Source organism: Antedon bifida, chromosome 5 (genome assembly GCF_963402885.1).
Source record: "Antedon bifida chromosome 5, ecAntBifi1.1, whole genome shotgun sequence".
NCBI lineage: Eukaryota > Metazoa > Echinodermata > Crinoidea > Comatulida > Antedonidae > Antedon > Antedon bifida.
This window is the reverse complement of record NC_136230.1, coordinates 11824890-11895000: the sequence shown is the minus strand read 5'-3', so window position 1 is coordinate 11895000 and position 70111 is coordinate 11824890. Positions and strand designations below refer to the sequence as shown.

The window sequence follows — 70111 nt, the reverse complement described above, 5'->3', positions numbered from 1 at the left end:
TCAATCTCACATAATAGCCGCCCGATTGAACGCCATAAGCTACCAGCCTACCTTCCAACCTTACATCTCCCCCCTCCCCCAGATTCAAATCTGGGAAATGTTCACAGCCTTATTAATTAACGCCAGAAAAGCCCCATGACCCAATGAACTTCCTGGAAAATTGATTAAAGAATTTGCATGCGAATTTAGTATCCCTGTTACTAGTATTACTAATGCATCCCTTGCCCAAGGTTCCATTCCTCAAATGTGGAAAGACGCCACTATTACCCCTATCCCTAAATTTAAACCTGCTATTGTTTCAAATCTTCGCCCTATATCCCTCACGTCGATTCTAGCAAAAGTATGTGAGGAGTTTGTTTGTAAATGGTTCGGTAACGATATCTCCGACGCCAAAGAGTTCGTTACCATTCCGAACTCTCTGAATGGGTAACGCTCTCTTGTGGCGTCCCTCATGGTACTAAGTTTGGACCAATTATTTTTAACGTTATAATTAACGATGCTGCCGTAAACGCCCAATCATCTAAATTTAAGTATGTTGACGATATTAGCCTTGTTGAGGTCCGTCGTGCTAGCGATCCCACTTTTGTTGATTCTGACGTTTGTGATCTAGATAACTGGGCTATAGACCGGCAGCCCAGAGACATTTGGTTAGATGAGCTAGGTACCAATATCTGACTATTTAAGTGTGTTGGGGGTCACTTGAAGTCAATGAAAATGGGAGTCTGCCGGGTACCCCCTGCTGCGTCTAGACCGGGGGGACCCCGAAACGTGCTAAAAAATCGGCCCAGGTTAGATGAGAGAGATACCACCTAATTTTACCACTATGGGATGCCCATTGGCATCCTTATACCAGTATCACAAACGACAGACTTTTTCTCTGCTGCAAAAGGCCCGCCAGACCCCCCGAGAGAGGGCCTAAAATGGGGTTAGCATAGATGAGTGAGGTACCACTCAAAATTAATGCCAAATGAACAAGTTGTGTTCATACAATACTAAATGGATAACAACAGACTAATTGTCTGCTGCACCGCAAGTGCCAGACACCCTAAAGTTAGACTAGAGACCCCCCTTCCCCCAACTAGCCCAGCTTAGATATTGTAGATACCACCAGCAACCAATGTTATATGATTTAGCACATAGTAAGCAATACCAAATGACCTATTACAGACCATCTGTACACTGCCTTGGCCCTGGCAGACCCCTCTAAAGTTCGACTAGTCACACCATTTACCCCAAGTATGGCCTAGCTTAGATATTGTAGATATCACCAGCACCAGCAGCAAAAACAACACCTAAAACAACATGTTTAATTGAATAAAGTTTAACTTTAATCGAACTAACACAAAACAATTGAAAATATATCACATCAATGACGATAAAATGACCATTACCATTCTAAAGGGAAAATAGTTTAAGAGTTTCACTTAAAACTTATATAAGCCAAATATATATAACAAGTATGGATTCGGGTAAATTTAGCATTCCTTGCCTTTGGATGTCAAAGATACATTCGTCTGTAACTCTTGGACCTATTTTAAGAGAAAGCTTAGTAATCACCTTAATTCAAATTCAGGATTGTATTAATTTAATCTAAAGTGATTTGGTTAATTAATAGTGGGTAATTTTAAATGCTGTATATTATAATCTTAATCCTGTATATATATATATATATTTATATAGATGCGTTTAGGCTGCAAGAGTGTTCAATTGGAATCAAGAGCGAATATATATTTTTATAAAGTAGATGGAACACGGACGTCTATCACAGTGTTTCACGTTAAACGATCTTCAGATAGACTGAACAATACCGTATCTCGATCGAAAAAATATTTTAAAAAAAATTATATATATATATAATTTTTTTTTTATGTAGTTTATTTATGTAGATATGTAGTACTGTATCTATTAAAAAAGGTACTTGAACAAAATTAATATAATCTTTTACAAAAATGCTTGTCAACTCAATGAGATCCAAATTGGCAATTGCCGCAAAGTCCTCACTGAGTTTGACGTTGAAATTCACTCTAGAATCCTGCATCTCTGAGTTTCAAAACAAACTCAGGATTATCGCCAATGATTGCCGTAAGCAATCAACGGTAATGGCCTGAAGGGGACATCACAAATTTGGTCTACCTGCAGACTTTGTCATTTCAACACAAATGACTCTACCTTCGGATGACTTCAGGGCTTTTAGGAAACCCTGCAGAAGGTTCGTTGGGACTTATAACAAGATTCAGTTGTTGAAATTAATTGTCGACTTTCCGATGGAGAGAAAAAACTTCTTTCCTGAGGACTTAAATTCTGGCCAAAACCAAGGCAGGTCGGCGCACAACAACTATCTTTGGATATGGAGTCTTTCTCCAGAAGATTACGATTACGTGAATATTTTGCTGATTCAGACAGCAGCACCACGCAAAACGAAGGCAACGTTAACAAATTTAAACCAAAAAGTTCCTGGAATCCACCTAAAAATCGTTGTCCAGCTTTAGAAACATTTATCCAGGCTATTGAGGAGGATGTACAAAACTACGTCCCGAGTCCAGATAAACGTGACAATGTCTCAAAACAAGAGAGGCAGGAGGCAGGCCGTTGCCACATTGCGTCAGCCTAATGATATCATCATTAAACCCGCTGATCGCTGATAAAGGTTCTGTCACTGTTGCTATGGACATCAAATTTTATGAAGAGGAATACTTAAGACAGGTAAACAATCCTCTTCATTATATATCGTAAACTTACAACGGATCCCATCCCGGAAATTGCGGATAAGGTGGCCAAATCTGTTTCTGTGATGGTAAAAAAACACTCCATCGATCCTAAGATTGAACCTCATTTGGTACAGTTCCAGGCAGATTTTATTTCCTACCTAAAATCAACAAAGCAGGCAGTCCTGGTAGAACCATTATTTCGGGCAATGGCACTGCTACAGAGAAAATTTCTGAATATGGGGATGATTTACTTAGACCATATGTGACTGATCTCTCTTCATACATTCAGGACTCCACGGACTTTATCCGCAAAATTAACCAAATTCAAAATTTACATAATAATTCTGTTCTGGCTACATTAGATGTTTCATCGTTGTATACTAATATCCCTCACGAAGAAGGAGCCGACGCATGTATTTTAAATTACAAACAAATTCCAGGCAAAACGCCTACTGAAGCTCATTTATGAGAACTGGTCATGTTGATTTTAACCTACAACAATTTAATTTTTGGAAATGACCATTACCTTCAAATTCATGACACAGCGATGGGCACAAAAATGGCGGCATCTTTTGCAAATTTATTTATGGGACAATTTGAGGCCAAATTTATGTCCCTCAAACCTAATAAACCACTTTTTTGGTTTTATTTTATTTATTCAAGATCCAACAGTGTAAAGAAAAAACACCAAAACAGGATCGCCATAAAATATATATTTAGATACATTGACATCTTCATGGTCTGGACCCATGGTGAAGATAATTTGGAATTTTTTCTTCTCAATATTAATTCAGCCCACCCAACTATCAAATTTACAGCTACCAAATCCACTAGTAGCGTTGATTTTTTGGACACTATATAGTGACCATAGAAAATGGTACACTCAAAACTGACCTATTCCGTAAACCCACGGATAAAAATATGTACCTGCTCCCTAGCAGTTGTCATCCCCAACACTGTACTAAAAACATACCGAACAGTAAAGCATTACGTATCAGACGTATCTGTTCTTCAGATTTAGATTTTTTTTAGAATCGTACCGAAGAACTAACCGGACATCTCCGGAATAGAAATTACAAGAAGGAATACATCGAAACTGCTATAAAGAAAGCAAAAGATATTCCTCGATGTCAAACACTGACGTACAAACCACGTCAGCCAAGTTCGACCAGAGTGCCATTGGTCACAACCTATCACCCTAGGTTGCCTCCATTACGAACTATTACTTATAGCATATGCCCATTCTACAGTCCACAGAACGTCTCAGGACTGTTTTTCCGGAACCACCCATTGTTGCATTTCGTAGACCTCCCAACATTCGTGATATATTAGTCAGATCCAAATTTAAGAGTGAAATTAACTCTCATGACAGACAAAATTTGGGCAGTCACCTTTGCGGCAAATCTTGCAAAACTTGTTCATTGGTTGATTCTACTGAACAATTTAAGAGTAACCAAACTGGCCGCATTTTTCGGCTAAGACAATCAATTAATTGTCTAACCAAAAACGTCATTTATCTCATATACTGTAATTTTTGTGGCAAACAGTACGTCGGAGAAACAAAAAACACTCTCCGTATGAGAATGACACAACACAGATCATTAAAGCTCGATCAACCTGTAGCCGAACATTTTAATTCAGCTGGTCACTCGATTGCAAATTTCAGAGTTATTGCAATATTCCATGATGTCAAATGGAGCGACAAAACTCGCAAAGACAAAGAAAACCACTGGGAATTACAACTTAAAACCACAAAACATTTTGTACATACTCCCAGGTCGGTAAAATTATTCCAATGACTACCAAAATTTAAGTTTCAATATTAACCACCATTTAAGCTGTTTTTTAGTTTCATTCCACCAAAATTGTTTATATCTCTAACAAGCTACCTTCTTTGTTTTCTACTCTTATTCAGACTCCACCCTGTCTCTTTTTGTTGTATTTCTTTTATTCCTGTCCACCCAGGCAGCACCAGTTCTTATACTATGACGTTATCCAAATTCCTTCACTTGCACTGATAAAGGGCTAGTGTTGCCCGAAAGCTCTGCTAACGTTTCTGGCTGTTTTACTTTATCCTTTTGATTTAGCTTTTCGCTTTTTTTGTATCTCCATTGAGATCCAGCCACTGATACCCACAGCATTGTCATTTTTTCAGTTATTTGCCTTTGGATTTATATATATAAATATGAATACAGGATTAAGATTATAATATACAGCATTTAAAATTACCAACTATTAATTAATCAAATCACTTTTGATTAAGTTTCTACAATCCTGAATTTGATAAGGTGATTACTAAGCTTTCTCTTAAAATAGGTCGCAAGAGTTACAGACGAATGTATCTTTGACATTCAAAGGCAAGGAATTCCAGATCCTCACAAATCTATCAGGAATGCTAAATTTCCCCGAATCCGTACTTGTTATATATATATTTGGATTATATAAGTTTTAAGTGAAACTCTTAAAACTATTTTCCCCTTTAGAATGGTAATGGTCATTTTATCGTCATTGATGTGATATATTTTCAATTGTTTTGTGTTAGTTCGATTAAAGTTAAACTTTATTCAATTAAACATGTTGTTTTAGGTGGTTTTTTTTGCTGCTGGTGGTATCTACAATATCTAAGCTAGGCCATATTTGGGGTAAATGGGGTCTCTAGTTGAACTTTAGATGGGGTCTGCCAGGGCCAAGGCAGTGTACAGATAGTCTGTAATAGGTCATTTGGTATTGCTTACAATGTGCTAAATCATATAACATTGGTTGCTGGTGGTATCTACAATATCTGAGCTGGGATAGTTGGGGAAAGGGGGGGGGGGGGTCTCTAGTCTAACTTTAGAGGGGTCTGCCAGGGCCAAGGCAGTGTACAGATAGTCTGTAATAGGTCATTTAGTATTGCTTACAATGTGCTAAATCATATAACATTGATTGCTGGTGGTATCTACAACATCTAAGCTGGGCTAGTTGGGGGAAGGGGGTCTCTAGTCTAACTTTAGGGTGTCTGGCACTTGCGTTGCAGCAGACAATTAGTCTGTTGTTATCCATTTAGTATTGTATGAACACAACTTGTTCATTTGGCATTAATTTTGAGTGGTACCTCACTCATCTATGCTAACCCCATTTTAGGCCCTCCTTTCGGGGGGTCTGGCGGGCCTTTTGCAGCAGAGAAAAAGTCTGTCGTTTGTGATACTGGTATTAGGATGCCAATGGGCATCCCATGGTGGTAAAATTAGGTGGTATCTCTCTCATCTAACCGGGGCCGATTTTTTAACACGTTTCGGGGGTCCCCCGGTCTAGACGCAGCAGGGGGTACCCGGCAGACTCCCATTTTTATTGACATCAAGTGACCCCCAACACACTTAAATAGTCAGATATTGGTACCTAGCTCATCTAACCAAATGTCTCTGGGCTGCCTGTCTACTAGTCACAACTTTCTCAAACTCAATCCATCAAAATGTAAAGCCTTGCAAGTTTGTTGATCCTCCAAACTTAGTTATAGGTGGTAAATTGCTGGATTTTGTGCATGAAATAAAAATTCTCGGTATCCCTATACAAGCAAATTTAAGATGGGATACTCTTGTTAGCAATATGATTTCTAATAGTAGCCGTAGATTATATATACTCAATCGTCTCAAGCATTTTGGAGTTTCTGCTTGCGATTTGGTGTCCTATTGTCGAGTATGCCTCAACAGCGTGGCATAGTTGTATTACTATAAAACAGTCTCTCATGATTGAGCGAATTCAAAAAAGAGCTCTTCGGATTATATTGGGACCTAAGTACGACACATATCTTAACGCACTTAAAAGTATTAATCTTCAGACGCTTGGTTACGAGAAGAATTAAATTATGTAAAGAGATTGCACATCGATGCGTCTGTTCCAATTCCATCAAAGAGTGGTTTCCTATTAATTCTCGTTCTCACAGTATGCTCCTTAGAAAATCGAAACGAAATTCTAATCCCCCGTGCTCGAACCGAAAGATATTTTTTTTTATCTTTCGTGGGAATCACCCACCTTTATTGTAATTTCTTCTCATTTTCATTAACATGACTTAATAGGTATTTATAAACGTATTCATTTACAAAGTAGTAAAATAATTCTGTCATTCTCAAAACGATATAGATACATATTTTGCATAAATGTACCGAACCGAAGGAACCGAAAGATATGCCAAAAGTGCTATACCCTTTCTCGCCAAACTCCTTAATGACAAATGATTCTTGTTTTATTGGTCGTCATGTGCAATTTCTGCTCGCGTGCTACTTTTTGTCTATTTTCAATTTTGTATATTTTTATCGATTCTTGAATTTTGTACCTTTATATTTTTATATTTGTAATTTTTTTATATTTTTTGTCCTTTTGATGTGTACATTATCATGGTAATATTGTTTTAATTCAGCCTTGTGCTGCGATTACGATATATTGAATAAATAAATTTAAAAAATACGTGATTTTTGGCCCTCCCGTCAACACTTTATCATAATTTACACTGAGACTCGTTAGCACTACCGGATGAAGTGTTTACATTTCAGGCAAAGAAACACTTGTTTTACATTTATAAAGTACTATAAAAGTTATACAAGCAAGACAAATGTTTACGTATACAATACATTAATCTTTATTTAATTTAAAAGTGTAGCATACTTAAATCCAAAACGTTATTGTTAATTGATCACATCGTATTGATTTCAGTACAATACTTTGTTTAGAGTGAAACATACTATAACATAATGTTTGTAATATTTCAGGATGGGGTGTCATCTTTATATGTGGCTGCACAAAACGGCCACACAGATGTTTGCACTATTTTGATCAAGGCTGGAGCTAATTTGGATCTTCAGTGTTACAAACATTAATACTAATATGTGCTATAATTCAGTGTGATTAAAACAAAATGCTAATTTTACAATTTAAAGGGCGTATCGGTAATAACATACCTAAATGAACCAACTCAGGTCTACTTTGTAGTTAGGATAACTGAATTGTCGAGAACTGCACATGATTTCAAACAACGCTGCCCCATCAAGGTTAATCTTGACATTGAGAAGTCAGATCAACCAAAGATAGTTTAAAAGTCGCAGTCATTTACTTGGACTTGGATACCTCCAAGCAAGATCTCATCAAATTTATGATCCCGAAACTCAAGAAAGGACAAAAATAGAGTCGATTCCGGATAAACTGTCTTGAGAAAAAAAACATCGCATATATAATAACTATCTGTACACTCCCTGTCACACTTTGTAATAATCGTCACATAACACTTTGTAATACCTGTCGCGCGCACTTGGTGACAAAACTGTCCAAAACCTTCGCACTTTCGTTTTCAACAACAAGATACAAAACCAATGAAGCAAAAATGTATACATATCATGAGTAGTTAAAAGGCAGACTATACTCACAATTTTTTCTATTTTAGGTTATATGCATGCAAATTATAATTTTCAAAAGCAATAATTTTTTTTCAATATTTCTTTTAACAATGACTTTAAATTTGTGGGTCCTCTGAAATGTTACAGTTGAATACACATCTTTTAGCTATCAAAATTTGTATTTTTAATGCATCGAAACTATGAAATTTTCCGATACCAAAACATATATTAATATTGTTTAAAATTAAATCGTAGTTGATGTTTCTTTTAACAAAACCTTTAAAGGACTTTCAGAATGCATCATATCCACCAACAAATTGAATATTATACTATCAAGACAAATATCACATACAATACATTGGGTTTTTTACGAAGAAAACATACACTATTAACTTTATTGGTTATTCGCCGTTAATAATGACACAAAATATACATAATTCAGCACTATGAATAGTTTTTTTCAGGTCAGAGAGTATGTGCGTATTTTAAGATGTTTGTTACACTGTGTGCGTTAACGCGGATATCCCGAACTAATCACGGTGATGATGAGGTCAAATTTTAGTTTAATTCAACAATTCTTCGGGAAACTATATATTAATCATTGTCCGTTGTATGTTTGCTTTCATACTTAATTAAATTCGTGTTTCATCCGTTTCTGGAACTGTTACGTTCTGGTATCTGCATGTACTTTATTGCCATTGAGACCCGGGGTTCTTTGGCCCATGTTGCAAGCCGTTTAAAACGTTTTCCGTATGCCGAAACAGCTCACTGATGATTTTCATTATTGATGTTTGATTTAAAATAAATAATGTATTGATTATACCAATTAGGCGATACCGAATTTATTTGAATAAACGCCCTCTCCCCCATAAAACATGTTTGGAATACCACCCTCTAATAAACGCCCCGCAACGTATATTTATACACACAATATTGTATTATAACACAAACATTGTATTTGTTGAATAATTCATTGACTGCTATATATATTTATTTACCAAGCATGTTCATACAATTGTTGACTGTTATCATTTCTTGATAATATCAAATACGATGTTGTACTTGTTCATATCTAGGGGAATTTATTTTATTATAAAATGTTACCAACAAATGCCTCCCTCAAATGAACACCCACCCATGACTTCACAACAACATTATGTTTGTATATTTCTCATTACATATATCTGACAATGAGCGTTCCTTTAGTGTATCTTGAAATTGTGTGACCATCATAAAAAGCTTTTTAAAAATGTTTCAATTCGGTTTCAATAGTAATAGGATGGGATGCGATAAAAATGATACGTGGAAAGGCGTCGCAATACAACCATAAGAACATTCTAGTCATTTTACAGGACGTAGTATTCCAAATGGAATATGACGATTGCTGAATTAATTACGCTTTAATTGCACTAATTGCCAAAACAAATAAAACAAGTACTATTGTTCCTATAAAACTAACCCTCATAAGATTCATTTTAAACAAATTAATACTAAAATTACATACAATTGTTAATACAATATACACGCAATTCAAATTCAATTTAACTTTCATTTAAGACAAACTGTTCATATTCTTAAAAGAAATGAAATACATTGAGTCAAAGATAGGTATCGGAAAAGGAAAGTTACTAGTTCGAATACATATTGTTAATACCTACTATGCAGGGTGACGTAAAGTGGTTAATTACATAAGTATTAGAGAAATCAACAACAAAGATTCAATAACCATCTGACAACGGACAAGAGAAATGCTTCTCTGTTACTTGCAAATCTAAAGTCGACTCGATCAAATCCTTTTTTCCAATATATAATTGGCATCATAATAGTAAAAACAAAGAAAACAATGATCTACAATAATATAACACAATTGACAATTAGGCCTAATACAAAAAAAAATCACCCGAAAATAAGTGCATTTTTTGTTAACTGAATGACTGTGAATTGAGTATTTGCTCGATGACAGCTAGTTTGATGGATGAGTATGCAGTGACAATTGCTAATTTATTCTTTGTAACTTTTTTTTTATATCTGACCGGCAGTCAGTCGCAAGAATATTTCTAATGATAAGAACGTAACAAAATTGTTGTTTTCACCTTTTCTTTCATTGTTGTGTACCACTATGTTAAAGTTAAATATTTATCTATTCCCAACAGCAATACATGTATACGAAAAGACTAGAATATTTTTCGTTTCTCGGTAACATGTTTTATCTAACCAAGTAAAAAGATAAAACAATATACAAATATATTAATAAGTAGATAATTTAAATATACTATAGTGAATAAGCTTAAATAATGCTTTTTTTTTAATAACGAGGATTTCATTGCCCGTTTATGTGAGCTTGAAATAAACATCCGATTCTGCCACTGTCAAAGGTGGTATCTGAAAAACTAACTACTGTAGGCCTACGGACAACACAACATGCCATTTTCGTTTTTCATTTTTGTTGCTTTGTTCCGCCAGTCACGCATGTGCCATCGGACCTCGCCAACGTGCAATGTGTTTTGAAAATAACAAATGGGTGTTTTCCGATTTTTTTTAAACATGTAATTCGCTCGGATCGTCGGCTTTTGTACCTGATTTGAAATACCATATTCTTTTATATAGAAAATATATTACTATAGGATACTAAAATAAGCTCTTTCACTGTGCATAAACAGGCACATCATGTATAATACCACCAAATTATGAGTGAGAATCAATAATATCACAAGGCATTTAATGAAAATGCAGACCGTCTTAAAATTACGTGACATATTTCGATTAATCTATTCACATGCTAATTATTGGCTCATTTAAACGCAACTGTGTAGTACGTATAGGCCTACAAGTACTCTAGGCTTTGATTACAGTTCTGATGATGAGAATATATTAATCGAAACATGTCAAGTAATTTTAAGACGGTCTGCATTTTAATTAAATGCCTTATTGATTCTCACTCATACGCAGACACGTGTCCCCCCTTCATTTCTGAGGGAAAAAATTATTAGACCTACTAATTTTGTAGAATATATTTTATCAAACTAATTTCTAGTTACCAATAGTAAAATGTCTAATTCACGAACTCATTTTCATTGCGGTTCACGCGTCGATATCTGTGCTGTATAAAAGTTACAGGAACCAAAATGTGAATCAAGTTACTTACTAGTGATAGGACGCACTTATCTGGCGGTGTCCCTTTGTAAGAAACATTTATACAGTAACTATTATTTAGACGTTGGCTCAGGTCACACGTCGACATCCGGGGGCCATGCTATACACATCCAGGGACCAAAATGCGTAGTTACGAGAGGCGGTATGCTCCCTTTGTAAGAAACGGCAATTCATTAGCAACTACCATTTACAAGTCTACCCAATGTCACTTTCATTAGGTTGTTTACTACTCCAACGTCTAGAACGTAGCATGTACCAATATCGCGCACGCTGGCACATCAATACAACAAAAAGTTACAAAGGGTCACGATCACCGATTAAAAAAAATTAGAATTTATATAAATCCAAATAATGTTATATTTTGTAAATTTTAATAGTGTCTTGTAACCATGGAAACTGGGAGAAACCATGAAATTTCACTTTAAAAGAGCAAAAACAACAGTTTTGATAAATTCACTGTTATTTTTTCTAGAATCGCCTTGAATCTAAACTATTTTAATGGTTTTATTTTAAAATTACGATTTTTTGGTATTATTTGCCTGTATTTGGTGACCTTTAACCCCAAAATATAGCAATAATTGAATTTTTTTTTTACTTCCTAATATAGTTAATAAAAGAAAAAAATGTCATGCAGTATCAAATACATTGCTTTTTTCCAGAAAAAATTGGTTTCCCGAGTGTTGACCTTGTGAATATTATTACCTCACATGAATATACAACCCCAATTGGTAAACAAAGTAATGTTGAATCAACACATTACCGTGCTTGCAAAATTATTTTGGTAACAAATATATGAGCAATAATATGGCGTACATGAACAGGCGTGTACTCTTAATACTTTACGTGATAGAAGGTAAGGGTTATGTGTTGGAAATGTAAGTACATCAACCTGAAGAAATAACTATCACTGATAACTTACTTGTTAGTAATGATGGATAAGCGTTTTCCTTGTTTGTATCTACAACAGGCAATTGATTGTATTGAAAACAATTTTCAGAAGAGATGGGAAAGATTATAGTAGACATATTTAAAAGAACTAAAGAACTAATCACAGAAACCATGGCATTTCAATTGGTATTTGTGTTGAGATAATTGAATACATACTGTGATTAGATTATAAACTTTCTCCGATAACACAACAGTACTAAATTATATTTCAGAAACTTATAATCTCTACAACTTTGTTTCCTATGAAACTCAATCGTATTGCCGTAAAATGGCAATTGTAAACACATCCAGTGTTGTTTATATACACATGATATCAGATATTTATAGAGAAATGATATTGTATCTGTAAAGTGTTCATGTCAAGTTCCTTGTATAAGCGGGACTTTTTATTAAACTGAGTACTAACAGTTGGTGGCCGTTTAAGTCAATTATTGTTAATAAGTCAGCCCACTAAAAGAACCGATTGTCATTGGTATGTGGTCAACTGTTGCCATTAGGGTTGGTAAGTACCCTGCCAAATTACGCAAGAATTTTTCCAAAATACGCAAATTGAGGGCGCTATGCTTTGTTAAAATACGCAAATCATGCCAAAATACGCAAATTGAGGGCGCTATGCTTTGCCAAAATACGCAAATCATGCCAAAAAAACATAGCAAACCCCACCGAACCAACATAAACGTGATTGAATAATGTAATGTACAACCCACTGGGTTTATCCATGTAAAAGAATATTAAATTTCTACTGTTAACTACTTATTTTTGGGGTAAAACATAATTTTTTGGTCAAAAATGATTGTTAAACCCTGCAACAGTGCAAACCTCCAAAAAAATATAGCAAACCCCACTGAACCAACATAATAAAAGTGATTTGGTCATGTAGTGTACGACCCACTGGGTATATCTATGTAAAAAAAAATTAAATTTCTACTGTTAACTACTTATTTTTGGGGTAAAACATCATTTTTTGGTAAAAAATGATGTTTTATCCTCAAAATAAGTAGTTAACAGTAGAAATTTAATATTTTATATACCCAGTAGGTCGTACACTCAATGATTCAATCACTTTTATGTTGTTTCGGTGGGGTTTGCTATGTTTTTTTGGAGGTTTGCGGGGGTTTGCGGGGTTTAGCAATACCCTGGCTTTCCCGCCAAATTGGACGCAATATTGGATTCTGGCATGATGATGTCATCGTATCGACTTGATTCATCAACTACTATGAGAAGTAGTTATTAAAGTAAGCCTCTACTATTTTTAATCATTAAAACACAACTGAAAGTAACAAAAACCGTTAATTGATTAATAGTCATGCTAATTAATATGCTAATTAGCAGCTTCATTGAGTGAAATAAGTTGACAGAAGTTGCCATGTAATAAAGATAAATCTTTGGTAGACACTGAACTTAAATATTTTTCAAGTCAACAGAAACTGGCCATGGTACAGCATTTGGCACTAAAGAATTACGTTGTCTCAGTTGGGTATTGCCGAAGATTCTATTGATGTACTCGATTATGCTAATTAAAATGTTAAATAGCGGTAATTAATGGCTTTCTTAAGCATACTAGGTACAGGACGAGTTGACACATAAGAATGACGGATCTTTTTCTAAAAATACACATTTTAGGATTGGTTTCATATGTGTACTCATTATGTTAATTAAGTCCAGGGGACATATATTGCGTATCCGGATATTCACCCCCTGGACATTTACCCCCCGGAAAACTACCCCCCGGACAACCACCACCTGGACAACTACCCCCTTAGGACAACTACCCCTTTAGGACAACTACCCCCCGGACAAATACCCCCGGACAACTACCCCCTTAGGACAACAACCCCCTTAGGACAACTACCCCCTGGACAACTACCCCCCGGACAATTACCCCCTAGGAACAACCTGACTCTGCAACAGTGTATAATAGGTAGTTGACCGGGGGTTAGTTATCCTAAGGGGGTAGTTGTCCTAAGGGGGTAGTTGTCCGGGGGGTTGTTATCCTAAGAGGGTAGTTGTCCTAAGGGGGTAGTTGTGCGGGGAGTAGTTGTCCGGGGGGTAGTTGTCCTAAGGGGGTAGTTGTCCGGGTGGTAAATATCCGGGGGGGGGGGGGAACTGTCTAAAGGGTAGGTGTCCTAGAACCCATATATTGACCTTTAACCCTTTCTTAAGGGATCATGGTACAGGAGTTGGCATTTAATATAATTACGTTTTCTCAGTTGGGTAAACGTACTTATTGCATTGTCTAATGTTTCATTAAGCGTCAAATCGAAGGGAGTCGCATGAATCTTAAAGCGCAGCGTCACGCGTTTTATTTTCTTTTTTTAAATTTTAAGTGAAGTTATATGTTCTCTGTTTTCTTGTGTAATATAATTAATAGGGAACTTTCGAGGGAGCACGTAAACGTTAACGGATGACATAGTAATTTGCATATTACCGTGGTTCGGTTGCGTTCACGTAGTTGTTCGTTTTGATTTCGTGCTTTGACGGGAAGTGTAACGCAACGCACGTGTCTCGCACACAACATACGCCGCTCGTATTAAAACAAATCATGGAATACATTGTGCCTAGAGACTAGGCCTAGCTAGGCAAGTTTAATCATGCATATTTGGTGATAAATATCATATTACGATAAACAATTCTTATTGTTTAGCTTAATTAAAAAAATTAATTAAATATTTACCATTTGTTTTCTTAATTATTTTGAAGAATATTTGATTTTCCAACACATGTATAAATACCTAGGCCTACATCCGATGTAGGTGTTTACGCCTGCGACAGCCGATGCTTACTTCAAATATTAACATAGAGGCATTAGCCAAAAATTTAATTTTTAAGATGGTAATTCCCGAGTGTTTCTTCTCATGATTTCATGTTTTTATTTGTGTAACTAAATTTATACAGCATTTTTTTTCTTTTTTTGCCTGCATCAGTCTTAATAGACTATGTATACGACGTTTGTCGCGAACGACAGTAGTGCCATTTTAGTCTTACATTCATCTGAGTGATCACTAAACCAGGACTGTTTAAAGCACCTTGATTGGTCCTAACATTGATCAAGGGCTTCTCTCGTGTAGTGCCCGCCTTCACCAGAGGAAAGGCAATCTGTCTGAGGCAGATACAGCATTAGAAGCTGGCTAAATATATAATAATTGCTTTCACATATAGAAGAAACATTTGCTCTAATCTCTTGTAATTTGTTTACATTTTAATTTGTTTTATTTATTTAATTATTGTATAACTACTACCGTATTCCTTGTACACGAATAGCAAAACCAGAATAGAGTCAAAAGTATAAGACTAAAACTATACTCATTAGGTCAATTATCTGCGACTCGTGTACGATCATTGTACACGTAGTTTATAAGTGTAAAGTACTCAAAATATCGCATCTTCTATCAGCAACCTGTTATATTTTGTATGAAGTATTAACTATTATCACTTTTTATTCAGGGCGGGAATACACCTCTTTTATTAGCTGCATCTAAAGGTCACGTGCGTACATGTATGTATCTCATCAAAGTTGGAGCAGACGTAAATCATTTGAACCACGTAAGTCATTTACACAATAACATTTAGTGTCATATGTGTCATTTCAAACCACTTCGATTTAATTTTGCTTAAATGGTTGTCACTATACTAAATTTAAAGCATGGTATCATTATACAAATATGCGTGAGGATAGTTCACAGAGGGTACGTGATCATATTAATGGTCTCATTCTGTTTCAAGACAATACTTACTGACAACAATGTATTTTTGTTAACATTTGACTATGTTGGCAATTTTGGATTATCACCCCAACCCACCCCAAAATGTGCGTTTTCATGTAACCTTTCTGTTCATACACATGTAAGGACCTAAGAAAACATTGTTTCAATAATGTCATTTCCGGGTGGCACCAATCTCAATCTGAAGCCGGTTTAGAATAAAATCCAGGTGTTGCATGCACGAAGTGAAAAGTTTATTGCAACGAATGTAAGAGAAGCTTGAAAATACGCATAGATGTTTTATTGAAGTTAACACAAAATAAGTTATTAACGACAAGTTGTAAATCAAGTCTAATAATATGCGTGGTTTATGCGTGCTTCAGCTATCATGTCATCAACAGCTGCTGCATCAGTGTCGCTTTTCTAACAGCAAACTTCATCCTATATGGAATACTGAATGAAAAACGGCTGAAGACATCGACTAATGCGATATTATTTCCAGTAAATATTTACTGTAAGAACGCCCGTAACGAGTTTGGAATATATTTTGATTCGTTGTGAAATCAAATGAATAGCAAGGTGTATCGCTGTTGATATAGCTATTTCATATTTACACAATCAATGAGGTCATTTGTAGAGGAGGAAAAGCCATTTAAATTCGCGTTAAAAAACAAACGCGCGTTTCATTCAACTCTGTCTGCCTCTTTGTTTTCTAACAAACACCGAATGAATTAAAAATTGTTTCTTCCGTCATTATTTAACGCTAATTCTACGTAATGGGTATATAGACTTTCGTTATAGTTTTTCTAGATCTAGAAGATGTACCACCATTTAAAAAAATAAAAGAAATGAACCAACTAACAATGTCATCGGTAAGAAGTCCTATTATCGGTACTTTTCACGAGAAAACTTCATTGGATTGAATATAAAAATTAAATGTACTGTGAGTAATTTGTGAGCTCAACATACCCATAAAACATAGTATTGATACGTTTTGACGGGGTCTTTGTATTCGGGAAATGTCGAAAACCTTATATAGCCTAATTAAATATCGAGAAGATTGTGTTGAGGTCTATGTTTTCAAAAAATCTCGAAAATAGAGACCATGGGTTTCGGGTCTCTCGTCGCTGTTTTCGAGGTTTTTGTTTTCGTAATCATTCGTTATCATCTGCATTAACTTTTTATTTTGTGATGGGCTCCATTAGACATTATTCTACTTTACTGTTTGCACACAACTTTTTTTTCAATCGCGATGAATCGCACGTGTTATCATTACCACTTTTATTAGTACACACAAAATACAAATGCAACTGTGTGGTTGTGTATTGTGCAAACTTTAATCATCTAGGTCCTGTATCACCCACTGACGTAACAATCAACCACTAACGTAACATTAACCACTATAACGTAACAATCAACCACTAATGTAACTAGTTCATTAACCACTAACCTAGCAACAGTTTAACCACTAACCTAGCAACAGTTTAACCACTAACGTAACCAAAATTAACCACTAACGTAACATTATAACCACTAACGTAACAACATTAGTAGAAATATTATGGACATAGAACATGCAATTTAGCCTGATTTTCGTGTTTTAATTATCTTAGTGTGTCCGGTCATCAACTGTAGGACATAACATTTTTACTTTCCACATGAAAGTTTGATTTATTTCCTCAAATGTATTGATATTGAACCTCTTTCGGGTCTATGATTATCTGTCTGACTGTCCGTCCATCCTTCTGTTTATTTTAATTTTTTTTTTCTTTTTTAACCTTTGGACTTTTTAATTTAATCTAAAATGTATTGTTGATGCATACATTGACAGAAAACCATAGTCAAGACATACGCTTGTATACCAACAAGTGAACACCGTGTCACGTCATTGAAAGTAAGAGTATTATTAGACAAACAGACAGATAAGCATGGAAATGGAACGGCTTCATCACAATAAGGTACCTATACATTTCATACGGAAAATAGTGGGTTATGTCTTACCGTTACAACATTGATAGCCGAATGGGCACTTGAATTTAGTTACATTTAACATCATTATTTAACAGTTTAAATATAGTGAGTTGACGTACAGACAAACGTGACTGGACTTGAGTCCTAGATTTTGATCATTCAAAACAACAATTGTCTGAGATTTCTTAACATTTTCTCCTGCTGTTACGTTAGTGGTTAAATTTTGTTACGTTGGTGGTTAATAAAGTTTTGTTACGTTAGTGATTAATGGATCGTTACATTAGTGGTTGATTGTTACACTAGGGTTAAACTAAATTTATATCATATAACCAATCCGGAAAAAATAAAACACAAAATGGTATAGAGATAGACAAGGGGAATGGTTTTCAATATCTGGGAAGCCTTATTAACACGACCAGCAGAGATTTTGAAATAAGAAAAGAAAAAGCATTGAGTGCAATTAATAAATTAAATCAAATATGGAGGTTAAATAATAGTAAAAACCTTAAAACTAAACTTGAGAAAGAAATTGATGGCAGTCACTCACTACTACTTCGTGCTGCGTTGGGAATAAAATGGCAACAGAAAATCAGTAACGAAGTACTATAATTGGCTCTTTGGCCATACCAAAAATAACGAAAACAATAATAAGAAGAAGACTGACAGTGGCTGGAACTCTCTTCGCAATAAAGAAGAAATCATTGCAGATGTTCTGATGTGGCAGCAAAAGCATGGACTCACAAAACAAGGAAAACCAGCGCTCACATACATTGGTGTACTAGAGATGGATACTGGTATGCAGAGAGACGAACTGGCTGTCACAATGGCAGATAGGAAGTTATGGAGGAATCTAGTCTAGTTCCGATATGTCCCGGACTAAGTATCGATAAGTTACACTATTGGATCTTACAAGGCCTACATAAAACAGAGTACACAACTATATGTACATAAACCAGACGTAGCTCACCCTAATCGCTATGTCAGTACAAGAGCAACACGCGTCTTCTCAATAGGTACTCTACATCAGGCGTAAGGAACTATGGATCGTAATCTGATAGTGAATTAAAAAAACAGAAGGCCTAAAGTTGGGTGAACAGAATGTAGTACCTTGTGTAGACAGGTAATGGGGTCCATCACATTAATCAACATTATGAATATAAATATCTAGGTAAAGATCTATCTACACTTTTCAATTCCAGCTGAAAACCCACTGCGTTCACAATCGGAGAAAATCGAGAACAACACATATCTGACGTCATTGTGTGTTATTCATGTGACGAAAATACAAGTTACTTATTTTAATAATTAACATAAATAAAAATTATACTTAATAATAATAATAATAATAAGATTTATACAGTGCGCATATCCACTAAAGTGCTCAATGCGCTTGTGAAAACCAAATGTGATGTGAAAACAAAAATATTTTATACAAAATATATTATGTTATTTACTAGGCTAAACACACACTTCTGCATCCATGTGTCACACAAGATCTCACGTACAACGAACACAGAACCATCATTGTGTATCTAATGAAGGAATGTTCCGGTAAATCTTACGTTTCAAAAGAAGATATGGTTGGTTTAATGTTAAATCAAATTAGGTTACTTAATAGTATTTAAATTAAAAATGATAATTTGTTTTTGTTAAATTGTGTATACAGTTTTTGTTATAATTTTGTAGGCCTAATGTAATAATTAATGCAAATAAATTACGAATATAAAAACAATAACAATAGGTCCCTATTAAAAATTGTCATAGTAATTTGTATAATCGATTGAAAATTATATTTATATACCAAATTAGAAGATGTAACAAAATGTGCAGACATTATTACAGGACGTGGTCTTCTGTTTTTTTAGAATACATTAGAATCAGTATCAGTATGACTCGATTCCTATTTTGATTAATAATGTAAAAAAAAATTGTTAAAAAAAACAAAATGTATTCTTTTCATAACATATTCATTTTTAATTTACACAGTATGGCAAATCTGTAATAGATTTGTACAATAAAAACGAGTGTAAGAAATATGACAACGAATTAAGGGCAGGTCAAAAAGCCGAGATAATTGACATATTGAAAGGTGAGTTTATAGCAAAGTAGGCTAACAGGTAGGCTGTAAACATGTGTATATCAACGAGGGGACTCGTTTTTTCATTGTCTTTTTCTTTTTTCATCATAATTAACCATAAAATGTACATTTTAGACAAAGAATGACCTGGTTTTGTTTTAAAAGTATATATGCATTATTTTTACAAAACAGGAGCAGGAAAAATGTTTTCATATTTTATGACATTTCTTCTTAATGATCAATAATGATAGTACACAAATATCTTTGGGATCATGTACATCAGAAAAATAAATAAAGTATTCCTACGGATTAGAAAGAAGAAACAAATGGCAATTTATATTTGTACAGTATATTGCCCTTGAGATAGGTCTATAGAACGTCTAGAAAAACAATTTTGAAGAAGTTTTTGAGAAGCACTGTTTAAACCATTTTCTTTACAGGTAGGCGATCAAAAAGAAAAGCTGAACCATCAAGTTCTCCCGAAAGTATGTTTTTTTCTTTTCTTTACTGCCATGATGATTCTATTTCAATAATTTTAATTAATAATAACAAAATATTTAATAATTAAATTAATTTTATTTCTGTTTGATAATTTTAAAGCATATTATGGCTACAATTAATATTCATTGTGAGTGCTGCAGGTATTTAATAGCATTGGGGCAATGAACCCAACCTATAATTTTAAAAGCGTTTACTGTATAGTAGACAAATATGTTCATAACTGATTAAACTGCTATATAACTATTTTTTCTTGTTTTTTTTTTTTTGTGGATTTTACTTTTATGTTGAACCAAAGAAGCGATAAGGAAAATTTACCTTCATGACGTTTCGTCGACAATCTGTCAACTGCTTCAGGCTAAGGCCTGGGTTGGAATGGTCTGGTTTTGTGTAATTGACGCTGAACAGCGCCACCAGCCTTCTGGTTGGTATTGACGGTAGAGCGTCTCCGCCGGGCCCCTCCTGCTTCTACTTTTTCCAGCAAACTAGACGTTGGACTAACAGGAAGTAAACCTGGTAATTTATACTGTATATTGTTAATATTTTCTTTATAGGTAAACAATCAAGAAGTAAACGATCAAGAAGTAAACGATCAAGAAGTAAACGATCAAGAAGTCAACGATCAAGAAGTCAACGATCAAGAAGTCAACGATCAAGAAGTAAACGATCAAGAAGTAAACGATCAAGAAGTCTTGAAGCTGAACCATCCAGAAATGCAGCAGAAAGTATGTTTTATTTCAATCAAATTGGGGGTCTTAATATTCTACTTATTTAGGAAATCAGGACATCACTTATTACAGAATTACAAACAAATTTCCAACAAACCCATAATTTAGAAAGTTTTGTTATTTTAAGCTATATGATTACATAAATTAATCACTTCTTTTTTGTGGTAAAATCATCAAAGAAATTATAATGTAAACTAAAATCAAATTTGACAAACTTCTAACATTATTAAATACAATAATAATTAAAAATACCATATTTTGAGATATTTATAGTAAAGTAGTCTAATGTGTTTATGAACCGAACTTAATAGAGAACTGAGATATGACCTAGGACCAACACATCTTGTTGTTGGTCATCTGTAGTAATTTGGTTTGCAGGAAAAAAAATATATTAATTGTAAAAAATGTTATATAGTAATAGTATTCACCAACATGGATATTGTAATTACTGTCCTAAAATACTTTCTTTTTAGGTAAACAATCAAGAAGTGAAGCTGGATCATCAAGCAATGCAGAAAGTATGTTTTATTTCAATAAAGTTGGGGTCTTAATATTCTACTTATTTAGGCAATCTGGACTTTTATAAATTACAAACAAATTTCCAACAAACGCCTAAGTTAGAAAATGTTGCTATTTTAAGCAGTATATGAATACATAAATTATGTCACTTGTTTATTGTGGTAAAATCATCAAAGAAATTATAATGTAAATTCAAATCAAATTGTTCAATACAATACATTACCATAACATATTTTGAGATGTTTACAGTAAAGTAGTCTAATCTGTTTATGAACTGAACTTAATAGAGAACTTAGATATGTAATTACCTAGGACCAACACATCTTGTTGTTGGCCATCCATATAATTTCAGTGATAGGTCTGTAGTAATTTGGTCTGCAGGAAAAAAATTATATTAATTGTAAAAATTGTTATATAGTAATAGTATTCACCAACATGGATATTGTAATTACTGTCCTAAAATACTTTCTTTTTAGGTAAACAATCAAGAAGTGAAGCTGGATCATCAAGCAATGCAGAAAGTATGTTTATTTCAATAGGATTGGGGTGCCACTATTCTAATTGATTTGGGCTATAAGGACATCACCTTTTTAACTGAATTGGATTTCCTATAATTTATGTTACTGTAATACAATATCCTACAAACACATAATTTAGAAAGTTCTATTACTGTATTTCCTAGTTGTCCTTAAAAATAATTTCCAACAAACTCAGAATATATAAAGTGTATATTCTGTTTAGGGCATACTGTACGGCTACATAAGTAAGTACTTAGGCTACTTTATGATATTGAGACATAGACGTTGGACTAACAGGAAGTAAACCTGGTAATTTATACTGTATATTGTTAATATTTTCTTTATAGGTAAACAATCAAGAAGTAAACGATCAAGAAGTAAACGATCAAGAAGTAAACGATCAAGAAGTAAACGATCAAGAAGTAAACGATCAAGAAGTAAAGATGGATCATCCAGAAATGCAGCAGAAAGTATGTTTTATTTCAATAAAGTTGGGGTCTTAATATTCTACTTATTTAGGCAATCTGGACTTTTATAAATTACAAACAAATTTCCAACAAACGCCTAAGTTAGAAAATGTTGCTATTTTAAGCAGTATATTAATACATAAATTATGTCACTTGTTTATTGTGATAAAATCATCAAAGAAATTATAATGTAAATTAAAATCAAATTTGTAAAACTTTTAACATTGTTTAATACAATACATTACCATAACATATTTTGAGATGTTTACAGTAAAGTAGTCTAATCTGTTTATGAACTGAACTTAATAGAGAACTTAGATATGTAATTATCTAGGACCAACACATCTTGTTGTTGGTCATCCATATAATTTCAGTGATAGGTCTGTAGTAATTTGGTCTGCAAGAAAACAAGGCCAACAGCCATAAGTCGCGTGCTCTCAGAAAAAAATGAACTTTCAAAAAGTAATGTACTTTAAAACTTTTCTGTACATCAAAACAGTTCAAAAAGTACAGAAAAAGCGATAAAACGCAAAGTGATACCGGACCGACCGACCGACCGACATAGTTAAAACTTGTCTGTACATCAAAACAGTTCAAAAAGTACAGAAAAGCGATAAAACGCATAGGTAAACCATCAAGAAGTGAAGCTGGATCATCAAGCAATGCAGAAAGTATGTTTATTTCAATAGGATTGGGGTGCCACTATTCTAATTGATTTAGGCTATAAGGACACCACCTTTATAACTGAATTAGATTTCCTATAATGTATGCTACTGTAATACAATTTCCTACAAACACATAATTTAGAAAGTTCTGTAACTGTATTTCCTAGTTGTCCTTAAAAATAATTTCCAACTAACTCAGAATATATAAAGTGTATACTGTATGGCTACATAAGTAAGTACTACTTTATGATATTGAGACATAGACGTTGGACTAACAGTAAACATGGTAATTTATACTGTATTGTTAATATTTTCTTTATAGGTAAACGATCAAGAAGTAAACGATCAAGAAGTAAACGATCAAGAAGTAAACGATCAAGAAGTCATGAAGCTGGACCATCCAGAAATGCAGTAGAAAGTATGTTTTATTTCAATAATGTTAGGGTCTTAATATTCTACTTATTTAGGCAATTTGGACATCACTTTTATAAATTACAAAAAAAATTCCAACAAACGCCTAAGTTAGAAAGTTTTGTTATTTTAAGCTATGAATACATAAATTATGTCACTGGTAAAATCCTCAAAGAAATTATAATGTAAATTGAAATCAAATTTGTAAAACTTTAAACATTATTTAATACAATAATAATTACTAATATCATATTTTGAGATGTTTACAGTAAAGTAGTCTAATGTGTTTATGAACTGAACTTAATAGAGAACTTAGATTTGTAATGACCTCGTCATCCATATAATTTCAGATAGGCAAAAGAAACAAGAAAAAAATTCAACATTTATATTTTTTGACGATTTAAGTGTGTTTACTAGAAATGTTCGCGATTTTCCAGACTTACCCATTGACGGGTGTCACGAAACCTAAGACCACGAAAGCTAAGACCCCCTAAGACCTAAGATCACGAAAGCTTAAGTAGGTACCTAACATGAAAATTCAAACTTATTGAAACAGATCGAGTCATACATCAAAAAATTAAGAAAAAAATAGAAATTTAATAACACAAAAATAATTAAAATTCGTCAACATGGTAATTTTTTATAATTTTTTTAATTTTTTTTTTTTTTTCATAAAAAATCAGTATAGGCATTTCAATGCATAAGAAAAAAAAAGTGTGGCAATGAAGTGCAATATTCTTAAAAATTGTTTGAAAATTATTATTTAAATTTATTATTTTTCCAAACATGAATCTACCTCTTCTCAACAGCAACCAAACCCATTTACGTTATAACAACTTTTTCCCTACCCTCTGACAATTATTACAAATTGTCTTTCAGTCGAATTGATATTCACAAACATACTATACACACCCAAATCTACACCAGCTTGGGTAAAAACACGCACTCTGATTAGCCGCATTGTAAACTGACAACCTAGCGTACTAATATTCATACGGGTTATTGTTATTAATAAAAAATATTTATTTGCAATCTTTTAAAATCGCTGTATTCTAACAACTTTAGTACCAAAACATAATTGACATTGTTTTATTTTATTTCCTACTTTTTAAAACATATTTAGAGTGATTTAGAGTGAATATTATGTATACAAAGGAGTCGACATAGACCGTCAAAGGCCTATTCTTTAACCAGGGAGATACATCCCTGCGTTATCACTACATCCTATGCTATGCTAGGTAAACATGTGGAAAAAATACAAAATTTCAACATCTAAAAATTCCATTGTAACATCTATCAATATACACAAAACTTATGTCAAAATAATCGTAATAGCATGTAGTATATGGACTGAAACATGAAAATAATGGACTAACTCACTTTTTATGAAAAAAACACGTGTTTTGATGAGGTATATTTTCGAATCGTTGTAACTCATGAAATAAACATCAGAAAAAAGAAAAAAAATTTCCCAGCAGTAGAACAACTCCCTGTTGACATTTTGGTACCAATAATGTCATCATTAGCCAACCAGAAGTAATTTTAAAGATTTTTTTTAAAAGGACCTTCAGCGCGATCTGAATATCAGGTCACACTTTTTTGGCGACATCAAAAAGGGGCGTGTCACCATAAGTTGCAGGTACCTAGCTTAAGACCCAAGACCTAAGATTACAAATACAAACAAGTAAATTTACCTTTCGCACCTGCCTTGTATTTTAACTACAACATTTATTCTGAATACCACACCTTAGAATTAGCACTTTTATGAAAAAGAATCACATAAAAAGTAACAAATAAATTCTTAAATTGATGATTTTACAAACGTTTTTCTCGCACACAAACTGTTTCCGAATTTCGCATGACTAGAGGCCTACTCCATGTTCAATATTTTCGTTTCTATGGAACGTCAAAAGAGCAAAAATTATATAGAGGGCTGAAACTCTGTGGAGTCCATCTTATTCAACGCATTTTTTTAGTGAAAATCACGTTACTTGTTCATTTAATCATAATTTTAACATAGTAGGCCTAGGTTTAATTTATTAATGCTTGTTACCCTAAATATCATTAGATATTGTACCCACAACAGAATAAATTTAAAAAGGCGATTTAGAGGGCTATTCCCGTTACCTGTACCATACAAAGTTTTTTGTTTCGTTTTTTTTTCTGTTTTTATACTTGTACTATTATTGTTGCTCTTTTGGCGCTCCATAGAAAAAAAATATTGAGCATGGGGAGGAGTTACAGTATACAAAGAAACATGTCTGTAAAATCATAAATTTAAAGGATTTATTTATTTGTTTGTATGTGTTTCTCCTTCTTAAAGTACTTATAAGTCCTAATTTTAAGGTGTGGTATTCAGGATAAAGTTAGTTAACAAATTTGGAGTCAAAATACAAGGCAGGTGCGAAATAAAAACATCCTCTCCGAACTAACACAATGGAGTAAATATATACCAACAAACAACCCGTCAAGTTTGTTTGTTGTAAAGAAAAAATATACATTTACTCAACGGGCGATGTTTTGTGGTATTTAATTATATTTATGGATGGTAATAAATAAAACCTACTATGTTTAAAATGATGTATGGATAAACAAGTATTGTTTATAAGCTGTAGAATATCTTAGAATTTGTAATCTTAGGTCTTGGGTCTTAGCTTTGGTGATCTTAGGTTTCGTGACACCCGTCTATTATTGACCCGAAGAGTAGCTAGAAACATGATGTATGATGATTATAGTAATCCACTGGCCTAAAACTTGTACTCAAAGACGATGGTTAGTAAATCATAAAAGTTCATGAATTTAGGCGTTCATAAACGGCGGCCACAAATATCAGACCGCCTCGATACATAGTTAGTAGTGTGCCTAGCCTAGACAGCTAGGCATAGGCACCCTAATATAGGCATATTAATAGACCGCAGAATCACCACACAACGTCTCACACCGACACAACCCATCGCTTGTCACCCCACACCACAGAGGAACGTTTTGAGTGCGATATGGTTGAGCATGGATTTCTATTCTTTAATCCATGGTCTCACAAAGCACGAACATTTCTAGTAAACACATTTTTTAAATAAATCGAAAAAAATATAAATGTTTTTTCTTGTTTCTTTTGCCTATCTGGATATTTAAGAGTTTCTTCAAAATACCAGACTAAACATTTTGGCAAATTTAAACCTAATACAGGTCAAATTAGCAATTGAAGTGACGATACCTATCTCTTGTATGTTAACAACAGTGAAAACTCATTAAGTCATTAACTCATTAAATGTATTTACTCTGTTGTTCCTTTGTACATTTTTTATTTAATTGAGTTTAACCGTGACCAGCTTTCTGGTGATGATTTCTAATGATCCCACTCGACTTTTCGTTCCACGATCTAATCGGAAAGCTGGTGATGCTTTTTCTAACTTAAAACATAGTATTTTAGAATCTGATATTGTAAAACTTTTAAAGAATATTATATATATTATATATTTCACTTTTATTTCAAATATCAAAAGTCGACCATAATTACAACTCGTGGCTAAGAGCCAAATTGCGTGTAAAAATACATGTCATAACAAAAATATATATTTACATATAAAAACAAAGAAGTGAAGAGCAGTCGCAAGCTCGCAGGGGAGATAATTAAGAATTTAATAATTTGATGAAGTAGGGTATAGGGCTATTAGTAAATCTGGATGTTTTAGACGCTAGCTGGGTAATTTTGTTTTTATTTCTTAAATTCCTATCATGACAGCTATGTCTGGTCCGTGGGATTTAATCAGCAGTTTGTTTAATTTTGGGGAGATACTAAGATATTAAAGACAACTTAAGTGGTAAACTACTAAAAGAGTGTGCTGCCCAATTGGGTTATGTTTAACAAAAAATGTTTCAACATTCCCTAAGAGAATATGCTATACCAGCTATTTGTAAACACACCCTGATTGTACCAATTCCTAAAACAAATATAAGTGTGAAAACACTTAAAATTAATGATTACAGGCCTATTGTTATGATATTTCTGGGGAAATTTGTTAGTTAGTCATATAAAGCTAAAACCCCATGCAATTTGCAGCAATTCTAAATAAACAACTCTATACTATTAATAGAGGCTCACCCCAGGGCTGCATTCTGTCTTCTCTCTTATGTATCCTGTACACAAATGATTGTGGAAATAACACTGACTCCTGTAATATCTTAAAATATGCTGATGACACTGAATTGAATTTGAATTGAATTTTGAATTTGAATGACTTCACATGAGGTCTGAAAAACTCCCATGTACCACTGTATGAAGTGTTCAAGCATCTCCTGCAATAATTGATTTCACCACTTCAATCAGAGAGTGAACGCCGTAAAACTAAGCCTAGGCTCGTTTTTTGACGAACAATTACTTTTCTGAGAAGCAATGAAGCGTGATGGGATGTCAAATTGTTGTCCAGAATATGAATTTGTTTTGTGTATTTTGTTTTTGTATAATTCTATTTTGTTTTATGTCATTTTTTCCAGAATTGTCTGAATCTGAATATTCACAGTTGCTGGTTGATGTTTCAAATTGTTGGAAAAGGTTTAGCAACATTACTATGCTGAAAGTATTGCTATATGACTTTAACAAAATCAGTACAAGTGAAATTCAAAACAAAGATAACGTATTTGACTTGTTTAACTTACTCCGGAGTAGTGGTAAACTGAGTCCATCAAACATAGACATTATCGCAGAGGCTTCAGTCGTATGTGGGGTAGGAAACATTGAGGAAATTATCAAAAAGAAAATACCAACTTACCAATATCCTACGTCTAATGAGGTTAAAACAATCTCGAAATATCGAAGAAACGTAATCGAATTCGGAATTAAAGTAGGTAAAACCAACTTAAAAACAATAATGAACTTGGTTGGGCTTTCTCACAAAGAAACGGATACGTGGGATCTCATATTTCAACTAGTGCTTCATAACAAACTAACTTCTAAGAACAAGGATGAATTTGTTGAACTACTAAGACAAAATGAGATGATAAGGGAAGTTGAAGCGTTAAACACTTATACTTAAAATTAAAGAAGCCACAAGTAAACCTGTAAATTATCATATTGTTTAAAAGGCTACTGTGTAAGTGTTTATCGTAGTTAATTAATTAAGTCAAGATTTAATATAATTTTTTATGTGGGACGGGTGGTATTGAAAGCATTATTAAGCCAGAATGGAATTGACCAAAATTCAATTCCAATCAAACTTTTCAGATCATCGTAGAAAACTGTTACAATTCGGTAACATGGTTAACATTGACAACACGAGAACCATTGGACAATTGTATGGCATTGATTGAGAAACTGATCCATATTCATTAAGATTAGAAATGAAAGGCTATCCCACAGAAGGAGAGAAGATGAATGAATTCATTAAGAAACTTAGAGAATATGACATGATTAATGAAGTTGATGCTTTGACAAGTTTAGTATAGATAATTGATATTTCCATTCCTTCAATGACCCAAGTTAGACTACACAAACCAACTGTTGTGTTAGTAGCTCGCTTACCTGGATAAACCAACAATAGCCTTTCTCACTCGGAAGAGAGGAAAACATTACAAAACGAACTTTAACATACATAAACTTTGGGTTGGTTATCCTTACGTGATAGACGTTTAATGATTTTAATTTCCTTTATATTTCGTTGTTTTTATAATGTAACTTTTTGTAATACTGTAAACAATAATATTCATATCAATCAACGCCATCCTGAATTACTCACATTTGTCCACCCTTTTGCACGTACCGATACTTTAAAATATTCGTCTATCAACAATTTTCCTGTTATATGGTCATCACTACCCCCGATAATCAAAGATCAAGCAGTTACTCTTCCTTTGAAAAATTTCCTGTCGAAATTGAAAAAATATCTGCTTAATAAACGCTAACTTTATTTTAATTGTATAGGTGTATTTTAAATTGTGTAACACAGTTATACAAATAATTAAATTTGTAATATAATCTGTATATTTTATATTCATTTTTAACTTGTATTAAGTTGTATGTTACAGGGGTTGCGGACACAAATGTGTTATGGCGCTCTGTCGCTGTCGCAACCCCTGGACCGCTTGTTGTCGAATAAAGAAATGAAAATGAAAATGAAAAATGAAACATATAATGGTTATGGATAATGGTATAGTCCGTTTAAAAGCGACACACCCACCTAACACTGTCATAATTTCTTTTCGTAACGCTGTTGTGTGTGTACGTCTAAAAGAGACGAATTGAAGAATTCCTGGAATTCCTGAGTTGAACTATACTAAGAAGCAAAGATAACGAAGCTAAGTGTCGTACTCTGTTATCGCGCTAGTGAAATACGTGAATAAGTACAGGCTTTGCTATCAGTGATTCGTTGAAAATCGATATTTTAGGGTGTTGCCTAAAATAGAAAATAAGAGATACGTTTCAAGACGTTATTCTAGGCTAGAAAAAGACTAACTAGAATAGAAACTGATACGTTGAGATACGTTATCCTAGTGTTACACTAGGATAGAAATAGGGGTCCCACCTCAATGACCCAAGTTCTCCAAATATTATCATGTGTGATGTTTCTAATATTACAAATAAAGCATACATTTATTTACTTTTTATTCTACATGTAAACAACAATGAATGAAGAATATTCCATGCTAGTTTTTTTGCGCATTTTAAAGATATATTGTACACCTGAAAAAATAATTTTTGTTAAAGTCGAAATATTATGTGTAAATAATTATGAAGAACTGAATTTAGGTGTAATGCAGAACGTTAAAAAAAAGTACAATACCATTTTTAACGAATCTACTCAATGAATAGTGATTTGAACAGTTTCAGGGTGCACCTCTTTATTTATTCCATCAATTTAAACTGATAATCAATGTAATAATAATAGTGTAAATAATATAATTTGTGTATGCTTTCTGTATATACTATACATTTTTATATTTTATTTTTATATAATAATGTGTTTTTCTACTTTGTTGCTGACGTGTCTTTTTAATGTACCTGTTTTTAACCATGTTAATTTGGCATACCGGCCATGATAACAATTGATTTGAATAAACCATAATAAATAAATAAAAATATGTCGTACAATGTTATTCTGTATATTGCTTAAGCTTGTTCTCACTAGAGAGGCAACGCAAGAACATGGATGCAACACCGGCCAGTTGACGAATGACAAGCGACAGTTCGAATTTTCCATTGCTTGTGATTGGTTTAATTACTTAAATTGCATTACGTCCTTGTAATAGTGTGAACCAAGCATTGATTTTATAAATAACCTATAATATGTGTGGACAGCAATAGGCCTCAGACCCTATAACCTATGTACACACTGAGTACACATTTCTGGTGGGCAGATGACAAATCATGAAAAAGGGGTGCAGAATATAACTGTTCATATTAAAGCATTCTGGATTCCATCTACAGTATATGTTTGTAAAAGAAAATGTAAAGAATGCAGACTTAGTGTGAACTTAATAGCTATAATGAGTTTCTTAATTGGAAGTAAATTATGATCAAATAAATGTAAGTTCGAGTCTTTAAATGTGTAATATTACTTTTGATATTTGGAGTCAAAAACCAGATACAGTACTTCTGATCGGAGGAAAGGACAGAGAATGGTTTTGGGAGAGTTGGAGGGATCTTTAACCACATTTAAAGCACAGATAGATGTGGTCACGGAAGACTCCATTACATTTATAGGCAAACCGGACCAGTACCCCAATTCTGGACCACCTTTTATTAAAGATGAATTGTCCCTTTGACTAATTCCAAAAAAATATAAAAAAAAGATTTTGAAAAAAAAGTCATTTAAATCATTTAACTGAAATACAGACGTTTTTTGTTCAAAAAATAACTTTGACTTCCAGTCAAAGTTTTTGATCAAAACATATTTCATAATGCAACGCGCTTGTTTGGCTACTCTGTATGCATAATCATACAATTTTTTTCGCGATCTGTGTGAAAACACCTTCTCAACCGTGATGAGTTGTAAACAATCCTAATTAGCATCATGCCAAATGCATACTCGTTGTTTGGAATCTTTGTTTACTTTAGTTCGCGACGCGACGATTTTCCAGACGAAATGTAATCAAATTAATTTACCTGTTAATTACGTAAACTTGTTGTTTTTGTCCCGAATTTTCGACTTAAAGTGAATAACTTTAATATTACTTTGATATGGCCAATTTAAATTTAGAATATTTTGACCTTTATTTTTTGTGTTTCAAGGGACAATACATCTTTAAATTATTTTACCAATTTTTGGCCATACGTTAAAAACATATATAGGCCTATATATAATTAAATATAAAACAATTTAAAAATAAAAACGGATCATTATCACGATTTTTGATCCCTTTTCTCTTTTTACTCTTGGATCATATATTTATATATACAGTATATAAATATTGTTAGTAGCTCATGGTTCCATTTAAATAGCATGGTGCATGGACTTGTAGAAGGAAAATGTGTCTATAGATGTAAAGAGGAAGTATTTCAATTGGCGATGTCTACCCAAAAATCGGTGGAAGACTTGATGACTGGTGGAAATTGGATATTCACAAGGACCCTTTAGCGATAAGCTTCATCCAGTATACAGTATAACTAAACAAGGCAATATAGATGGCTGCAGTCGCGTGCTCATTAGTGTTTACCGACCGACCGACCAACCGACCTACCAACTGACCGAAATTGCTGAACATGTTTAAAAATGTTGAAATGTATAAAACATTTATGTTTTTTTAATTTACACGTGCGTAGCCTGTCACTTTTGACGTGCTCGTATAACGTAATTTTGAGATGAGTACGTGCGTAACAACATTAAACGCTCAGTGTGCGCAAAAATCTGCGCACTCCTGGCAATTTTGTAAACGCTTAAAATTGCCTGAAACGTGCTCTTATTTCATCAAAAATGAATTTTGAAAATTTTAAGCGCGCGTACGCATGCGTTACATGCGCTACGCACGTAATTGTATTGCCATATGATGATTTATGCCCTGAAATTTATGAGTACCAAATTTTATTTAATTGTGATTCATGGTTGTGAAAATATGATTACAAACGTGATTTCGTTAAATCGTGCGTAGACCGCGAAATTTGTTATTGCGCACCGTGAAAACATAACCACATCGATTCCTGGACATAAGGAATATACTGTGAAAAATTGACTTAGCTAGATTAAACTGATATCAAGATTAGGTCATATACAAGTTAGTGTTTACCGACCGACCAACCGACCAACCGACCGACATAGTGAGCTGTAGAGTCTCTGCTAAACAAAAAAACAACAAATTCTCCGAACTGAAAATGGTAATTTCCTAACTAGCCCTGTATGTCCAAAAGGCACAGTGTAATATTATTAGTGTCACCCCTCCACCAGTCTTGTTATAAGGAGGTCATAAGTCATAATAATTTGTCCTTAACTAATCACACTTTAAATGCGCCAAAGTACAGAGAAACTTATAAATGAGACATATCACAGTATATTACGCGTGAACTAGGCCAAAATTACCAGGAAATGCACGAGGAGAGGCTTAGAGAGGGGTAGTAACAAAGTGCGAGGCAGCGAGTCACGCGAGGCATGCGCGGCAAGTCACAAATTTATGCGAGGCATCGTTTTACCATTATCAAAAAACATTTCTCAAAGTTGCGAGGCAGGAAATCGCCGAAATTGAAGTGCCTAGGCCTAGGCCCACTAGTAGGCTAGTTCCATTTTGCACCTGCCTTGTATTTTAACTCGAAATTTGTTAACTAGCTTTATCCTGAATACCACACCTTAGAATTAGTAGGCCTACTTTAATGAAGAATAAATCCGTTAAATTTGTGATTTTACAGACGTTTTTCTCGTATACGGTTCTCGCGAATTTCGCACACTCAATGTTCAATATTTTGGTTTCTATGAAACGCCAAAAGAGCAAAATTAATTAGAGGGCTAAAAACTCTGTGGAATCTATATATTTAACGCATTATTTGGTGAAGATTTTGTCAGACGTCAGTAAGGAAAAATGTTACTGTTGATACTGTGCACGGCTTCGTTAACCTTTTAAAGAATACATAGAACAATTCATCATAATATCCTTAGTAGGATGTCCTAGGTGTAGGGTTAGGTAGTGATGTTGATTTAGGATCGATTATTATTCTTTGAAAACAGAACAGTATCACTATCAGTGGTAACATTATTACAGTATTTTTATTGACAGATTAACAAATATATTGAAATAAAACGTGTTTTTCACCAATAAATGCATGAGAAATTGACGGATTCCACTGAGTTTTAGTCCTCTATTATCGTAGAAACAAAATATTGAACATGCGTGAAATTCGCGAAAAGTGTGCGAGGAACACGCCTGTAAAATCATTAATTACCTCCGCCAAGGAGGTTATGTTTTCACCCCTGTATGTTTGTGTGTGTGTGTGTGTCTGTCTGTGAACAGCCTGGAGGCCACAGTTTTTATCCGATTCTCACCAAATGTGGCCACAATGATCTATGCCCCAAAAGCTCGGAAGAGTTCGAATTTGAGGGGAAAAGGTCATAGGTCAAGGTCACAACTAACAAAAAACTATTTTACTGCCTAGAGACCACAGTTTTTATCCAATTCTCACCAAACTTAGCCACAATGATCAATGACTCATCATATAATTGTGGTTACATTTTGAAGGGTCAGGGTTAAAGATCAAGGTCCACAAAAAAAAGAAATAAAAAATAATAATAATAAAAAAACCTCAGCGGGACTTGAACCAGGGATCTCAACTGTGAGAGGCTGGATACATAACCATTACACCAAACTCTCATCCACTACTTTGTAGTGTGCAGTTAGCCTATTTACACTTAAAACTAATAAAAAAAATTAAAAAAAAAAAACATTTTCGAGGGGAATTTCATGTAGGGGAATTTTACAGTAGGCGGAGGTTTGTACTCTCGGAGTACCCTCTAGTTTAGGGATTTATTTGTTACTTTTTATGTGATTCTTTCATTAAAGTACTCATGAGGTATACTTCTAAGGTGTGGTATTCACACGATAAAGCTGTTATCAAATTTGGAGTAAAAATACAAACGAAGGAAACTAGCGCCAGGTTTATTAGTACGTTACATGGAAAATAAATAAAATAAAAATCGTAATATACCTAGCCTACTAAAACAGGAATAATGTATCATTATTAAAATATTACACCAATTATTATTATATAACAATTGATTAAATTATTTTCTGCATAGGCCTCTGGGTTAGGGCTAAGCATATTAGCTAAAGTTTAATTTTAGGCCTAGTATTACGATTGTCAGACGTAAGTCTTTTTCACACGAGCTTCAGAATTCTCTCGCAATTTTTTTTGTTTGCGGCATTTTATTTGATCGGCATATCAGTTACCTTTTATTCATCGCCAGTTATTGAACTTGTCCTGGCCATCGCTGTTCATTTTATTTGCGAGAGAGGTACACGTGTTGATTTCCTAGATAATGGAATGTCTTTGGCACGCCGCTCAGAGAGAAGTCTGAAACCACGTGCTATATATAGGAGGGGAATAGCCACAAGGCCAAATTCTCTCAGGCAGAATCACTCCGCCGCTACTTGCTAAATAGTAAAGAGGGATTTTCCATCTCTCACTAGGTCTACCGGATCGAGGCGCGGGGGCGTGACAAAATATTATTTTCACTCTGCTATGCTCGAGAGACATGTTAAATTAATTGTAAAGTGAACACGCTCGAAATGCCAACAAACATGGCAGTCATTTGATGATAAGTGTCGCTATAACAATTGTTTATCGAAAGTTGAAGTGTCGTTCAGATTTTTAAAATATGGCGCATACCGAATTACGGATGCAAAACTTTTGAACAGTTTGGGAACTTTTGTAAAAGTAAAATTTGACACGATATGACTTGAATGAAAAAAACAATCGTTACATAAAAATAAACATGTTGAGTGTCTACACGAATCTATTTAGATACGCTAGGCCTATTATACAAATATAAGTAATTGATTATTATGCCTACAATATAGCATAATAGCACGTTAAGATATGCCTCGCACATTTTTGAAATTGTAAAATATATGCCTCGTATGCCTCGCACTTTTGGAAATGACAAATATTTGGCGTGCCTCGCATGCCTCGCTGCCTACGACTTTGCCAACACTCCTTAGAGAGCACGCTCAGTTTTTGACCAAACAAAAGGAATACAGAAAACCTTTTACGGTTAGTACCATGTATATAATAATAATAATTTAAAAATAAGATATAACATAATTCTACTGATAACTATGAACTTAAATTAGACAGGTCAGTTGTGGAATAGGTAGAAGAATAAACAAACCAGAAACGTTTACCGTAAATCTTCTAATTGTAACCCAGGGTTATTATTCTTTGATTGTTTTGTAGGGTGGGTTACCATTAGAAAGGGGTTACTATTAGAGTAGTGGGTTACTATTAGAAGATTTACGGTAGTTGAATAGTTTCGGGAAAGAAGTATAAAGTTGAGAGAAGGAAGTGAAAGTTGTTTAACATAACACACATAATGTTGGCCCTAAAAAAATAGCAAATATATTTCTTGATTTGGCACTTGTGTGCGGGGTGAAGACAGATAGAGAGAGATATATAGGTAATAAACATTTGCATAAACTACTCAGTTGCCATAATCAAAACTAAAGAGATATTGTACTGATAAAAGAAATGGAATCATTTAGTGAAAAAAAGTGTAGCCAAGCAACAGTCAAAGCCTGATGTGTTACTAGAGCCCCTTTCTCACTGACGTGCCTGCAATATACCGGTATGATGCTGGCGTCGTGCCGGTATCGTTACCGGCATATCGGACTATCGTGCCGGAAATATAACCGGTATATACCGGCTTTCTGTGAGAAAGGAGTCGGGCATATTCGGCCAATAAAAAGTCTGACAAAATAATCATTATTATTATTATTATTATTGTCTATCGATATGGCGGCGAATTTTAAGTTACAGATTATTGTCTTCCTTTATAGCATATTTATGCAATACATGCTATGTACAGTATATTGTGCATATATTATTTGTTTTTGTCTTTAATGATATGGTAGGCCTACTGGCCTTTAACGTTTTCAGCTTGCTTACGACTTGTTTTTTTGTCCGTTTTTTACGCCAACCACAGCCATGAAGCTTGCAAACAATATTAACGTAAACAGCTGCTGCTGCCGACCTTATTGTTCCATCCATTTTTCTACAAATTTCTTCTTGTCCCCTTATGTTAAGCAGCTCTCTTATCTCATTATCCCTCCAGTTCGACATTATTACTGTCAATTGAATTGAATCGGCGCCAAAGTGATACACTTGACCGCGCAAGGTGTCAAAGCCCCGACGGGGAATTAAAATATAACGGCGTTACGTTCTCACAGAATGCCCGTCTCACATTGCGGGGAATATCCCTAGAATATTACTAGGTCTAAAGCAGGTCATGTCGATTCCGGAATGATGCCGGAATGATGCCAAGACGACCCGTTCTCACAGAAAACCATACCGGCATGGTAATGGTATATTCCTGCAACATTCCTGGCACACAGCTCTGTGAGAAAGGGGCTCTGGTGAGAGATAATTAATTATATTGACATGAGATGAACTACTCAAATACAAAGAGTCATTTGAGGTTAGTATTGTATAATCAAAGGTAAGGAAGGGTAAATTTGAGGGAAGTGAATCGATAATTGCCACACAAATAACAGCCATATCTCCTGATGACACCTGGGGATAGATAAAAGTATAAACATGAAATACACAACTCAAACACAAAAAAGAGGAGGTTAGTATGAAATCAAAGGTAAACACAAGATACACTTTTATTGTAACATGCAATAAGATCACTAGGGCCGCCGTTTCCACGCCGGGTTCCACGCAATATAGTAATGAATAAACTGTACAAAATGTCATAATGATCCTATTATTAACAAACTGGTTTTTCCAGCATCATACTTATTACAAATATAGATGAACACATCTTGTTATTGTTCCTAAAAAACTATTGCACTTGCTTTATATTGTACAGAATAAAAATATTATTTGTGTTGATTTCTTGTGTTTATCTATGGCATAATACAATTATAGCGTGACTTCATACACCATACATTCAAGCACTGAACTCCTTGAGTGTTGACAAAGTGCGAGGCAGCGAGGCACGCCAAATATTTCTGCGAGGCATCATTCTATCATTTCCAAAAGTGCGAGGCATATAGTTTACAATTTCAAAAAGGTGCGAGGCATATCTTAACGTGCTATTATTCTATATTATAGGCCTAATAATCAACTATTTATATTTTTATAATAGGCCTAGCGTATCTAAATAGATTCGTGTATACACTCATCATGTTGTTTATTTTTATGTAACGATTGTTTTTTTCATTCATGTCATATCATGTCAAATTTTACTTTTACAAAAGTACCCAAACTGTTCAAAAGTTGTGCATCCGTATGCGCCATATTTTTAAAATCTGAACGACAGTCTTCAACTTTCGATAAACAATAATTGTTATAGCGACACTCATCAAATGACTGCCATGCTTGTTGGCATTTTGAGCGTGTTAATTTAACATTAGTCAGGGAGACTATGTAATCCCGTGGGATTTTTATGAATAGAAGATCATATTCACTACACCACCTATTTAGATATGTTGAATACAATCCAAACAACAGGAAAAAACATGTTGACAACGTTGGAAGGGTGGCAGAGGCCCGCCATCTTGAATTTCAAAATGGCGGCCATTGAAATTTAAAGTGTTCATATCTTGGTAACCACAGACTGTAGAGACTTGTTTTTGGTCTCAAATTGTTCATAATATACAACTTCATATTAGCTCTAATGGAACATTTCCCGCCAAAATGACCGGAAAGGCCATATCTGACCGTTGACCCTAATTGACCGGAAGTGTTATATCTCCATAACCAGTGGACGTAGACACTTGATTTTGATCTTAGATTGTTCACAACATACTACTTTCTATTTACTCTAAAGAAATATTTTCCGAAATAATAACTGGAAATGCAATTATTGACCTTTGGCCCTAATTCAGTGGAATTTTTCATATTTTCATTACTGTTTGACATAAAACAATCCTGGTGTGAAATTGTTCAGAACATGCATATTTACAGTTGTGCTAATGAATCAAGTATACATATCCATTATACTGTATCTAATAAGGAAAAGGAAACCATGGCAGTTGATTAAACTTTTAGCCAATCACAATCAAGCATCAAGCAGTGTGAACTGCCAATTGGAGTCTTCATCTTAAAGCTACCGAAACATTTATACCATATTTCGTCGCACATGACAAGTTAAATTACGCTCAGGTAATCCCTGCGTACCTGGCAGACATGAGAGCATCAGATACAGAAATATGGATAGAATTCAACGATGGCAACTGGGTGGTAGATAAAAATTCATTGCCATTTTGTGCTATTGTTCCAGATCACGTCTCATCAAGTACTTGGTGGGCTAACTGGTATTTCGTTTAACCCTTTTGCACGCACACAGTTTTTTCTAGTGGCTCTTGCTCTCGGTGACCTCGCTAAAGAAGCTGAGACAATGACTTTTCTTCCCAGTAGACATTTATCAATATCAAAGCATCATGATAATAGTACTACAACAGATCTCCAAGCAAAAAACGTAACGGACCTGACATGAACAATCAACAAATTCACAAATCCGTTCACAGACAAATGTGATCAGTTGATCAATATTGTCACTAAACCCATTATGCCCACCCACACATCCAGCATAATGTCAATAACAGAACGAAAATTAGACAAGAATGCTTTTGTGACAGAGAGGATTACCACAATTGAAAAAAAACCTGTGGTGCTGCAATGAAAAAACTGAAATTACACATGTGGTCTTCAAGTGAGATGAAAACCCAGACTAAGATTGACAATAAGCTTATAGAACTCAAGGAAGACCTGGCGCTGTTTGCTCGTTAACTAGTTGTATCCAAGTTGAGGGACCTCAGACAAGCTGTTGGTACAGTTTTTTGTTGTCCCAAGAGCTTTATTTGCAGCAGATGGTTCACTGTTTCCTACAATGTCGAAGAGTGACTTGATGACGATTCTTGAAAAGCTACCAAAATCGATAGAAGTCGCTCTCAACAGAAGAAAAAGTTGTCAGGAACTATAAATGAGTATGTATTGTCGATGCTATGGCTTATTTGCAATCACTAAGTAAACTAGAGAATATTGAACCATGCTTGGATCTATCAGAACATTTCATTGAACGACACTGGCAGAAGTATGGTAAAATAACTATGATGAGGTGCATTTGGTATGTGACCGCTATGATACTGGAGAATCACTCAAAGCTTCAAACCGCGCGAGACGGCTAGGTGGCAATAAAGCTGTAGCTTACCACATTACAGATTCAACTTCAACCGGTACAATCAGTAGGCAACGTCTTCTTGCTTATGTATCAACGAAAGATGGACTGGCGACGTATTTAGCTGAAAAGATATTAGATCATGTGGAAGAAAATAAAAGCATCTTGTAGTTTGCCTGGCGAAACAAAGCGAAGGCTACACATAGGGAAGTAAGCAACCTTGCAAGAACTCAGGTGGAAGCTGATACCAAACTCATTTTGCATTCCGTTGACGCAACAACGAATGGTGCTACCACACTAGATATATACTCACCTGACATTGCCATCAGACGATACCCCATTATATGTCAAAAAACAAACTTTGTTACAGGCACCGGCAAAACCCGCAGGACAATTCTATTGGCGCAATCCACAGAACACTGTTTGAGTCCAAAGCAGCAGTCCTTCCAGGACTGCATGCTTTCTCAGGTGGTGCAGATATTACTCGTAGATTTTCTGGGAAAGGCAAAACTACATTCTGGAAGGTTTTGGAGGAACTACATCCAACTGCCATGAAATTATTAGGAACAACAAATGAACTATCTGAAGCATCATTTGTGTGTAAGCTCTATATACGAAACACAGATTAAAAAAATGTTGCTGATGTTAGGTGGTGGCTTTTTAAGAAGGAACAAGACCAATCAAAAGGGTTTGCCTCCAACGCTGGGTGCATTGCGGCCTGCCATTTTAAGGGCACACTATCAGGCTATAATATGGAACAACGATGTCATTGCTAATCCAACTATACCAGAGCCTCAAGATTTTGGTTGGGATATTGTAGATGGCCATTATAAAGCAGTTATGACATCTTTGCCTCTGTGCCACTGTGCAAAAACATGATGCACAACCAACCAATCCAAGTGCAAAAAAAAAAAAACAGTTTAAACTGCACATACCTTTGCAGTTGCTGTGACGATTAGGAATTATGTGACAACCAAGAGCAGGCAAGTCTCACTGATGATGAGGATGATGATGACACTGATGATGAACTGCTGTATTAAACTTATACCGTAAAACAATTTAGTCCATAAAATAATTGATTTACACTTTTGAAGCAAAATAACTCAAAAAGACAATTAACAACAGAACTATGCTCTAAATAGTTTGATATCAAGATCAAGTAACTATGTCAACAGTACGGTATGGAGATGAACAAATCCAGATAACTAGGGTCAAAGGTCAGTAATTGTATTTTCGGTCATTATTTTTGGAAAGTTTTCATTAGAGGAAATAGAAAGTTGTATGATATGAACATTTTGGAACCAAAATGAAGTATCTATGTCTACCCGTTGTGGAGATATGAAACTTCCATTCAAATAGGGTCAAAGGTCAGAAATAGCAATTTCTGTCACTTTTTTGGGTAAAGGCGCCATTAGAGCTGATATAAAGTTTTATATTATGAACAATTTGAGGCCACAATCAAGTCGCTACGTCCACCAGTTAAGGAGATACAAAACTTCCGGTCAGTTAAGGCTAAAGGTCAGAAAGGCCATTTCCGGTCATTTTGGGGGTAAATGTTCCATTAGAACTGATATAAAGTTTTATATTATAAACAATTTGAGACCAAAAGCAAGTCTCTACAGTCTGTGGTTAGCAAGATATGAACACTTAGAGTTTCAATGGCGGCCATTTTGAAATTCAAGATGGCGGGCCTCTGCCACCCTTCCAACGTTGTCAACATGTGTTTTCTTGTTACTTGGGTTGTACTCAACATGTCTAGATAGGTGGTATTTTCTATTCATAAAAATCGCACGGGACTTTATTATTCGACATAGTCTCCCTGACTACATGCCTCTCGAACATAGCAGAGTGAAAATAATATTTTGTCACACCCCCGCGCCTCGATCCGGTAAACCTGAGAGATGGAAAATCCACCTTTACTATTTAGCAGGTAGCGGAACGATTCCCCTCCTATAGCACGTGGTTTCAGCAGCAACGCACATACTTCTGTCTCAGAGCGGCGTGCCAAAGACATTTCATTCTCTAGGAAATCAACACGTGTGCCTCTCTCGCAAATAAAGTGAACAGCGATGGCCAGGACAAGTTCAATAACTGGCGGTGAATAAAAGGTAACTGGTATACCGATCAAATAACATGCCGCAAACAAAAAATTGCAAAAGAATTCTGGAGCGCGTGTGAAAAATACTGTTTATTATAAAAAAGACTTACGTTCGACAATCGTAATACTAGTCCTAAATTTAAACTTTTGCTAATATGCTTAGCCCTAACCTAAAGGCCTATGTAGAAAATAATTTAATCAATTTTGATATAATAATAATTGGTGTAACATTAATAATGATAATAAACCTTGCGCTATAGTTTCCTTCGCTTGTATTTTGACTCCAAATTTGATAACTAATTTTATCGTGTGAATACCACATCTTAGAAGTATGCCTCATGAGTACTTTTATTTTATTTATTTTATTTTATGTCTTTAGGCAATGTGGCCAAGGATTACCAATAGTGAATTAATCACTGTCCTATCAGATAGGTGGTAATCCCCCTGATACAGGGGCTATTCTGTGAACCAGTTCACCGGGGTAACCCCCTACTCTTTTTCGAATAATGAACTGGGTTCTTTAAAGTACACACAGGTTATAACTGTGTACACTGGACCTACGGTTTATAGTCCTTATCCGAGAAGACTTGTTCCACCACCAGAACTAGGAGCGAGTCGGCCTCGAACCCTTGCCGATGTTGTTGTTGGCTCTTTAGGTACGGTAAACGGCGCCCCTGCCTTAACCGCTCGGCCACATGACTCGCTACTAACTTTAATGAAAGAATCACATAAAAAGTAACAAATAAATCCTTAAATTAATTATTTTACAGGCGTGTTTCTCGCACACTGTTAATTTTGCTATTTTGGCGTTCCATAGAAACCAAAATATTGAACATTGAGTGTGCGAAATTCGTGAACAGTATTCGAGAAAACGTCTGTAAAATCAAGGATTTATTGTTACTTTTATGTGATTTTTCTTCATTAAATTAGGCCTACTAATTCTAAGGTTTGGTATTCAGGATAAAGTAGGTTAACTTTAAATTTCGAGTTAAAATACAAGGCAGGTGCAAAAGGCTACTTCAATTTCGGTGATTTCCTGCCTTGCAATTTTGGGAAATGTTAAATTGATGCCGCGCATTTTTTGATGATGGTAAAACGATGCCTTGCATATATTTCTGACTTGCCTCGCTTGCATTCCCTGTCTCGCGTGCCTCGCACTTTGTTACTACCCGAACTCCATTTAAGTATTTCCACAATTTATACAACAGTTGTCAAGATATCATCAAAATATAAATGTTTGTAGGCCCTAATTCATTAAATAAATTGATTTTTTAGAAAATAAAAACCGTTGATGTCAAAACTTAGAAAAGTGTAAAAAGGCTATGCGATCTTCTCGTCTTAGAATAATTGGTATGTAGCACTCACTCAAAGATCATAATGTCATGTTGATAATAATGAATTATGTGAAAATAAAAATAATGGTCATGATATTGACTTTGATGATACAGGGTGATATTGATCTGACTATCAATTTAGTGGCAATGATAAAGATACATACAACAGGCTATACATGATTTTGATATAATAGCAATACTAACACTGAATATTTCTTTTAAATTATAAGAAAGATGAAGATGAAGTTAGTACAGGAGCTGCATTGTCAGTGCAAGCTGCTCTGATGAATCAAGAAGACAGATATATCCAATCAGCAGAATATGAATGATGACCAATCAGCTGATTCATGACTTCACTCTGAAAATTAGAATCACCAGTATCAGTAGGACTTTCAGCCAATCAACTATTTAATAAATCTGGATGATTGGAAGATTTCAAGTGTAATGCTTACACTGTAATATAAAAATGTATAAATGTTTAATAAATATTGATAAACATAATGTGACTTTGCCTGGCCTGAATTCATTTACGTATGTAGTGTTTTTTTCACATGGTAATTTAAAACATTTAAAATGCAAACTTTTGAACTTTTTATGCCAGTGGATTTGACCAGTAAGTTAGTGATTATAGTCTAAATTAATACTTTTGTGGCGTTTCATACTTGGTAATAATCATTTGGCCCTTTGGCAAGTTGTATCAATAATAAAGTTCATGTTGCAGTTTGTGAAGCATATAATCACTTTTCTTTTTTATGATTTAGTTGATGCTGCTCTCCGTGATCTTGTGCCTACTGTTAGACCTAAAAGAAAAATGCCGCCATGGTTTGATAATGAAGTTAGAGTCGCTCTCAAAAACAAAGAGAAATGTTTTCGTATCTCTAAACGACTTAACACACATGAATCAAAACATGCTTTTTCCGTTGCCAGAAAAGAATTTAAAGTCCTTATGAAACTTAAATATAAAAGTTATATGCAATCACTTTCTGGGAATCTTAAGGCAAATCCCAAACGCTTCTGGTCGTGGATAAAGACCAAAACTAAATCGTCTTCTTATCCGTCGGTTATGTCGCATGGGCACAAGGTCGCGGAGACAACAAATGATAAGGCTGCTTTATTTAACAGTTATTTTCATTCAGTTTTTAGATCTGGACCTTCTGTGACTGATGAACACCAACGTCTGCCTGAGGCTTCTGTCGGCATTCTCAATGCTCCAATTATTCAATCTGAAATTGTTAACTCGTTACTGTCATTCATTCAGACTCATAAGGCATCTGGATGTGATAATCTCAGTAACCATGTTCTTAAAGTCTGTTCTCGTCCTCTTTCTATTCCTATTTCTTTCTTCTTTAATAAATCTCTTCAAACCGGAACATTTCCTTCCGTTTGGAAACGTTCCAATATTGTTCCTATTCATAAGGGGGGGGGGGGGGGGGGACCAAGAAATTGATTTATAACTATAGACCTATCTCTCTGTTGCCTACCATTTCTAAATTGTTTGAAAAAATTGTTTTTAACCATATTTCGACTCATGTTTCTCCTGCCATTGCTTCCTGTCAGCATGGCTTTGTAACTGGTAGGTCATGTGAAACAAACCTTGCCACCCTTTTGACCACAGTTTACGAAGCCATTGATGACAGGAAGCAATGTGATGTTATTTACACAGACTTTTCTAAGGCGTTTGATCTTGTTCCTCATAATTTACTCTTATTAAAATTACAACGTTTTGTTTTTCATAATGATCTTATCTCCTGGTTTCGTAGTTATCTTAATGGTAGGTTCCAGAGAGTGGTCATTGAGGGTATATCCTCTAAATGGCTTCCTATTCATTCCGGTGTCCCTCAGGGATCGATTCTTGGTCCTCTCCTTTTCAATCTTTTTGTCAATGATATCCCTAAACGCTTCACCCACTCCAGATGTATAATGTTTGATGATGATGTTAAGCTATACAAAATTATTGGTAGTGTTGAGGATGCTGACAGGCTTCAGGTGGACTTGGACAAATTATGTTCTTGGGCAGCTCTATGGGGTAGGTCCCTCAATCCAGTAAAGTGCAATATCTTAACTATTACTTTGAAAAAGAACATTTTATTTTATAATTATTTAATTAATGACAATCCCATTAATAGGGTGCAATCGCACAAAGATCTTGGTGTTTTTTTATTGATAGTTCCCTTTGTTTTTCTTTTCATATTGATTATCTTGTTGGTAAGTGCAATAGACTGCTTGGGCTGATGTGGCGTAATTGTAAACATTTTGACAGGCAAACCAAAATCCACCTTTATTATTCAATTATCCATCCAATTCTCAACTTTAGTTCTGTTATTTTTAATTCTTTTTCGAAAACTCAGTCTACGCGCATTCAGCGTCTGCATAACCGTTTTTTACGCTACATCAGCCACAACCAGAATCCTGACTTTCATTTCCATGTCCGATCTCCTGAGTCCCGTAGAACCTTTTTTCATCTTGTTTTTGTGTATAAATGTGTTAATTCTTTATTTGACTCTAACTTAGTTAGTAACTTTTATCTTAGAGTCCCTAGTCGTCGTCTTAGAATAAATACTACTTTTCATATTCCTTTTAGTAGAGTTAATGTTTTAAAAAATGGTTTTATTAGTAGATTAAGTCAAACTTATAATTCTTTTACTTTAAGAAACCCTGAGTTAGATATCTTTAGTAATAATTTCCGTAAGTTTCGTAACATTGTTAGTAGTTTAGTTTAATGTTTTTTATTGTATATGTTCGTTTTTGTCTGTGTTCCCTCCTGTAAGTGGTGAACCATGAGCTCACTGTTGGTTGGGAAATGAATAAATAAAAAAATAAAAACTGTATGACAAGTGCTACCTCATGTCATTTCTTTACATCTTCTCTCACCTTCCAGCCTCTAAAACCTACAACACATCAATTCTAATTAGTTACTCAGCCTCATAGCATACTGTATGACACATGCTGCCTCATGTCGTCTCTTTACATCTTCTCTCACCTTCCAGCCTCTAAAACGTACAACACATCAATTCTAATTAGTGACTCAGCCTCATAGCATAGCCTACTGTATGACACGTTCTGTCTCCTGTCGTCTCTTTACATCTTCTCTCACCTTCCATCCTCTAAAACCTACAACACATCAATTCTAATTAGTCACTCATGCATCATAACATACTGAATTACACGTGCTGCCTCATGTCGTCTCTTTACATCTTCTCTCACCTTCCAGCCTCTAAAACCTACAACACATCAATTCTAATTAGTGACTCAGCATCATAGCATAGGCTACTGTATGACACGTGCTGCCTCATATTGTCTTTAAAAATGTTAAAATAGCCTTTTGTGGCTTGGTTTGGTAACAGTATGATGCCTGCAAGATATTTGGCAAAACACTATTACAATCAATACCTGCTTGACCTCTTGTTTACTTTTGGTTGCCAGGATTTTCCTCCACCATATCTGTATTACACCAGCACTTAAATTGAATTCCTTCAATCTTGCAACTTCAAGTTTATCTAACGAAATGAAAAATAACGGAATATAATAAATATACAATGATGCAGATTCTTACTTACTTTTTTACACTGACAATCTAAAAACAAAGTATTATAATTTGATGCTACAACTTTTTCATAATGTTATAAGATTGGAATTTTACTGATTTTGATTCAATGACTTACACACATTTAACTGGGTAATAATTTTTAATAAAATGGTATTTTTAAATTGTGTTAAATTGATTGTTCTTTTGATTTATATTTATATACTTTTAAAAAAAATACCTCAATTTTACATAATTATGTAGTCAATTTTGATGAATTTCCTATCTTATACTACAAAAATATTTCTGTAGCATTACTTTTAAAAATAAAGGTTTTTTTCACGACACTGATTCTGCTCTACTGCAAAGGTTTATATTATACAGATATTGCCTACTTGGAGGTGAAATATAACAATTGACATCCCCGATGGAATAATATTTTTCTCGAGGAACTATATATTACATCTACTATAATAAAATATGTAGCAAATTGTATGGGTCGGCTAGCCTAAGTAATAAGACTGCCTAGTTTACCTTACCTTGGCGAAAAATGACCGTATAAATTCAAATAATTACTAATGATTCCTTTGCCATAGCATTTTCACTTAATTGCATAGGTCATATTTGATTGAATATAACTAATTGCAAATGTGATTTGAGTTGATTTTAAGGAATTTAAATTATTTAGATGTTTATATTTGTTAATGAAAGACATATATTGTTTTTATAAACATGTAATAGTTAATTAACATAATTCATAAAAAGATATAGTTTTAATTAGATTTACACAAATAATACATTTTTCATATGCATTTATTATCTAACATGACTATTAAATAATTAATAAGGAAGAAGGTTTAATTATCTATAAAATAAATCTATTTTCATCATAATCGGTTAAGTATTTAATGAGTTACAACCGAAAATAGAGTACCTGCCACTTACTTAAATAGCGCCCTTAACTTCAAAATTTTACTAAACATTATTAAATCCCTGCTACAAGTACCCAAACTTAATCGTTAATAACTTATGTTTGCCTTTTCACAAACACATGTAGTTTACACATTATATATAGTGGGTCAGTTTTTGTGCATATCTGAAAAAAAAAAATAATTATGGCTTCTTGCCTTAATTAACATAATAAATATGGTATATCATACATTTTTCTGAATTTTTTGCTAAAATTCTATATTTTTGCTTAAAAAAGGTTATTTCATTACAGTAAAGTTAAAATAAAATTATTTTATTGAATAGATAATGTAAATAGCTATTAATCAACCTTATTTTCAAAAAAATACATCAAATATAAATTAAGTTATGGACAATAAAGTGCATCACTATAAAATGGCGGCCATTTTGGACGCCATCTTGGATTTCAAGGTGACCACAGTAAATTTGCAACGGCACACCTCGTGATTATTTTGTCTCAGGGTATTAGCTAACAAAAAAAGTTGGTGTGCTGAGTGTGTAGAAACATGGCAATGGGACCTCTCTATACAAGCTATTGGACCTCCGCTTATAAACTAATATAACATTTAATTAATTCTACTGCAAATATAAAGTCAACATGTACAGTATGAACAGGGATATATAGTATATATATATTATAAACATCACAGGCACAGAATAAATACTATACCGTGATATACTGAAATTTAATTAATTAATTTGAAGATGAGGAAATCTGTGAGAAGGAGAAAAAGTCGCCCCAACCGAGATTCGAACCCGGAACCTTCTGCTTGAAATGCAGATGTCCTAACCAATAGACCACTGAAGAATAATATACAGATAATTACTAATTAATGATTCCTTGGCAATAAAATATTCACTTAGGCCTAGGCCGTTTAAATTAACAGAATAATTTCCATCAATAAGCCTACATAATAATATTATTATCAGGTCACATCTAGGGAGGACTAATAACTAAGCGAGGGCGCTATGTATGAATAGTTTAAATAGTTTAGTTGATTAATTTCTTCAAGCAAGTTGCGTGATGGAGTGACAATTCAACGCGAGTTCAAGTCCCAGTAGATGACTTTTATTACTTTTATTAACTTATTTATCGCCAAACGCGAGTGTTGCCACACGAAAATTACACAGTCAATATCACCGTACTCGAGAATTTGCTGGATTTTATATATGTTTAATGACAGGGACACGATAATTACTCGAAAATTACTCAGTCAATACCATCGTACTCAACCAATCACGTTCACGCATTTATATAGGCTATTTAATATTATATATATTTATTTCTATTTCTATAAATAGCGAGCCTACGCGTGGATCTTAGAAACACTTTTTAATATTTAATATGATGTATTCAAATTAGTTTTAAAAGCTTACTTATAAGTATTTTGGAAGAAAACAAATTGCTGGCTGTATTTGTTTGTCTTATTGTGAGATTCACTCTCTAAACTTTATTTCAATTTCAGTACATCATAACTTAATTAGAATTAGTATATCACTGCTACATATCATTTTAAAAAATGATGTTTTGTTTTGTTTCTTTTCATATTTTGATGTTATGGCTTTTTCTGTTAATACAAAGTGTCCCATGCAACATCATCCATACATTAAAATAAAACATACGGTATGTACATCAATAACCATTATACAGTGTATTATTAAATCATTAACAAGGCAATAATTGGCTAATTTGATTATATTTTCCAATACTATAATTATGCGTACATTTTTATAAATTTGAAATTTAATTTTCTAAAAAGGCGAATTGCTGCCTATTCTCATGTTATTCCATTAGAATAGGCATCAATTCTCCTTTTTAGAAAATTAAATAACGCTAAAAACAAGTCTAAATTTAAATCATGTGAAATACTTACAAGTTGATGAAATGCGCTTAAATTAAACCTATTATATGGATTTTCATTAATTGAGAAGTACTAGAAGTACTGATACAAATTAACATCTTAATGTTGATTAAAACAGAGCGTTGAATATTTAATAAACCTTATCACCCCAATTGCTGTTATGAGCAAGCCACAGGAGACTGGATTATTTTTGTTTGGGAACTGCTGTTTTTTCACGTTTTTACGGAAGTCAATCATGGTACGTCGGTGTAACCTTTCTCATGATATCAATGTTGTTTGTGGCATAGCTTCTTTTTCTCCTAATTCTGCTGACGATAATTTTGTCACAGATCTGAAAATAAATTATAAAACGTTAATATTATTAATATTAATGGACATTAAAAAGTGTAGAAAATGAAGTGAAAGAAATTTTACAAATACACCCAAGGTACGGCTGGTTAGTTTAAACTAAAATAGCTATTTTACGTTTTAACATGTTTGTTCAGACCATGATATTCAAAAGTTATTGTAGTCCAGTAACATAGGCATACGTTTACACGTCTTCCCTGATCGAAACGAAGCTGTAAACGTAGAAAGAAGATAAACCACACACACAGAGAGACCTACCGAAGCAACATGCTGTTACTTGTTACTACCGCTGACAACAATTGATGCAAATATTAACTTTATAATTACACAAAACAAAAAACTACACATAATAATCATAATTCGTGCCCTGATAGATTAGACATCTTACCGAACCCATTATGTTTCAATGACTGCGGTGTATTTGTACATTCTGAATGCAAATTTTGAAACATTTGCAAACAAACCCTTACATTCTAAGTTGTGTGACTTCATCCATTGTATCTGGTAACTTTCTATTGGCAGTTTCGGGTAAAAGTAAAACAAGTACTCCAGATGAAATGGCTAATACACTGAATGTTAACATTGCAAGTGGTGCCCAATACTTTGACAGGTGGAGGATATATGGTGATAGGATGGCTCCAATCCGACCAGATGTTGAACAAATACCAACAGCAACTGACCTATTGCCAAATGAATAAAGCAGTCTGTTAGTTTGACAAAGATACATTCATATCATATCATTACATCATCATCATTATGGAAAGAAGAACATATCAACATTACAATAAAAAAGAACTAGATTATAACAATGCCAAAATAAAAATGATGGCGAGAATCATTGTTTTCTTCTTTATGAGTTGAATAGGGGAGTAAAAAGATGATGTGCTTCAAGTCTACACCTCATGACGTCGAATATACAATTACAATTATTAGAACAGTTGCTCGTTTAACACAGTTTTTAACTTTTTTTCAATTGAACTAGACTAGATATAAACACTGAATAGAAGAAAATATTTCTAACCGTATATTAGTTGGATAGAGCTCTGCAGTATAGAAAAATATAATACCGAATGCAGCGGTTACTCCAAACTTTCCTACCATCGCTACTGTCAGTCGTCCTATTCCCATTGCTTTTCAACAAAATAAAAAATATATTACAAAGTCAATTATTGGTAAAAACAAAACACAGTGATGCCTTACTATATTTATTCATAAAAAATCTAGTACGAATCACCAATAATTAAGACGAACTTTTAATTCATAGATCTTTTTCATTGGCTACCAGTTCATCGCAGGATTAAGTATGAATTACTCATAACCACATTTAAAGCACTACAGAATATTGCTCAAAATTATTATTTGAGTAGAATCTTGTATCCTATTAACCAGCTCGCTCACTTAGATCATCAGATGATACTATACTGCTTAGAGTTCCATCAGACTTTGGACAGCTGGAGAATGTTATGGAAAAGTTTACCGCGTACAACAAGATCTTCAATGTGGGCACCATTTGAGAAGTTGATTAAGAGAATAGAACGTATACAAAGGAAAGCAACAAGGATAATGATGTTTAGAAAGGTTCCTGGGACACATCTTATTTGTATAGATTGAAAGTACTAGAATTATTATCTTTTGATGACTTGTTTAAATTACATAGACTTAATGTGCTGAAATGTTACTTTCCTCATTCTTATAATAGTGTAGTATATTAAAACTACTGTCTGGGTAAGCTTTTACGTTGGAATTCGAAAGGTAATACTTTCGAAAGCTAATTCTGTATTTGTTTCCTTTCCTAGACTATGGAAGCAAATACCAAATCCTTTAAACAAACAGTTTAATTACCTTAGTATCACTAGTTGTCGTAGACCTTTATGGAATTCATTCTTTAACATAAATGGTTTTATACATGTATGTACTGCAGCTTTAGGCATTATAAATTCTTTTATTATTATCATTATTGGTGTTGTTTTTACTTACGAATAAAAATAGTCAGTAAACAAGCAACGCCACCGAGTAACAATGTTGCTGATAAAGATCGTCTGCGTCCAAAATAGTCCAGAGCTACAATACTCAATGCATAGGCTGGTATCTCGGTAGCACCAGATACAAGAAAAGATATGTAATGATTAACGCCAAAATCAGAAGTACTCAGAGAGAGGCCAAAGTAAGAGATATTAACAGCAATCCTAAAAAAAAACAATATTTAAATATTTAAACAATTATTATTATTATTAAAAATAGTCACGGTATTGATCGTTACCATCGTTTGAAGAAGTTTGAAGAAGGCCTGCAAAATGACAGACTCCAGTAACAGCAGGCAAACAAACTTCTCCAAACAATGGTAGATGCTAAGGTATTAGACAGCTTTAGTTTGCCAATTTCGAGTTTGACAAAGGAAGTTTTCCAATGTCTGTTCTGAAAAAACTATTTAGTTTGCAGAAGTTAGGTCGCCAAAAGCCTCCAGTAACTAGTGTCCAACAGGCACAAAAACATCTTCAAATTGTTAAGTAAATTATGCTAGTGTAGAATATGCTTTAGGGAAGTGGAGACAAACTATTATTTTTCAGAAGTTTCCTGAGGTTCCTTAAGTTTTTGTCACCATGCAGTAAACAAAATGAAAAGTTTGCTTGTGTAGACGTTTAGTGTTTCCTAAAAAAAGCCGTACACATCAGGTAAAACATACTATAAGCATAACTTACCAGCATAACATAACATTAAATGTTCGCTTACAAACTGGCCATGGTCTAAATAAATCAAGAAACGACATGAGTGAAGATGGTTTACCCTGAAAATATAAAAGTTCAGCAAGTGAATAGAAGAAATGTTATAACTTAAAAATAATTACATCCTAGTCAAATATCTAAGAAGCTTACCTCAAAATAGAAAGGTGCGTTTTCATTTAAGGAAACATACATTTCTTTTGCTGTTGATAACTTAATGAAATACCCTTGTTTCGTGTGTAGGTGTATACATTTTTATTATCTTCATATTTTTATCATTTGTCTATCAAGGAATACCAGAACCAAGAAATAAGATAAATGTGCCCATGTTGACTTTTAAAAAGATACGGGATAAGATACATATACATCTTCACCGTTTATAAATTAATTCCAGTATTCAACTCTGGTGGTTTGTAATTTCTCTATGCCTCTTTAAATCCGTTCGTTGTTGAAACCTCTGTATATATTGTAATTGTTTTACCTTCAGGAAAAACCAATAAAAAACATTTTGTATCTTGTATGTGAATGAATATTATTATTACTGGAAATTTTCAATATTATAAACAATCATTGTTTTAAAATTAAGAAATATTCGATAACGTTTCATATACCTGATTATGTAATAACTATTATACGTACCATGTGTTCAGAAAAGTGAAAATCTGTTGGCAAATTAACGTTGTTTACAGTTGCTGCCTTCTCAGTTATCTTCTTTGCTTCATCATATCTTTTTTGAGAAATCAGCCACCGTGCTGATTCTGGGAAAAATCTTGAAAAAGAGAGATTATTTGTATTTAAAGAGAGTAATTTCGGTCAAGAATTTAAGCGAATGCATTAATTATTGTTTTGTTAAAAAAACTAAAATAATTTTCTATTAGGACTATAATGTTAAAACATTATAGAAAATTATTTTAGTTTAACAAAACAATGATGTATTTGTTAATGTATCGTATTTGATAGCTTTTACATTTTCATACAGGTTTTACCATTACACTGGTCACACTGTTTATCGTTTATTCCAAATAAATGAATGAAAACAAAAATGTTAATCACTTAAATTTACTTTCGCTCTTTGTGTTGTATTCTTTATAATAATTACAAAAGGAAAGGCAAAACTCCTGTTATGGACTTTAATATTTGACAATAAAACAATAAAATAAAATAAGCAAAAAGTCTTACGGTATTTATACAGTGTTGGAACTTTCTCTTACGGTATATAAAGAAAATATAATAGCCCAGGTACACTAGCCACAAGCTGTAAAGTTCGCCATTCACGGATAAAGTATGCAAGTCCTGCCATGATTATTAGACCAAATGCAAAGAAGAACTCGATAACAAGTCCAGCATATGTTCGTTTGGAAACACCGACAGTCTCAGTACCTAAAGAGATTCAATATGAACAAAAATAAATACCATAATAGTGTATCATTACAGGTTAAGGCCAATTTATACAGACGATCCGAGCGGATAATGGTAGGTGGAAAACTGTACCACGTAGAATTTGTATCTATCATGAGCGGGTTTCCACTCAATCGCTCCTTGTTTTGTAAATGTCATACGAAATAACATAGATTCTATATATGCTAATTTTGTTTTCCGCTTACCGTTAACGTTCGTTCTTGTAAATTGGCATTTAGTATACTAACATTACAGTTTTAAAGGTTTGCTCCGGCAATAAAGTAACTATTGTTTATATATATATATATATATATACTAAAGCATAATGTATGTAGGCATATATACGGCCTATCCACGTTGAAACACCGGTTCTCGTCAGGTCACCGAAGTTAAACAACGGTTAGAGCTTTGATAAGAATCTGGGAATATCGGTTGCTTTATATGTATATATGGAGCTGGGTTCAATTAGAAACATCTAGAAACCGCCCTTGAGCATAATGCATTATAACTCAAATTATAGATTAAAATACCCTACCTATAACAAAGGCAGTGATGAAAACAGCAATGTTTGCTGCCGCCGTGATGAATCGCAACGCCGTGTAAGCGGCAAACGATTTCACAAAGGAAGTTAATATTCCAGAGCCACACTGTAAGCCTACAGCTAAAAACAAAACAGGTTTCCTACCAAACCTATGAAGAAAATTAAAACAAAAATGCATATTTGTATCATGTAATAAATCATAATCCCAAATACAGTGTCATTGAAAGAATTATTTATTGGTAAGTCGATATGTGAAAAGGGATGTCTGTAATTTGTTTATGTCAAAGATATTTGAGGTTTTTAAGTCACGGAAGAGTGGTTTAGTATATGAAAGATAATTTGAGTCGGTACATATGCGAACTGTGATTTTGATTATAGAGCAATTCAATGGAAATTATGTGTACGGTTACAACATTCGCTGTTTAGCTCATAGCACCAACAAGGATGTTTCATTTGATATAACAACACAAAACAATAAATAATTGGAATGTTCTATTAATTAAGCGTTTAGTTGCAAATACATTTGACATATGAATTTCGCAATGATAATATATAAGTAAGACCATTCATCAAAATCTACTAACTACATATACCCCTACATTTAAAACTACAGACAGACCAATACGTCGCCGGTCGTCTGTTCAGTTAGGAAATGCCAAAATACTTACTTGTCCGCTAAAGCTCCAAAAACAAGTGAACCAACTAGTGTTCCAACAAAAAAAATTGACTGTGAAAGCGATGGCTTTGCGACCTTTTCACAGACAAGTTCAAACTGAAATTATAAAACAGGAACTGGTAAAATCAAGATAATGGTTTACAAATGATAAATTAAAAGAAAATGTTACAAGTTATACGTGTCACGGAAAAATGTCAGGGTAATTTACAAAAAAAAAAAGCCACGGCAAATACATTCCACCGTAATATCGACGTCGTTAAACACTGTTTGGTAATAATATAATAACGTTCTTATTTATACATTTTCATTACAAAATGTGATACTTTAAATGATTTAATAAACATGCAGTAAGCTGTACAGCATATACAAATAAAATAAATGATCCTTGTTTATTATCTCTTTCTTGTAACTATCTTTCAACATTCGTATTTTATTTATTCAAACATTCTGAATAAGGCATTAGTATTCTAATTATTTTGTGCCGATCGTCGTCTTTCCTATCCACAACAAAAAGTAATTCTTTGTTAAAGTGCACAACAACATCTAGTCAACGTCCAGATTCAGGATGAACCAACTTCTCAGGCGAACCGAGATTCGCCGAATTTCTTATGGACTAGTAATTCTACAATTGTGCATGGTATTCGTTTAGTTAACTTTGATTTGTGTGACTCGTTATAATCGTATCACATGCATCATTTGCCAGGATACCTCTTTGTTTGCTCTTTACGATTATATATTATAATGTGCAGTAGGTTATACTTTGAGATTTTATTCAGTGTCTTCATGAGCTCTAACAATGTCACCTACCAACGTAATAACAAACAAAGGGGGAAAATATGATCACCACAATCATTAGGACGTCATTAGTAGAGCGACACTCATTGAATATACTTTCGATCGTGGTTTGTACGGTGGCCTGTAAGCGTCACGGCAACTTTAAAAAAATATACGGCAATTTACAAAAAAGCCACGGCAATTTAAAAAAACACGGCAATTGAACAAAAATACCACGGCAACTTAAAAATGGTATTTTTGTTCAATTGCCGTGTTTTTTTTAATTGCCGTGGCTTTTTTGTAAAAAGCCGTAATATTTAAAAAAAGTTGCCGTGACACTTACAGGCCACCGTATATTTGATAACCCTGACCCACTTAGTTAGGTTTTCGGTAAACCTAAACTAAATTTGATGTACTATCTAACTACTGTTTAAAGATTACCTAATACAGCATAAAAAGATACGTTCGGGTATTTTTTTCAGAGTGTCATTTGAATTTAAAACGAAATGTTTGGAGTTGTGATAATTAGTTCACTGGATGGCCTCGGCATTTATACTCACAAAGCATTCATTTTTTTTGTCTTGTGTGGGGTCGTCCCACTTTTATTATAATTCTCTGTTTTATTTGTATATATATTCTATATAAAAATAAAGGTACATTTGTAACAATTAAATTTGTATGAATATTTCTCTTTCTATTGTATATTATTAAGATTGTTACAGTGTTAAAAGTAGTTAAAAAGTAGGCATATTTACATAAAAGGTGATTGATTTCAATATAAAACCATATGTTTTCATTTACAATTTTAAAGAAGATGTTAATTAAATATACAGATAAAACATGGTAATAAAAGTCTATGAACTGTCATTAAAATCGTACTTATAAAATCTTGTTCATGTTCGGGTAGAGAGGCTATAAACTCAGAGGAGGAATATAAAATATCCTCCCTTTTCACCAAGACAAACAAGATGAGATGAAAAAAGAGAAATGCAAAAGTTTGAAAACTAGATAATAAGGATGATAGCATGGAATGACATATTTAAATGAAAACCGTAAGGTTAGAGTCCATACACGGTGCAAGTCTAAGATGCCATTTTGGCTCTGTGTGTATGTGAGACGCTTCATACCGATGTCATCTTATTATAATACTACTACTTCACAAAGCATTCATAAGGAAGTGAAATGTCTTGTAAGTAACGCGGTATGCGCCAAGTTTATGACTATTATTCGATATTTTAACAAATATATTGACACATTATTGACATTTTCTTGGCCTAATTTTAATTCCTATAAATGTCATACCATTTGGCCTACTATCATAAAAATTAGAGCCATGGACTCATTCATTTTAATAAACATTTCATGAAAGATGTTATTGTATATAACTGACAATAATAACGTTGCAATTTATACTTATCCCATACTACAAAGTGTAACACGGAAAGCACCTCACTCAATCGTGCATGATAAAGTGACCATCAAATCATTTCTTTTTTTAAATGGTTAATACAGTTGAACCTCCGTGAGCGTGAGTGGAAATTCTGTCCCAGCAATCTGTTCCCAACCACATAATGCAGTCATTTGATCAACCAATCAGAAAAGTTTCTACCACCGTTTGCCATTTAGCTCACATCAACGCGTACAATATCTCTTAAAATTCTCTCATATAATAATGTCGACATTTAACCCTCACTGGAATATTTTTCTAAAAAAAACCCCTAATTCTGTGATAATTTTGTCGTTAACGGATGGGTTTGTATACTAGATAATGTGCTCTAACCATTGTACGGGAGGTATCTCCCTGGTTCGACACGGTGTCCCTAGGAACCTGTATTACAAAAAGAAACAAACGCGTAACTAGAATTCTTATAGGGGTTCGTATTTGAGAAACAGTTGATTCGTTATTAGCAACAAATTACGATTTCGATTAATTGTATTAAAATATATAAAACAGCATAATTTGAAATACACTAAGACCGGGTTGGGCGACGATTTTTAACAGAAGACACGTATAGCGCGACTGAGCCATTTGTAGAATTGGACCTTTAGTTGACCGGAAATTAAATAAAAATTTGTCAAAGTTCCAGCTTGGAATTAATTAATTATATAAAATATAAGATAATTGTTCGAAGCTCAATACACTGGTTCGAGCCAATGCGATTCCAGTGGTTAGTGGTGGTGAGATGATTTCTATCACCTTATCCCACTAGTGCTGAAGCAAGATAGTTTTGAGACTTTTACCAACATTACGATATCATAGCATATAATAACATGCATTCTTTTCTCTTTCTAACAAAACTTCCAAGACTTTATGTGTAACTCCCTTCATACCGCCCAAATCAATATTATGCCAAACAGACCAAATGAAAGCTCTCTGAGGCGTATTACAGCGAATAATGTTCTTTCAGTAAAAAAAAACGCTTGTGTTGCGGGCTTGCACACATAGTTGTTTAATAGTTCTCCATCTATTTATAAGCATTCCTATACAGTAATTATTGAGAAAGAACCATTCCTTAAATTGTGAAACACCTAAATGTCCGTATTGACTTGACAAGATCTAAATTTTTATTTATATATATATATATTATATTTTGCTTAATTTAACATATCAGTTATTTTCTATTTGTCAAATTTTCTTATTTGGATTTTTAGTCTTATGTAATTAATTTTATTTTTTTGGTTTTTCTTTTACCTTTCTGTTCTTGTTGTATGTATATTGCATCTGTTCTGAGGGTCCCAAATGATCAGCAAATGCTGGATGGATCACCCGCATTAAATATGGTTAAAATAAAATAAATAAAAAATAAATAAATAAATAAACAATGAACACAAAATGAGGCATCGTTTATGATGTCACGCCACTAATATTAACACAAGTTTAGGGCTATTTTAGATGCTTACGTAACTACCTATATTTGACTTTACCTCTTGGATGATAGTTGACTTGTACTGAGAGGTATCGTATTCCCATCCATTTGTACACAATGTAATGTCAAGTTCTCGAGATACGTTGTTTGTAAAAAGTGATTCCGTGATGTCTTCGCTCGTATACATCCAGCATTGTGCTTCGTTTGGTATTGTATTTACATCATCTTTAGGTCTTGCTAAGTTTTGTTTTATTTTGATACATGCTTCCCTTTCGACTGAATCACTGTTTGTACAATTAAAGTTTTGTAACTCCGGTACGACACACCAGTGATCTGTTTTAGCGGAGATAAACACATGCGATAGGCTATGTATTGCAACAGGAATGACGATTAAGCAAACCATGGCATACTGTCGCTTCTGATATCGACCGAAGTCGCCAAGAAGTTTTAGAACATCGTCAAAATCCATATTGTAAAACGAAGTTGATATCAATGTGACTATATAAAATGAATAAAACTCTGGAGTAGGAGAGGACTGCACTGCACTGCCAATTGGAAGCCATCATCCTTTTATAAGTTAGACCAGCTAATAAAACTTTATGCTGTGTACGATTAGTCCACTATTGTTGCGTGTTTACATTGTACGGTTAGGTGATTCGCTAGACTTGATCCACAAGTTTGTAGTAGTTATTGTTTGTTTATTAATATTTCCAGTGAGTGGGCGTTCCAGTCTGTGAATTATACGTATAAGGAAGACGTCATGTGTTATTCTTTTTACCAAGTTTAAGCCAAATCGCTGTATAGAACCTATAAATGCGGTGATGGAAATATGACTATTATCCTCTATTCTAAAATTAAGTTTGCAATATGATGATTTTTCGGAACAACTAATCGGAAAAAATTGTACATCTATAATTTTCATTGTCACCTTTTGGCATCCGAGGAGCTGTAATCGCACGAATTATTAGTTTAAATTACATGTCGTGTTTCGTTTTAGTTCATAAAAAATGGCCTCGTTAAGTATGTTTTGTACGCCGTGCATAAATACGAGCGCGACGCTACCAAGACGGACAATGAAATGATAATTTGAAATGCTCAAAATGGCCGGCAACGTTTTAGGACATTTATTGTGTGCATTTTAAATGGTAAAGCTCTGTAGAAAGTTGACCATTTTGATATTATAAACTAGTGCTGTATTGAAAATTTCATAAAATCGCGCGTAGTTCAGACTAAACGCGACCGTATTATAAAATAAAAATCTGTTGCAGAAATGAATACAGTATAGACCTATTACCTACAGTATCCATATTTATCTGCTGGTGGTTAAGTAAAAGATTACTGTTCATTCGTATGTTAAGTTATAATATAAATTTATAGATCGTAAAATAAAAGAAATGTTTGTGCCGGTACTTTATTTTGACAACTTATATTATTAGAAGGATCAATAGACGAATATAGGCTATATTCAATGACGTAACACAAAGGGAAAAAATGATGTGATAAAGTGTTTTATTTGATATTATCCTATAATAATATAGCTATTATAAAAACATTTGTGTACGGTTAATACTATAAATATCTATACAAAATATTACAAGCTTTTTTTTCAAGGCACTTACGGATTACATTTAACTAATTTAATGTTTCAAACATTATATACATACACTACATTCATAAGGTTCTAAGACAGCACTCACCGCGCGCACTACTTCATCTGTTGGACATTGCGAAACATCGCAGTGTCCTACGCTGTCGATTTTAAAGACGAGAAGACGATACAACGCCTTAATATACTACACAGGCCATACTACTAATAAAGCAGCATTCATAATTCTAAAATATAACGTTACGTAAAGGTTGTACTAAAGTCAATTGATTTAATAAAAAGTATATGGCAAAATACACGTACAGTTAATATCAACACTCATAATAAGTAAACGCGATCTATATTATACCTGGTATATATAGTACAACATTAAGATCAGATACAATTATTTACAAAAATAAATAAAAATAAAATTGTGTAAACTAAGTTATAGGCCTAAATATACAGTATTACAAGATTATATAAAAAATGCTGTTGGAAAATCAGATAAATTTTTTTTTAATGTCACAGAATTGGGTTAGATGTGATTGTGTTTAGTATATTATTTAATAATTACATAAATACACTATTTTATAGTAATTCACAATAAAATAAAAAGCAATATCAACTTTGTTATTGTTGATGTTTTTTTGAAGGGCCGGGAGCTTTGTACTGTAATTTTTAAAGATGAACGAGTCTTACTCTTCGCTGTTCCTAGTCCATAGCCAAGATTTTTAAAAGAAAATATAGCTGTAGGCCTAGTATAGTAGTAGATGAATGAATTTGCCAAATAATTGTCATGAGGCCTATTTACCACTTTCGCTGCTGGTTTCTAACTTGAAAAGGGCACCTTAGGATTAGAATTATTTTGAACCGAACGACCCGACATCCCTGGACGAGCTTGTGCTCTTACATAGGCCTAAAATACAATAAGAATTGGTTTATATTAAATTCAATAAATACTCAATGTTTACACAATTCAAACCCTTGAACTATTACTAACTACCACATTGATATTTAAAAAAATCAATAATGTACCGGTAAACAGTTTTTTTTAAGACGGTTATTTCATCAAAAATGTCTATTTAAAGATTGACATTAAACTTTTTAATTAATTAATTAAATAATCCTAATACAAAATCAATCAATCAAAAAGATTAAATTAATGACGTTTCATATATTATTTTTAAAACATTCTCTGCCAATTTTATATATTTGCCAAGGAAGCAGATAAGAAGAAGATGCAAGATGAAATAAAAGTAGCATTTGAAAAACAATAAATTGTAGAATAAATATACGAGTCCATGGTTAAAAATGGTTGCAATGTCATTAATATATCGATACCAAAATAATAACACGATCATAAATTTCTATTCCTTTGACATTATAATACAGTCTATTTCGAAAAAGAAGCCCATAGTATCTTGAAAAGAAGTCATGTGCTTGACATCGAGATGGCCTTCTTTTCGATGTTTTACGGTATACTATGTATATTATTGTTTGATCTTGAAAGTAGTTCCACGATGGTTCATAAACATTGTTATCTGTTTTTGTTATTACATTTTATATTGAAATTATATAGTAAACGTCTTTTATGTCTTAAATAAGTAATAATATACACATACAATAATAAAGTAATAATAAATACAAACTTAAAACAGTAGTAAGTAGTAATATTACAATATGATTTTACAACCAGTATTGCTTATTAATGTTTATAGTACCCAACAGTATGGAACAGTTTGCCTTTTATATGACCTTTGTACAGTTTTGAAACTAATGTAAATGGAGTCAAATTTACATTGCCGAATGGCCCAAGTAAAAAAAAACAGTAGTAAGTGTATATCGTCAATTTAAGGAAGGATAAATATAAGAGATCTATTCAGAAAATATCTTTTTAAAAAGATTTTTGACGTTTTCAATACTTTAAACATTATAAATATTCTTTTTAGCTTTATATTACTTTTTATGTATTAATTTAACAATTAAACTTTTGAAACATGTATAAATTGGAGAATTATCATCAAATCAGAAAACTAGATATTTAGGATATTTTTATATAAGAGGGAAAATTCCTCCATCTTTGTTATGTACCTGCATAAATATTACAGTGGAAACTGTATTATGGGGACACCTTTGGGACCAGTGTCCCCTTAAAGCCTTGTTCCCAATATGACACAATGCAATGACGTAAGCCACAACGCAAAAGATTATTCGAACATGCGTTGCGGCTTACGTACATGTACTGCATCCTAGTCACGTGGGAACCAAGCTTAATAGAGTTTCCCTTGAACACTGGCTGGGAGTTCTTATTTATACAGTCAGTACTGTGTTTTCAGGTTTACTATAGAGTAACCAATTACAGTACTTTTGGTAAGCTCACTATACTGTTAACATATAAGATATTATTATAATTTAAAAAATATGTGAACAAATAACAACATTTTCACTGACATGTTTTATATAAAATATTTATCTTAAATAAAATAAAGCACTTTTTTTAAAGGCAGAAGACATGGCCACACCACTATACGCTACTCTAATTTATTCTTAAATCCTAATTTTTTTGTCAAATCAACCTCTAATTTTATCACATATTGCAACTTAGCACCAAATTCAGCATGATCTAGTACCATTGAGGTATTAATAGATTGACTAGAGTGCTAACTATGTTACAGCAAAATGATGAGACAGTGCTGGTGCTTTAAAATTATCCGCTGTGTCTTTTCAAAAATATTATTTAGTAATATAAAACAATAACTTACAATATTATGAAGAATACATGAGTCAGAAAATATATATATATATATATTTTTAAATATAAACATACATAAATGTACAGTCCAGTTTTTATAAATTACTTTTATGGTAATGAATATAACAATTTATTGTTAAATATGGAGTTAGCTCTCTAGCCAATGAATTAATACCTCAATTTACACTACAGAAACTTCATTTTCTATCTGATACCTGTTGTGAATTCTGTTTGAAAAAATACTCTGGTTGTTAGTTTCAGGTATCAGACCATTTTGTATAATTATGTGGTATATTTTGTGTTGGCTTACGACATCCGGTATTATTAAATATTATTTCAATGTTTTTCTGGGATCTTTATCTGGATACCAGCTAAACCATAATAAGTAAAACACCCGGGTTTACAAATACCATACAAAACGCCAGTATTGATGCCCCAGTGTGTGTAAATGTTTAGTTTTTCTAGGCTATGTGGACATGAGTAATATGTCTTACTAACAGAGGAGCCATCATTCACAAGGCATGTTTGATAGTGACTTATTACAACTGTATTTCTTTTAATCTATAAAACTTATTTAATTGTCATAAAAGGTGTGGCATTGTCATCACAGTCATCTATGAAAGGTTTACTATTGCAAAACAATTTATATACTTTTCTTGTAGTTGTGTAGCAACTTAACTAGTTACTCTAATAACGAATGTTGTCTGATAATAAGTCATGTTGTTTATGCATGGCTTGCCTTGGTTTGTGTTATTTTAGACCTCTTGGAATGATCTGAACATGCCTTGTGAATCTGGACAAGTCATTTTGATCTGATATCCTACTGTGTGACCTAGTGGAGAGTATCTCATGGTATGTCAACATGCATTGTGGATCTGGACAAGTCAATTTGATCTGATACCAGACTTTGTGACCTAGTGGAGAGCAGCTCATGGTCTGATAATATGCCTTGTGGATCAGGATAAGTCAGTTTGATCTGATGTCAGTTGTGGCCTAGTGGGCATTTCTTTTTCTGATAACAGGCTTGTAGGATCTGTCAGTTACTGTCTGAACTTTGTCATCAATTATTATTCTGATATCGTTTAGTCTAGTATTACAGTGTATTAGTTATCAAATTATTCGGGCCTTGTTGGATGCTTCTGAATGAGGTCTTGTTTGGCAACAGGTATCAACATCTTGCATAAAACCTTCTATTTACCATATGTTGGATTCTTGTAGGTTGTTGTAGAAGATTTAAAAAGGTTTGTGTTATTTTAGACCTCTTGGAATGATCTGAACATGCCTTGTGAATCTGGACAAGTCATTTTGATCTGATATCCTACTGTGTGACCTAGTGGAGAGTATCTCATGGTATGTCAACATGCATTGTGGATCTGGACAAGTCAATTTGATCTGATACCAGACTTTGTGACCTAGTGGAGAGCAGCTCATGGTCTGATAATATGCCTTGTGGATCAGGATAAGTCAGTTTGATCTGATGTCAGTTGTGGCCTAGTGGGCATTTCTTTTTCTGATAACAGGCTTGTAGGATCTGTCAGTTACTGTCTGAACTTTGTCATCAATTATTATTCTGATATCGTTTAGTCTAGTATTACAGTGTATTAGTTATCAAATTATTCGGGCCTTGTTGGATGCTTCTGAATGAGGTCTTGTTTGGCAACAGGTATCAACATCTTGCATAAAACCTTCTATTTACCATATGTTGGATTCTTGTAGGTTGTTGTAGAAGATTTAAAAAGGGGATTTATATTCTGAAAGAAAGGCAAGTATGTCTAGGTAATATTTTCATTAACATATAATTAAATTTCAATTAGTATTTTCAATGCTAATGTTCCAATGCAATGCATGTTAATCACAAAAATTGACATAAATATATACTTATACTTTTAATTCAAGGTATTTACTAGTACTGTTAGATTTAACATTTTCAATTACAATACTACGATACATCATAATCATACTAGAAATAGATATAGAGATAGATAGAGAGTTCAAATGCAAATAGAAATGTTTAAAATAAATAATGTTTTCTTAAAACGTCAGCTACAGTGAACTTGGATGCTATGTAGTGGTGACTCTACATAAAAATGGTCTGGTTTTTAAAGGGAAACCATAAATAATAAATAAATAAACATTATTAACTACAAGATAAAAAAAATAATCATTCCTTACTGCATCTGTTCGTGCATTTTCTAACTCTTTCAAAAATTTAGCATATTCTCGTTTGTCATATATATATGTAGCTATCTTCCAGGCCAGCAGAAGGGCTAGACCAACTAGTAATATACCAATAATGATGCCAATAGCCAGCCATAAAGCATCTATTCCTTCTGGGCACGCTGAAAATAAAGTAAACATTCATATAAATTATTAACATGAAGTGTTGCACATGTTGAATCAAGACAAGCTGTGTTTGCTGCACTTGACTAACATTTATTTTTCTGAAAATATTTCCTGAAAAAAGCCATTACAATCTTTTTTTTTCACTCTACTTCTATCATGCATTTCACATACTTTGTACCAACTTCTAGTATAATAATGAAGGGCATGTCTCAAATTGAAAAATAAAAGATGTTTAATATACAAAGAATACAGGTTACTTGTACTCTTTCATAATTGTTTGTGAAAAAAGTTCAGTATGCCTGCTGATGTCCATCAAATTGTCCCTGTCAAATGAGGGGATGTATACTGTATATATGAAGGTGTGTGTGTGTGTGTGAAGTGCACAGAGATCTCAATATATAGCTCTATGTCTACACTATCAAAATAGTTTGACAAAAAAGTGTAATGTACCCATTACGGTAGTTTTCATCACCATATATGGGCACATAACATGTTTTTGTCACATAAAGTTTGATAGTGTAGACAGAGCTTTAGACAATGTATTGGGTTTCATTTTGCTGGGGTTTTCTTTTTACATTACTTACATGTTATTTTCTGTACCAGAATCACCTCCATTGTTCCATTCATAACAAAGTTAAAAGAGAAGAGACAACCAAGTTCATCTTTGTATGTACAAGGATCAGTTCCATTTACTGTGAAAAAAAACCCACCAATTTGGCATAAATAAATTCATAACCTCCATACTATTATTTTATTTTTATACACTTTTATAATTTTAACTGTAGTGAACTACTTTCTATCTATAAAGATACCAGATATTTCAATAAAAGGTTAAGACAATTGTAGAGTACAATGATGATGCGTTTCATTAAAGATGTATTGTCCCCCAAAACATGAAAAAATAAAGATTAATAAAATCAGATTTTGAATAGGCAATTTCACAGTTTTAATAAAGTTATTCACTTCTGTAGAAAAAAAATCATCAAAAATAATTATTTCACTTATAAAAAGACAAAAGAAATGGTTAATTTCAACCAAAAACCACTGTCTTCCAGACAATTTAGGTATACTTTGCTTTAAATTACATTTTTTTGGTGGAAAATGTTTTTTTTTTTTGGTTCAAGTTTTTGGTCATAGTGAATAACTATTATGTGACCAATGGCATATTCAACAACAAAAATTTAAAAAATTGTTTTTTAGGGGGACAATACATCTTTAAACAAACATAAAGTAATGGTTATGTTCCATATAAAATAAAGTTAAGTGGCAATATTCAAAAAATGTTTTTTTAACCAAAAGGTGTGGTTCCCATATATATTTTATTTCAACAATATTTAACAAGGATAGTACATCCAGACAAAGCTGATCATAATAGGGACCCTTAGTACAATATAATTTGACAAGACAAGTAACATAAAAATACAACACTTAAAAATAACATTTATAAATAAATAAAATAATTTAAAAAATAATTAAAATCAGAAAAAAATGATTTAAAAAACAGAAATCGCTACAAACGCTAGTGAGTTGACCAATTATAACTGACAGTTCGGATAATCCATTGCGTTGACAATATTATGTACACCATACGTTTTTAAGGACACTTTGCTTCAAATAGTTATTTTTTATGATGTTAATGTAATCTACATATGTTTCATTGATTGTACCAGCAATATTAGTATTATCATTTCTAAATTGAATTCAATTGCCATCAGATTATTTTATTAACATCAATAAAATATGTTTAATATATACCATATTTTTTAACCCAATATGTTGTCAGAACAACAGCCAATCAGAAAGCAGAAAATATTGTGTTTTTTGTCGGAACACATATATTTAGTGGCTCATACAAAGTTTTGATTTGTACTGTACAATATGCGGTTTTCGTACCAATATCAAAGTGAATTCCTTGTTTTTATACCAATATCAAAGTGAATTCCTTGTTTTTATACCAATATCAAAGTGAATTCCTTGTTTTTATACCAATATCAAAGTGAATTCCTTGTTTTTATACCAATATCAAAGTGAATTCCTTGTTTTCGTACCAATATCAAAGTGAATTCCTTGTTTTTATACCAATATCAGAGTGAATTCCTTGGTTTCCATACCAACATCAGAGTGATTCCTAAACATTTATTACAAAATCATGGCTAACCCTTGTATTACATAATGTAAAACATAATTACCCTTGTAAAACATAATGGTATGGTAATCTACGATGGTGTCATCCAACTTTTAAAATGGCTAAATACCATGTAAAATGTGTGTTTTATCACTATTATTTTAAGGTAAATGATTCCTAGAAATTTATTACAAAGCCATGGCTAACCCTTGTATTATATTCTTAAAAATTGTGCAATAATTCCAAATAATTATTTAAAACCAGAATTCTATTGTTACTATTATTACTGGAATCTGTGTGGCATTTTACCAAAATACTTATCTAAAACCAGAAATTTATATATTTATTAGTAAGTTTTATATTTTACTGGAATCTCTGGCATTCTCCAATTCATTACACACCTACCTAGCACAAAATATAAAGCATCCACCTGTAAAACTATGTGGAGATACAAGGTTTTTATAGAAAGCAATGCATACTTTTCTTCATAGGGGATTTATTTCAACAGAGCAGTACTTTTTTTAAAACGATTTATATTTTGAAAGTAAATAAAATGTTTTGGCAAACAATGTTTCAGTCATTACTGCCAAAAGTCATGGGTTTATGTCCCACCCGAGAATTACTTCCATCAATTCCTGATTTTTTTTTCAGTTCGCAAAAAGTAAAAACTATTCGAACAACCAATTTTTTTTTAATCAATTTAATCAACGGATGAATATATAAATGAAATTAAATAAAAAATAAATATAATAAATTAGTTTATTACTTTTCAGCTTGTCGACATCTTACCAAATAAACCTTCTTATTCCCTTATAAATAATCTTTATTTTTTACAAATTGTTTATAATTCAAGATAATAAACAGCTGGTATATAAAACGATTAGATCACAGAAGATTTCCTTTAAGTGCTTAAGAAAATCCTTATAATAATATTTTACAATGCCATAAATTATACAGTACCTGCTAAAACTCAGTATAGATAATACTGTACTTTTATAACATCATGAACAGATAGCTAATAAAGAGCTTTCCTTTCTGCTCATTTGCATAACAGCGTAGTTTTCAAAGAAAAGTTTCGTTAAAATACCTGTTCATTTTGATTTTGCTTTGACAGGAAGTGTAGTACGCAACGCATGTGTCGCGAAAGCAACATATGCATAAGGCACTCTTCCCAGAACGAACCAGAAACATATCCTAAATTGTCATATGCTTGTCCTACTATACTTTATAGTTTATCAACATTGTGAACCACCGATTACAGCGTGGCAACTCAAGAGATGGGATTGTACTAGTGTATTTTAATCTGTGTTTTATCCTTTTTAAAGTTTTTTTTTATCGGAAGAATAAAATAAAAGAAATTAAAAAGGTTTACAGAATCTTGAAGACAAAAAAAAATCAATGAGTTTATTACTTTGCAATTAAAATGTTTTTGCAATACTTACCTATTAATTCTTCTTCCTCGACAAGTATAATTCTTTGAGGACACTCTTGGCATTTTTCCTCAGATATACCTGTACTGTAAGCTAGACATTGCACACAGTCACGATTGCGATCACATTTAGCTGGACATGTCTACAAACATCAGTAAATATGATTATGTTCAATTAGGGTTCTGTACATGATAGTCCTGACGTAAGTACAAAATAGGTGGAACGGATCGTCTATAGAACGATTCGGTGATGGGTGTCACATGACTTAAACTTAAGAAAGTTTTACATAGAAAATAGAAGTATATTATAATACAAATACATTTATTCATCATCAGAAAAAATCATTGGAAAAAGTATGGTACTGTATATCTTATTATGGTACTGCACAATGTTAAAATGATGAAATGGGTTCTCAAGAAACCAGAAGCTTTGTATAAAAGAGATCCCAGATTACATGAAAGAAAATAATTAAAATTGAACTAATGGATAATAATTTATTAATATTTCTATGAATAGGGCATTTGATCAATCCTGATGATGATGACATCATACATTTGAATTTGAGGATGCACTAAATATTTTAACATAAATGAACTTACATCACAATCCTCACAAGTTGGGCCATCGTAGACCAGTGTTGCATTACACATGCAAACACCACATTCACAGTGTCCAGCGTCATTGCACTCTTTTCCAGTAGATGCTAGGCAGTTTTCAATG

At 33.4% G+C, this 70111-nt stretch overlaps 2 protein-coding genes and 1 long non-coding RNA gene across 3 annotated transcripts; 2 read left to right on the top strand and 1 right to left on the bottom strand.

Annotated features, from left to right (window-relative positions):
- The first annotated feature begins 21039 nt into the window (after window positions 1–21039).
- LOC144842389 (uncharacterized) lies at window positions 21040–21669 on the top strand. The gene is made up of 2 exons (XR_013612116.1): window positions 21040–21147; window positions 21624–21669. It is a non-coding gene; the product is annotated as an uncharacterized LOC144842389 (long non-coding RNA).
- Window positions 21670–21811: 142 nt separating this feature from the next.
- Window positions 21812–30774, top strand: LOC144843327 (uncharacterized). Its single transcript, XM_078700122.1, has 4 exons — window positions 21812–21830; window positions 22146–22190; window positions 22535–22657; window positions 28225–30774. Exons 1-4 carry the CDS (start codon window positions 21812–21814, stop codon window positions 28761–28763), a joined length of 726 nt encoding a protein of 241 aa, XP_078556248.1. The 3' UTR covers window positions 28764–30774.
- Window positions 30775–50087: 19313 nt separating this feature from the next.
- On the bottom strand, window positions 50088–59622 carry LOC144843326 (organic cation transporter protein-like). The gene is made up of 10 exons (XM_078700121.1): window positions 59212–59622; window positions 55505–55608; window positions 54831–54985; window positions 54109–54277; window positions 53537–53666; window positions 52877–52962; window positions 52155–52363; window positions 51199–51307; window positions 50648–50881; window positions 50088–50160 (listed from the first exon to the last, which is right to left on the bottom strand). The coding sequence occupies exons 1-10, from the start codon at window positions 59620–59622 to the stop codon at window positions 50088–50090; spliced, it is 1680 nt and encodes a 559-aa protein (XP_078556247.1).
- Window positions 59623–70111: the final 10489 nt, after the last annotated feature.

What these genes read in the sequence shown, in the direction of transcription:
- LOC144843326 (XM_078700121.1), bottom strand. Translation starts at nt 59,622, where the DNA reads ATGGATTTTGACGATGTTCTAAAACTTCTTGGCGACTTCGGTCGATAT. An exon ending in TTATATTTTCTTTATATACC is followed by an intron (nt 53,667 to 54,108) that starts GTAAGAGAAAGT and finishes CTCTTTTTCAAG; the next exon opens with ATTTTTCCCAGAATCAGCAC. An exon ending in GAAGTCACACAACTTAGAAT is followed by an intron (nt 50,161 to 50,647) that starts GTAAGGGTTTGT and finishes ATTTATTTTCAG; the next exon opens with ATCTGTGACAAAATTATCGT.
- LOC144843327 (XM_078700122.1), top strand. An exon ending in ATCATCAAGCAATGCAGAAA is followed by an intron (nt 22,191 to 22,534) that starts GTATGTTTATTT and finishes TTTTCTTTATAG; the next exon opens with GTAAACAATCAAGAAGTAAA. An exon ending in ATCCAGAAATGCAGCAGAAA is followed by an intron (nt 22,658 to 28,224) that starts GTATGTTTTATT and finishes CATTTTTTCCAG; the next exon opens with AATTGTCTGAATCTGAATAT.